The sequence below is a fragment of the Phocoena sinus genome, chromosome 17 (assembly GCF_008692025.1).
Source record: "Phocoena sinus isolate mPhoSin1 chromosome 17, mPhoSin1.pri, whole genome shotgun sequence".
Taxonomy (NCBI): Eukaryota; Metazoa; Chordata; class Mammalia; order Artiodactyla; family Phocoenidae; genus Phocoena; species Phocoena sinus.
In genome coordinates this window covers 11,852,223-11,923,866 of record NC_045779.1, presented here as the reverse complement: position 1 = coordinate 11,923,866, position 71,644 = coordinate 11,852,223, and the positions used below count along the sequence as shown (strand labels likewise).

The window sequence follows — 71,644 nt, the reverse complement described above, 5'->3', positions numbered from 1 at the left end:
AAAAAGAGGGCTCAAATAAATAAAATCATAAGTGAAGGAGGAGTGATTATGACTGACACCACAGAAATACAAAGGATCATAAGAGAATACTACAATTATACATGAACAAATTGGACAAATTTGTCCACTAGAAGAAGTGGACAAATTCCTAAAAACATACAATCTACCTAGACTGAATCATGAAGAAATGGAAAACCTGAATAGATCAATTACTAGTAAGAAGACTAGATCATTAATCAAAAAAACTCCTAACAAGCAAAAGTCCAGAACCAGACACTTCACTGGTGAATTCTACAAAACATTCAAAGAAGATGAAATACCTCTCCATCTCAAACTTCTGAAAAAAATTGAAGAGGAAGGAATTCTTCCAAACACATTTTATGAGACCAGCATTCCAAACTCATTTTATGAGGGCAGCATCACCCTGATACCAAAACCAGACAAGGACACTAAAAAAAAAGAAAAGAAAAGTAGAGGCCAGTATCCCTGATGAGCATAGATACAAACTTTGTCAACAAAATATTAGCAAAACAAATTCAACAATGCATTAAAAGGATCATACACCAGGATAAAGTGGGATTTATTCCTGGGATGCAGGGATGTTTGAACATTCACAAATCAATCAATGTGATACAGCACATCAGTGAATTGAAAAATAAAAGTCATATAATCCTCTCAAAAGATGCAGAAAAAACCATTGATAAAATTCAAAATTTATATATGACAAAAACTTTCAACGAAGTGGGTAAAGAGGGAATGTACCTGAACACAATAAAGGCTGTGTATGACAAACCCAGAGCTAACATTACACTCAAGAGTGAAAGCTGAAAGCTTTTCCTCTAAGATCAGGAAAAAGACAAGGATGCCCACACTTGCCACATTTATTCAACATAGTATTGAAAGTCCTAGCCACAGCAACTAGGCAAGAAAAAGAAATAAAAGGCATCCAAATTGGAAAGGAAGAAGTAACACTGTCACTTTTTGCAGATGACATGTAGCTATATATAGAAAACTCTAAAGGCCCCACCCCCCCAAAAAAAACTGTTAAAACTAATAAGTGAAGTTGCAGGATTCAAAATCAATATATAGAATTCTGTGGTGTCTCTATATACTACTAACACACTATCAGAAAAAGAAATTAAGAAAACAATCCCATGACAATTCCATCAAAAAGAATAAAATACATTAGAATACATTTAAGCAAGGAGGTGAAATACCTGTACCTTGAAAACTATAAGACACTGATGAAAGAAATTGAGGAAGACACAAATAGATGGAAAGATATTCCGTGCTTGTGGATTGGAAGAATTATTAAAATGCCCATAGTACCCAAAGCAATCTACATATTTAATACAACCCCTTTCAAATTTCCAATGACATATTTTACAAATGATTCTAAAATTTATATGGAATCATGGAAGATTCTGACTAGCTGAAACAATCTTGAGAGAGAAGAACAAAGCTGAAGTATCATTCTCCCTGATTTCAAACTATAGTTGCAAAGCTACGGTAATCCAAACAGTATGGTACTGGCACAAAAACAGACTCATACATCAATGGAACATAATAGCCCAGAAACAAACCCACACATATATGGACAATTAATTTATGACAAAGGTGCCAAAAACTTACAATGGAGAAAGGAGAATCTCTTCAATAAATGGTGTTGGGAAAACTGGACAGCCACAAGCAAAGGAATGAAACTAGACCACTATCTTAAACCATACACAAAAATTAACTCAGAATGGATTAAAGACTTGAATGTAAGACCTGAAACCATAGAATTCCTAGCAGAAAATTTAGACAGTAATCTTATTGAGATGCTGGTCTTAGCAGTGTTTTTGTGGATCTAACTCCAAAGGCAAGGGAAACAAGAGCAAAAATAAACAAATGGGACTACATCAAACTAAAAAGCTTCTGTACAGCAATGTAAACCATCATCCAAACAAAGAGGCCATCTATTGAATGGGAGAAGATATTTGCAAGTAATATATCTGATAATGGGTTAATATCCAAAATATATAAACAACTCATACAACTCAACAACAAAATAACAACCCAATTTTAAAATGGGCAGAAAATCTGAATAGACATTTTCCCAAAGAATCCATTACAGATGGCCAACAGGTACATGAAAAGATGCTCAACATCACTAATTAGTAGAGAAATACAAATTAAGACCGTAATGAGATATCACCTCATACCTGTTAAAATGGCTATTATCAAAAAGTCAAGAAATAACAAGTGGTGGAAAGGATGTGGAGAAAAGGGAACCCTTATACATGGTTGATGAGATTGTAAATTGGTTCAGCCACTATGGAAAGCAATATGGAGATTTCTCAAAAAATTAAGAATAGGACTACCATATGATTCAGCTACTATACTTCTAGGTATTTCCACAAAGAAAACAAAAACGCTAATTTAAAAAAGATATATGCACTTCTATGTTTATTGTAGCATTATTTACAATAGCCAAGATATGGAAACTATGTATCTACTGATGGATAAATGGATAAAGAAGATGTGGTATACACACACACACATACACACACACACACACACACACACACCCCAAATACTACTCATCCGTAACGAAGAATGAAATCTTGCCATTTGTGACAATGTGGATGGTCTTTGAAGGTATTATGCTAAGTGAAATAAGCGAGACGGAAAAAGACAAATACCATATAATTTCACTCATGTGGAATGTGAATAAACAAATGAACAAACAAAATAAAATAGAACTCACAGATACAGAGAACAGATTGGTGGCTATCAGAGTGGAAGGGGGCTTGCAGGTGGGCAAAAGGAGTAAAGGAAGTCAACTGTACGGTGAGGGGTGGTAACTAGACTTTTGGGGGTGGTCACTTATAACGTATATAGATATTGAGTTATGTTGTACACCTGAAACAATAATAATGATAATAATAATGGTAATAATAATAAAAGAAGGATGAGGAGAGAAGTGGAGAGATGGGAAAAGACAATCCTAACTAAATAACATTAGTAGCTTGATCCAGCCATGTCCGTAGCTAGATACATTCCGGAACGTCCCAGCTATATAAGCCAATAAATTCTGTTCTTGTTTTAAAGAAAGAAAAGAAATGAGAATCAGAATGACATTGAATTTTTTTATCAGCAACCCTCAATGATAAAACACAAGGGAACAATACTTTCAAAGTTCTGGAGGAAGATTATGTTAAACCTGGAATTGCATACCTTGCTGAAGTGTCACTCAATTATCTTGGTTAAATAAAAACCTTTTCAGAAATTCAAGAACTCGCACTATTTTTTATTGCTGAGGAATATTCCATTGTATGATACCACCAATTGGAAGTGTTTCCAATTTGAGGCCATGATAAATAAAGCAGCTATAAACATTTTTGTGCAAAAAAAAAAAAAAAAGCAATTCAAGAACTCAGAAAATTTACCTACCATACATCTTTTCTTAGAAAGTTATCTGTGGTTGTGCTCTAGCAAAATCAATGCAGAAATCAAGAAGGAATAAATCATATGACTCTGGATAGTGAATTCAATCAATAAACAGAAAAGAGAAGTCCCAGGAAGCGAGCTGTGCACCAGACCAGTCTGAAAGCAGCAGGTTAGAGTACTCAAGTAGAGGGGTCTTAAAAATAGGGGAAGGGGGGCTTCACTGGTGGCACAGTGGTTGAGAGTCCGCCTGCCGATGCAGGGGACACGGGTTCGTGCCCCAGTCCGAGAGGATCCCACATGCCACGGAGTGGCTGGACCCATGAGCCATGGCCACTGAGCCTGTGTGTCCGGAGCCTGTGCTCTGCAACGGGAGAGGCCACAGCAGTGAGAGAGTCCTGTGTACCACAAAAAAACAAAAAAAACCCCAAAAACCCCCAAAAAACAGGGGAAGGGCTTGATAGATTGCTGTCATAATTGAAATCTGAAAGAAATTGGGAAGAAAAGTAAGACAGTAATTCTGGGAAAAACCAAACTGGGAATATAAAAGTAATTGGTAATTGTAGAAAAACAAAAACAAGAAAGGAAATATATCAGAGTCTATGACTTTGTTCTGCAGTGAACACTTTTTACATAGTCAATAATTACAAACTATATTGATTTTTAACCTTTAGATCAATCTATAGTCAACACACAGAGTGCTTTAACTATAGCTATGTAAGTATTAACACTGACAATTTAAAAGTACAGTTGAGAGATCCTGGGATATCAAGGTGCAGGAGGGTGTGTGAAAAGCTGAAAGGATACTAACATCCTCATTTTACAATCCAGAGAGTTAAGAGATATTGTTTATATAGGAAGGATCAGGAAATGATTCTTTGAATGTATTACTTAAAGGTGCAAGGGTAAGATGTAGAAGAAAAATTAAAAAGCAGATCATTAGGATAGAGATCAACAATGAAGAATGAACAGAAAGTGGTACATTTTGACGGAATGCCATGCAGTCAATAAAACAGATGTCATTTAGATATAGGAAAATGTTTGAGATATTATTTTAAGTGGAAAAAGGTAGATTATAAATTTTTAGTTATAAAATGTTATCTAGTAATTTCTATATGGTAGGTTTGTAGATTTTTAAAAATACTCCATTCATTGTCTACAGTTCATCCTTTCAAAAGGTTTGTTGGGTGTCTACCATGTTTTAGCACTGTGCTAGGGGCTGGAGTAACAAAAATGGCAGTTTATAAAGAAAATCAAGTCTCTGCCACACAGTTGACACTCCAGCAAGGAAGATACATATTGTACCAGTAAGGATGTAAAAATGTGAGCTTTATGATGGAGGACATTCATGATGTTAGGAGAACATAGAGCATAGGTCCCAAACCTAATCTAGGAATCTGGGAAAGATTCCTCCGAGCGATTACTTTTAAGTTAAGAGGAGGGTGAGGCAGAGGAGTTGTTGTTAGGCAGAAATTCACAATTAGGAACACAGTCTGATCCCAATTACATAAAATACATGAGCTCAGGAAAAATTCTCAAGGGAAACAACAAAATATTAATGGAGATTATATTCTGGAATGTGAGGAATTTTGTATTCTTCTTTACACTTTTCCAGTTTTTCTAAGTTTTCTGTAAGGAGGATGAATGGCTTTGATAATCAGAAGAGATTAATAAAAGTTACTGTTACTAGTGAAGCAGTTAGATATTTGTGCTGTTTGAGGTCCTCTCCCTAGCCCTACCTATGGAAGTTACAAACAATTGCCAAACCACCTATCCACCCTCGGCACTGTTAAAGGCTGTCATTGGAGATGGTAGATTCATTTCAACAAATGTTTCAGTTAGCAAACCTGGCTTACATCTTCATTTGCCATGAACTTTGCTAGTAGAAGCATATGCTGGGATCTCCTCAAAAGTCAGGGAGATGCAGATGGCAGGAATATGCCCAGCAGGTACCTATTATTTCTAATATTTCTTTGTTCATTGGACTGCTGTGCCATCTTTTTAAATTTAACTATACCCTGTATTATGTTCTTATTGAAAAATGCGGTTGAAAGCATGAAGTAATCCTTGTTTTGTGCCCGTATTTCTTGGATTGTGTTTTTAGGTTCTAAAAGCATTTAAATTGGTTCTCCAGTGAATCCTTTCAAGAAGTTATTCCTACACGTAAGATTGAACCTGTCAGTGGTAATTTTTACAGACTTGGGTATTTAGTTTGCTGTACATATAAGTCCTGTTGCAATATGTTATTTCTTCAATCACACATTTGTATCATTATTTTGAGAACCACATATATACTTTATCAAAAGATCTCTTTTTTCCAAAGTAAACTAAGGTGGAAAATCAAATTAATGCAACTTAAGTTGGCAATGCCTTTAAAAATCTCATGTTATAATGACGAGATTCAGCTGACAGGTAAATTGCAGTGTGTGCACAGAGATCAGGTGCTAGGGCCTCAGCATGCACAGAGAATCTCTGTGATCTTATGCCTTAGGAGATTTATCAATATACAAAAGTCGGAGAAAAGGTAACTCAGGATGGGTGTGTGAACATGTTGCTTTACGTGAATTCATCTTCTCACTTCAATTTGTTTCTGTGTCTCTGCTGGAAAAGGTGGTTCAGAGGGTATTGTTATAGTATGGAAATACTACAGCTGGTAGTCAAAAGAACTGGATTCTAATTCTGACTTTTATCACTAACTAGCTGAGAGACTTCAGGTAATTCACTTAACCTCTCTGGTTCTCATTAAAACTAAATGATCTCTTCCAGTCATTTCTAATGTGAATGCTAAGTGATTCGATGAGATCTAACTTTTGGCTAAATTGTGGTGAGTAGGGGCTACTCTGCACAGTTCCTCCTTCGCTGAGATCTAGGCCTTTTGTTCTTCACCCCTAGTCAGAGCCACTTTGCCCAACCAACTGCCTACTCTAGGAAAATCTCACAACAAGGATTCAGCAGTGATGAGGGAGCCATACTAAAACAACATCCTCCATATCGCCCAAGAGGAGAGAGATCTGAAAAGGTTTGGGGTTAGTCAAAGCCCAGAATAAGTTGTATCTTCTCTGGAGGAACCTCCCACGTCTCCCCAGCTAAACCCATGGTCTTATCCCTTTCCTAGTTCTTCTGTATCCGTTAACCTCAACTTCCCCTTTCAAATCTACTTTCACCTCCAGGTTGGTATCCAAGCTGAGATATGCCAATGGGGACAGAAGAGGGTTCTTTTCTTACTGACATAAAACACAGTTTTCCTCTAAAATCTCAACCAATTTCATAATTATGATCTTCTATTAACAACTCACATCTTCCCCAGAAGACACATTTCTTTCTCTGTTCTCTTATGTCAAAACTACATTCCATAGTGCAATGATCCAACTATGGGCTGACTTCTCTGGAAACTGCCAGAATTTCTCTTTCTACCTTCCTTTTGTTTCTAAGAGCAGTTGTGGATTATTATAGACCCCAAAATAGGAGTTGAAATAAGCATTGCATCATTTGTCATGCTAGCTACAAAGGAAGTAGCTACAAAGGAAGTAGCAGAGGTAACCAGGAATGAGGAAAAGGAAATTTCTGATAAACAGCTCTGATGGTTATATAGAAGCTGAATTGAATCATAGACACCAGAGTTTGGAATTGAATTTTGAATTTTGAATTAGAGGTAACTGCCTCCCACCTATATGATAGTATCGATTTATTTTGAAATTTGAGTGCGGTTTTATAGGCATTCCATTCTGTGGTACTGCCAGAGAGCATTTATTTATTTACTGGTCTCCCATGCAGCACATTTGAATTTGGAAAAAGAAGTAATTAAAACAACAACCACCTGGGTGCTCGTGATGTGGATAGTATCATGGATGTTAATAGTATTTGGAACTAAAATGAATTAGGTTATCTTTTACAGGCTCAATATTCATCAGTGAAAACATGTAACTGACAAATTCAGCCCTGTAATCAAGCAGTTTAAGCCTTTCCCATTATAGAATAGGAAGTTAGAAGGAATGTTTCTGTCATTGGGCTTGCTTTGAGTAAACTAGATAAAGATCGTTTAACTCACTCACCTCTCACTGGTACTTTCTCTAATTTGGAGACAGAAAAGTCCAAAATTAATTTCAGATTCTGAGAGAAGAGACAAAGGAGGAACAGTGAGTTTCTGGGAGAACTTAAAATCTTTCCTGACTGAACCTGGTTTGTGCCTCTTCATCACGGGAGTAGCTCTTGCATCATTTTAAAAAGTTGGGCAGTGTTTCAAGAGACTTATTGGTCTTGCCTCTGCAGACTCGTAATTCCTTCATCTGTTCTTGGGAGGAAAAAGCACTTAGAGGCTTAAAAGCTGGACGTCTCTGCACTCCCGTCTCCTTGTTCTTCATTCTTATCCGGGCAGAAAGGTAATGGGACACTTTAGCAAAGGGATATTTTCCAATACTGAGGTGTTGCCTGACACAGCTGGTCAGAGAAGTTAGGTGGGAGAGGGGAGGGGAGGATCCAGAGCCCCCCCATAACTGGTTACTGCTTTTCCCACAAGACCATGTGTTGATAGACCTCCCTTCCTTCACTCTTTCCCTTCCTCTCCCCTCTCAGTCACTGTCTCTTTCCTGACCTTCAGTTTGGCCTTTCCTAGTAAGAGGTCAGTATGTTTTCACACTTGGGAAATCTCATTCAAGAATTTTTGTCAATGGACAAGTCATAAGAAGCCCTTCCATTTTAGGGCTCATTGACGTCACCAAGGAGGCGATAAATATCTGTTGATATAATTGGATGTGAGATTCAGTGTTGAGAGAGCAAAAATTCTGCCCCTCGTTCCCCGGCAGGGCCCTGTGATTTATGCAGGAGCAGAGGCAGCACGCAATCGAGCTGTCAAGAGAGCGTCAGCTTATTAGGCAAATGCTGCGTGGTTTCTGAAGAGGGTCGACGCTATAAAATCCCACTCCGGGCTCTGGTGTGGAGAAACTCGGAGCCCAAGTCCGTTGAGAGACTGAAGAGAAAGAGAAGAGGGAAAGAAGAAGAGAGTGGGGAAAGAAAGGAGAAGGGAAGAAAACCCCTGAGAAAGCCCCGGAGCCGTTCCTCTGCAGAGCGGCGCAGCGCTCCGCTCACCTGCAGAAGCGCCTCAGAAGGTAGGGAGCGCCTAGACGGAAACGCGCCTCCAACTTTGCACTGCCTGAGCTGCCACGGTGTGCGCCGCGCAGCCAGCTGTCCCTAGGCGTGCTTGTGTGTGTGTGCGCGCGTGTGTGTGTTTACCGACTGTGCCTCAGGATTCCGATAGTAGCTGGGATGTGGCTAAAGCGAACTTAGACGGCTGCTCATCGTTACCCGAACTGGCAGTTATCCCTCGCTGGCTGCGTAAATGAGCCCCCCATCCATCCCAGCCGCCGAGAGAAGGATGCAAGGGCAGGGATGGAAAACGACGAGGAGGAGGCAGCAGTTCTCAGTTCGGAGGAAAACGCTGAAACATCCGGAAAGGGTGGGGGGTGGGGGGTGGGGGGAGATGTGTAGAACAGGTGAGATCTTACATTTGTAGGTCTTCTCTAGAGCTCGGGGGATTGGTTTGGGGGACCATTACAAAGGGCACTCAGGGACCGTCCCTTCGTGAGTCTCGTAAGAAGGGTCAGTCCGGCCTGACGAGGGGCTGAGCTTTGGCGCCGAGCCCCGCAGGCGTCCCTTTTCCTGCTCCCCGTCTCGGCCTGCCTCCAACTCTGGAAGTCCGAGTTTGCGCGCTTCAGCACCGCGGACAGCGCCCGCCCGAGCCCCCGAGCCAGGTCTGTGGGTGTCGTCCTGTAGGAAGCCCCCCATCCCCCGAGTGCACCTCTCAGTTGAGCGCAACTCTGATCAACTCTTGCTTTCTCTCTTTCTCTCTCTCGTTCCGCCCTCTGCCCACCTGGGTGCCGCACCTAGCGCCCCTAACATGCGGCTGCCGCTGCTCGTGTCCGCGGGCGTCCTGCTGGTGGCTCTCCTGCCCTGCCCGCCATGCAGGGCCCTCCTTAGCCGGGGGCCCGTCCCGGGGGCCCGGCAGGCCTCGCAGCACCCCCAGCCCCTGGATTTCTTCCAGCCTTCGCCGCAGCCTCAGCAGCCGCAGGCTCGGCCCGGCCTGCTCCGCATGGGGGAGGAGTACTTCCTCCGCCTGGGTAGCCTCAATAAGAGCCCCGCTGCTCCGCTCTCGGCCGCCTCCTCGCCTCCTGCCGGCAGCAGCGGCAGCCGCCTTTCGCCGGACGAGGTGGCCGCCAACTTTTTCCGCGCGTTGCTGCAGCAGCTGCTGCTGCCCCGGCGCCCGCTCGACAGCCCTGCGAGTCCGGTGGAACGCGGCGCCGAAAACGCCCTCGGCGGCCGCCAGGAGGCACCGGAGAGGGAGAGGCGAGCCGAGGAACCTCCCATCTCCCTGGATCTCACCTTCCACCTCCTCCGAGAAGTCTTGGAAATGGCCAGGGCTGAGCAGTTAGCGCAGCAAGCTCACAGCAACAGGAAACTGATGGAGATTATTGGGAAATGAAACGGTGCGTTTGGCCAGAAAGATTCTGCATTTAACACAAAAAGCAAAAATAAAAAATAATGCAGTATTCTGTACCACAGCGTTGCTCTGATACCATTTGTTTATTTTTATATAGCTTGAGACGTAGAGGATGTACAGCAAGAGCGCCCATACTCCTTAGCATGCACAACGTGTATTCACGTGCAGTAACAGCAACATCCTGTAATTTGTACTGTGTACTTATCGTTTCTATTTCCAGGTGTCTTTAACAGTGTTTTAAAGAGAGTATAGACCCAGGAGGAAATGTTTTGAAGCAGCAGACAGAAGTCACCCAATTGATTTTGTTGTGGTTTGAGCCAAAAAGAATGTCATTCTCTTGGGTGGGTGAGACAAAATCTGTAAGCTCTTTGAACCAACTTTTCCTTGTAAACGTTTCAGTAATAAAACAGCTTTCCAATCCTTGGTCAATTTGGTTGTGTAAGAGAATGTTGAATATTTATATTTCTAATAAAAGCTGCAAAGGTAATCATGACTTTATTTTTCCTCTTCATGCTCACAGGAGAATATACCCTGAGCTCCTTACTTCCTCCAAATTGACTTCAGCACAAGAGAAAACAAAACTCCTTGCATTTTATTTTCTACTACAAACACGAACCTATGTCAGTGGCTTACACTGCAACCACCTTGGACTCATCTCTGCACCTCAGATTACTCCTCTGAGGTTAAGTTAAATAATTTGGAAAGTGGTTTCCAGTTCTAAGGCTTGGTAATTCTATAGATGGAAGATTGATTCATAATGGAAATAACATCTAACCCTGATTACCTGTAAGATGTGAAATAATTGGGGACAGTGGGGAAGGAGGAAAAGAAAAGAGGACAAGGGCTGTGGTGGGGCTTTCCTCCAATTAGGGGCCAAAATGCTGCATTGTTTTCCCATGAGAAAGGCTTACTTTATCAAACGATTACTTTGGTACCATTAATTATCTTTTTTTCTAAGCTATTTTCCACTGCTGTCTTCTAGTAGGAGAAACTTAATAGCCCCTCCACTTAAAAGAACTAAATGTAGTTGCTGTAAAATGGCCCTTGGGAACATTTTTTTTATAAAGCACATTTTGACTTTAATAACTTCACAAACACCTCATGTATGTCTATGTCAACCCTAATCACTTTAATTCTTAGGAATATGAACTATCTCTATGCACTTCTAAAATCAAACAGCACACCTAATTAGTTTTACAATGCACTCGCCTTTGGTAGTTTAGTTATAACTTTAAAAATCAGTCGAATGTTTAATACTTCAAAATTAATTTGGATGGATGAGGATGCTTCTTCCCTTGAGACCCTTCAAATTCACTTGATTAGTGGATTAATAAGATGATATGAAACATAATAAATCATTGTAAGACTAAGTTGTTAAAAACAGCATTTATTTAAGAGTTCATACAGAGTAAAGTTAAACTTATGTTTCGAAGGAGGCAAAATTATGGTGGAACAAATAAAGCATAATTTAAATACATATATATATATTTGTACATGTATAATGTGTATTGTGTGTGTGTATATATATATTTAAATACATGCAGTTATTCTACGGTTCAGCAGATTGGTGCCTCAGTGGATACATAAGAAAATAGACAGTTCCTGTTGAAAAGTCTTTTTTAGTTAAAGTGCCTGATATCTGCATATCTAAAACTAAGATTAGAAAAGTGTCACAAGAAGTGTCCTTGGCCTTTAGCCTTCTGGACTATGAAAGTATCACCAGAGTCAAAGAACATTTCTGGATATCCATTCAGCGACATCTATTGTGGAAAAGAGGAAAGCTTTGTGAAGCATCTCATATCTTTGGTCAATGATTTACCTTTTGTCCATATATTGATAAATCAGTCACTTCTGAATTAACACTGAATTTCACTGACCACCTGCACTGTTAAAGAGGAAAGAGAATAAGAGCTACTATGATTTCACAACAAAAGACAGTGCCTATTAGAGATGAGAGAGTGGTGCCCACATTTTTCAACACCTGCCACTTGTTACTGAAACACACACACACACACACATATCACACCTACAAACCCTTCATAATGTTTCCCACACAATAAAAGATTTGCGTAAGATCAAGTTCCTTTTTTCCCAATGCTTTCTGCAACTGTTTTCTCAAAGCATTGTTTTCCCTCAATGTGTTAGCTAAGTCATCTGGAATTAAAGGATATTTTTGGTAGAAATCCCGTTCAGAGGTCCCTTTCATCACCTGCATACTATTAGTTTTATCTAGGTTCCCTGCTGCCTGTGTGAATCTCAGCCGGGCAGACAGAGGTGCAGCAGTTGGAATGAACATCATTCATTCAGGGAGTTCAACCAGGAAAAGGAGAAGACATGGCGAGCTGGCTGAGAATCAGCTCCATTCCCACTCCCTGAAGCTGCAGCCTGTCCCTGGAGGGGAGGGTCCTCAAATCCAGTCTGCAACAGAAGAAAATCTGCATCAGAGGAAAAAGAGGCCAGTCCTTTTTGAGTTGATCCAGTCACTTTTCTATTGAGGAGAAAGGATAATAATAATTATATAGGACATAATTATTGTTAGGAGTGGAAAGCAAGCTCAGGTTATCTTGGCTATGACCAAGAGCCATGAAAGGAATTCACACTCATGATCTAAAAAGGGGCAACAGTAATGCATGCCCCTTGGGAAACAGTACAGGCTATTCTACTTCTTTTTTCAAGTCCACTTGTACATGATTTACTGAGATGAAAATAACATTAAAACTAGTAGGAATTTGGGTTTAGAAAAATCTGCAAAATAAATAAAATCCTGATTTAAATGACTTCACTACATCACATGGCATAATCTCTCCACTGCTAAAGTAAGAATTTCTACCAGCATGTGAAGAATATATATATATATATATATATATATATATGTAATTTTTGCAAAACTACAGGCTTAGTTTTGAGCAAATCATGAATAAAGGGACTTTTTTCTCCAGGCAATAAAATCTAATTACTTAGACATTCCTAAAGAGATATCTATCTTTTATAGATACCAGACAGATACAAGTTATGATTTTGAAGTCATTGATCTATCTAATCTCATAAGTGAAATTTATTTAGGATGCCTTGAGTTTAAAAAATAATCACTCAGTGGAATGAGGGACAATCATAAAGAAGTCTTGCTGAAATGCAACTTGATGTAAAAATGCAGACTGCTTACATTGAAGGTACCATGACAAAGAGTTCTTCCTCAGAGGACTACCAAACACAGACTAACATTCTGATGACTTCACTGGTAAAGTTATGCCATGGGATTAGAATGCCACTGATACCAAAGCAATGAGGTAGGCACATGCATTCAACCCAGAAGCCCTGGGTGATGTTACGAAGCTGCTGTATGAATGGACAATACCTGGCAAAGGCGAAGCAGAACTTCAGCAAGTATGTTGTTTTGTTGCCACTCAAACTATTTTCAAGAGAAAAAAAGAGTACTTGTCCTGCATTTTACCAGATTTTACCCTAAGCATATACTGGGTGCTGATGTTTCAAGTTCACTAAAATTTTCCCAAGTCCTTATGGCTTTAGGGTTATCCTTCCCACTGCCATGTCATGCCCTGATAGAAAGTTAAGAAGGGCCATGGAATCATATTAGCCACAGTAGAATAAAACTAAAGCAGGTAGATTTCTATAAAGGAATAGTTGAGACATCAAGTGTGATAGGGCTTTTTTTTTTTTTTTTTTAAAGAAGATGTCGGGGGTAGGAGTTTATTTACTTATTTATTTTTGCTGTGTTGGGTCTTCGTTTCTGTGCGAGGGCTTTCTCTCGTTGCGGCGAGCGGGGGCCACTCTTCATCGCGGTGCGCAGGCCTCTCACTGTCGCGGAGCACAGGCTCCTGACACGCAGGCTCAGTAATTGTGGCTCACGGGCCCAGTTGCTCCGCAGCATGTGGGGGTCTTCCCGGACCAGGGCTCAAACCTGTGTCCCCTGCATTAGCAGGCAGATTCTCAACCACTGCGCCACCAGGGAAGCCCGATTGGGCTTTTTTTAAAAGGCTGTTACTAGCTTCTGTTGGTAATGCGTTAGCCACTTCAATGTCCTTGAAGTTGACATGGAATAAACATCATCCTGACAGAAGCTGGTGCCTATGCACTCGTGCTGAACTCTTCTCTTCCCCATCATAGTCACCTTACTCTCGCGAATCCTGAAAAAACCCAAGTGATCTAGGCATATCATTAATGTGTAAAGTACTTTTCTCTGGCCATTCTGTATGAGTGAAGAGTGAATTCTGCCTAGATGAACAGACCATCAGGCTTCATTTTGTAGCCTCTTTTCCTTGAAGGCAATTTCTAATCTAGAGGAAACTTCCATGACAGTTGTTCTGAAATATCTGAAGGGTGAAACTAGAGTTGGGTGAGGTATTTTCTGCAGAGGGACAGAATCTTTGTGACACTGCTGGTGGCTTGCAAGCCATTTGCGGCTGCTTTTGGAATCTGTATATATTTTAGTGCTTTTTTTAATACTTGAAATTAAAATCTATCTTCCATTTTCAATGTTTTAGCTGTTAATACCCTACAGCCTTCAAAACTTGGTATTAAATAGTTTGGGTTCGCTACTTTTACACTCTCATGTTTTCAGTCAGTTATTAGATTCCAAACAATATGGACCAATGCTGTCTTTCAGAGAAGAAAGGCTGCTGCCAGAGCAGGGGGCTAAGAGCGGAGATTATCCTGAGTATCTATAGGTGATTATACCATCTCCCTGGTTTTACTTATGTGAACTTGAGGACCACCCCGCCGCGAACCATCTCAGCAAGGAAGTTTTATGCAAAGAGGCTTAGCCTGGTTTTGAATTCCAGTTTAACAACTTATTAGCTGTATGACTCGGGCAAGTCACTTAATGTCTCTGAGCCTTAGTTTTCTCTTTTGTGAAATAGAGGTGACACCCTATCTCACAAGGTTGTTGTAGGGCTGAATAAATAAAGTAATGCACCTAAAGCACTTTGCACACGACTCAGTTATTATTAACTGCTTCATAAATGTCCGTTTCCTCCCTCCCTCCTTTCCTTTTCCTCCCTTCCTCCCTTCCTTCCTTCCTCCCTCCCTCCCTCCCTCCCTCCCTCCCTTCCTTCCTTCCTTCCTTCCTTCCTTCCTTCCTTCCTTCCTTTCCTCCCTCCCTCCCTCCCTCCTCCCTCCCTCCCTCCCTCCTCCCTCCCTCCTTCCCTCATTCCCTCCCTTCCCTCCTTCCTCCCTCCCTCCCTTCCTTCCCTCCCTTCCTTCCTTCCTTTTCTTCTCATATTAGCAAAGAGGCACCTCTGCCACACACAAACACCTGGGGACTGTTTGTGAGGAACGATATACAACAGCCAAGACGCCCCAGTAAAGAAAGACAATAGTATTTGTGATGCTCATCTTTCCATCGTGTATAAGTTTTAGTTCCTTTGGCATGCTGTAATCATGGTTACTCATCACCCAGTCCAGTGTGCCTCCACGTGGCCCAACTTTGTATATGGCTCTCTCATAAAGGAAGAATGAGTTAAAATTTTAGAAATCTTTCTATAAGCACAGCCCATTCAATCATAAGCAGACATTTTCCCTACAGCCCTCCCCAAGAGAACTGTATATATGTATTCCTTTAAATAGTTTTCCAAATGCTGGCTCTCCTTCATCACAGGAAGTGCTGTTTCTTGGGAATAATGATGTCTCATTGAAGCTGAACAAAGGACAGAGAATGATAAGCACTGATCTCCTCTACCTGCTTTTGAGTTTGCCCTGCATTCCAGTCTATTCTGAGATGTGTGCCAAGGGGAAGAAGGGATTGTTAGTCCGATATTATTTCTAAACTTTACACACTTTCCTCAGGTAACAAATGAACAAACTTACAACCATCATTTAACACTGCTCTATCAGCATGGGGCTTCAGATACGTTGAGAAATGTGAGTTTTAGTCATAAAGTAAAACCAGGAAATGGAACAGAGAGGCAGAATTTTCCATCTCAACTGGGAGACCCAGTTCAGTCAAGATCCACAGGAGACTAGCTGAAGGGAATGATATACCTTTGCTTAAAGGAAAGACCATTTTTCTCACATGAACATGACCAGAAATCCTGGGTATCCATGAACCAGACTCACTCAGAAACACAAAATCTTTTATTTTCCTTTGATTTATTTCCTGTTACTATCAAATGCTGTTTGAAAGGGAAAAAAAAAAAAAAGTGTCAGATTCTGACGCTAGGCTATCCTTTCCCTGCCCTGAAGAGCAGGTGGTGAGAGTTGCTCCTGCTTAGGGCTGAGTGATGTGTGTAAGCATCATCCTTGTTATGTCCTCGAGAACCATTTCTGGCTGATGGGGATAACGTAGCACGAATTCTGCCGGAGGCTTGTGGCTATCTTTCTCTGTGTATAGGACAGTTCCAGGTTCTGGCCAGTGTTTGCTTGGCCTGAACTGTGCATGGTATTTTGAAAAAGGCTTGAATGAGTTGCAAACATTAAAAAATTAGGAGCAAGAGTGTGGAGAAATAGAAACTCTTGTGCACTGTTGGTGGGAATGTAAACCAGTGTAAAGTAGCATAGCGATTCCTCAAAAAGCTAAACATAGAATTACCGTGTGATTCTGCAATTCAATAAGAATTGAAAACAGGAACTCACGCAGATATCTGTACAACCATGTCTCCAGTGGCGCTAGTCACCATAGGTGAAAGCAACCCAGGTGTCCATCAACGGGTCAATAGCTAAACAAAATGTGGTGTATACATATCATGGGATATTACTCCATCCGAAAAAGGAAGGAAATTCTGACACATGCTACAACATGGATGAACCTTGAGGACGTTATGCTAAGTGAAATAAGCCAGACACTAAAAGACAGATTCAGTACAATCCCACTTACCTGAGGTATCTAAAGCCGTCACATTCATAGAAACAGAAAGTAGAATGGTGGTTGCCAGGGGTTAGGGGGCGGGGGCAATGGGAAGGTATTGCTTAATGGGTATAGAGTTTCCGTTTTGCAAGATGAAAAAGTTCTGGAGATTGGTTGCATGATAGTGGGAATTTACTCAGTGCTACTGAACTGAACACTTAAAAATGGTGGTTAAGATGGTCATTTCTATGTTATGTGTTTTTGACCACAATTTTAAAAACACTATTTTTAATCAGGAGATTTCCCATTAAAATCTGGATTAGCAGGTCCTCTTGGCAAAGCAGAAATTTAGCAACCCAGAACCTACAGGAAGGGCTGAGCAGCACGGTCACTTTGGGCTGGGATGCACTCTCCCACAGAGTTTTCCACAGTGCTCACCACTCCCTTTTGCCTCCCCTGCTGCAAGGCTGTTTTCAGCGGTCATTTGCCACTGTGCTTGTACAGTTGCTATGCTCAAAGTAAGTTAAGAGGAAAGCAAACAATATCATGTATTATATTTGTGCTTCTATCAACGTTTTTTCTTTCACCTCACCTGCTTTTTCATTAATCGTACCTTCTTGGTCTCTAAAGGCACACAAGCTTGTTGCTCTTAACAGAAGGTTAGTTTTTAGTAGGCAGGTGTCAAAGAAAAGAGAGGATAATACTCAGTGGAGTCTTTGGCTTGATTTTTATGCTAAATGGGATGAATATTTTTAAAAAGCCAACATGCTTCTTGTGGCGATATTCTTGACAATCAAAGCGTGGAACTGCCTTCGGCGTTTCACTGAGGCCAAATGTGTCCCTGGACACTTAGCGCAGGGGATATAACTGGGTGCCGTTTTGGAGGAAATGCTCTTGTTTGGGCTTGGGGGCAACACCAGTAGCCCCCTTTACCTAAATGCGGCCCGGCCCACTTGATTCACTGACTGAACAAAACGAAACAGACGCTTTCCGGATATTCACTCTGGCATAAGACAGGGTAGCCACATTTATAAGAGGCATTATTTTTTGCTAGCCTAAAATAAAAGAGTGAGCTGTGTGCCAGGTCATTTTGATGAGTAACCAGTGCCCTCAGGCTGCCTCTAAGCTTCCCAGGGCCTCTGTAAGGTGCCAGCCTCAGTCCTTCCCCAAATGAGCATCGTGTACACCACCCGCGATTCTGATCCATTACAGTGTAACTGTCCTGCTTTCCATTCCCTCAGGCTTATCCAAGTGATAGTAACTGATTGGATAAACTGAATTGCAACTGAGACATTAATGGGCGCTGATGGCTCCAGGTCCACCCCTGCCAGATACCATTTTACCTAGAAATGGCCCTGCCTCACCCTGAGGGCCAGGCTGTTGTGGACATGTCAGCCACGTGCCCAGCACGCAGGGAGGTGCTGGGGGCAGTGAGGAAACTGTGTTCAGCCCCACACCTGGGCCCCCCCACTCCTCTCTGCCGCCGTGAACGCCAAGGACAAATTCAACCTGATGGAAGGATCTGGTTACCATGCATGTTAAATGCCAGTCTTTCTAGGTCAATCCAAAAGAAGCCTTGAGCCTCCACAGTGAAAGCCATTTGCCTTAAAGGAATGTGGGTGAGAAGGGTAAGGCTAGACTTGAGGCCACTGAGTGGGCGACCACCAATGTCTGTCCCGCACCTGCTGGGCTGGGTCAGCGAATCAGAGCCAGATGCTGGAAACAGGTGTAAGGAGGAACGCCGAGGTCAAGGGTAGAACGTTTATTCAGAAAGATTCAACCCAAGCATTGGCCTGCTCCCTGCTTAGCCTTCCTGAACCCCAGGCCCTTGGAGAGCTTAAGCATTATGGATTCCAGACTGGAAAAGAGAGTACAGCCAAGACCCTGGGCCAGTCATCAATGCCTGAGAAGTGACTGGGGCGTGGTCTGTGACTCACAGCCAGGGGTCTAAGCCCTGGAAACTCGGCTGGGCAGGTCCATCATGGGCAATCCTTTCACAGGAATGCAGTCATCTCTGCTTAGTGGCAGAGCAGTCAAGGTATGTTAGGAAGGCAGCACGGAGCTGTGACAATACAGCACGCTCTCCGCAGACACCAGAGGAAGGAGAAAAGAGGTACCCCTGGCCCCACCAAATGAGCCCTGGAAGGAAGACATTCACTAAAGAGCATTTTTTGCCCTTGGGAGAATTTACAGTTCTGCACACTGAGGGATGGAAGGGATGGATGAAGGGAGCTGATCTCGGGGCTTCGTTGCCATTAGCTGTCTCCCTCTTGCTAAGTTAGGGAAGATCAGAAACCAGGACTATGAAACGAGAAGAAATGAAACTCACTCACTTTTTCTTAACCTGGAGGAAGATGTGTGGTGTGCTCTCTTTGGTCTGTTTCAAACATGGTGTCTAGGAATTGATGGGGTCGGTGGGGAGCAGGAAGGAGAAGTGAAAATGCTGATATCACAGTTCTGCAAAAACCTACAGGCAGGGCTTCCCTGGTGGCGCAGTGGTTGAGAGTCCGCCTGCCGATGCAGGGAACGCGGGTTCGTGCCCCTGTCTGGGAAGATCCCACATGCCGCGGAGCGGCTGGGCCCATGAGCCATGGCCACTGAGCCTGCGCGTCCGGAGCCTGTGCTCTGCAACAGGAGAGGCCACAGCAGTGAGAGGCCCGCGTACCGCAAAAAAATAAAAAAATAAACCTACAGGCAGCCCTCTTCTCAGGCATGGACCTGACATTGTGTGTCCGGCACAGCGTGTGTGTGTTCTCAGCCTTTCCGAAAGGAGAACAGAATTACAAAGGATGCTAATTAGATCATTAATTCCTCACAAACGGGACTTCTTTGCCTTGTGTGGGGGGAAACAGGCAAACAGGTTTTCAAGAGCCGTGGGAGGCCGATGGTATTGCTGTGCCCAATTCATGGACAAGAAAGCATGGGATGGTTGAGCAACTGGCTCAGAGTAACGCTGTGGGTTATGCTGAGACCATAAACCCAAGGAGAAAAGAGGCAGCGAGTGCGGCTGAGCACGCGAGACTCAGGGCGCAGGCTGACACCACCCCAGGACGTCAGAGACAGGGAGGCAGGTGGGTCAGCAGCCTGGGGTGCAGCTGAGGGACTGGTGCACTCATTTGCAATGTATGTGCACATCACCGCAGGCAGTGGAGGCCAAGAACCGACCTCTCTATGCCCATGTGTCGTGAGTGGTGAGTCAATGCAGAGAACCCCTGGTCACACTATTTTTGCCTCAATCCCATCCACCCAGGTAGAGTGGGGATTCAGCCACTTTTCCTAGATGTGGGCACGGCCTCCATTCTGCTGCACGTACACAGTCCGTGGTGGTGGACAAGGGGTCACTGGGCACCAGGCTCCCAGCTGCTCCATGATTTGGAGCAGGTCACTCATCCCCTGTAATCCTCCACTAAAACATGAGGAGGTTTGACAATTCTTACTGTGCAGGGTTGTTGTGAGGTTCGAATGAGAGAACCTGTCAAAGACCTTGCCCATTAGTTACAGTCATTACCACGTGGCCCTGGTTTCTCACGATGGTGGATTCCTTCTTTGCTTTGTTGGTTGTAGTGGGGAAAAGGCCTGGAAATCACTGAGATACATAAATAAAGACAGAAAAAAATCCACAGGATGTACAACACTAACAAGCGTCTTAGAATCAGAATAATAAACATTTAAAGAATACGGGAAGCAAAACCCAACTAGCTATGTCATAACAACTCCCCCAGTGCCTGCGTTACTGTTTTCAGGAATCGTAGAGCTGTAGGCGCAGGTTGCCAGGGGAAATGAATTCATTACGCTGCTCACAAACAATTTACATTACATTTCTTTAAAACAGATACATCCAGTTTAGCTTCCTATTAAAGGGACTTTTACTAAGGAAGCTATTTGATCCTGAGAAATATAGCCTACAGTTTCAGTATAGAAATTTTTTTTTTTTTGGCCCTTCTAGAAAAGTCCCCAAATTGACAGTTATTAGGATGTCACTTTCCCAGCAGGAAAAAAGGAAAAAAAAAAAAAAAACCCAGAAAGAGAAAATTGCAGTTGCAGGATACAAATGAAAAAGCATTAATAATATTCATATAATAGTCTCATTAAAACTGACTTTTTTTTTGCGGTACGCGGGCCTCTCACTGCTGTGGCCTCTCCCGTTGCGGAACACAGGCTCCGGACGCGCAAGTCCAGCGGCCATGGCTCACGGGCCCAGCCTCTCCGCGGCATGTGGGATCTTCCCGGACAGGGGCACAAACCCATGTCCCCTGCATCGGCAGGTGGACTCTCAACCACTGCGCCACCAGGGAAGCCCAAAACTGACTTCTTTAAATAAAAACCTTACTCCAAAATTTTTTCTGTGTAAAAATGCCTGCATTTCATTATCAGAACTCTTATAATTTCTGGGACTATTAAGTACTGGACAATGTTATGCAGTAACTGTAGGTTAGTCCTGAGTGCTGATTGGTTGTCTCTCTATTTTTACCAAGTGAAATTCCAGCATAGTCAGGGTTCCTGGTTTATCAGCAATTTGATTCATAAGCTTGAATCTCCTAATTTGTAAAACACAAGCAACTGCTCTCAGTAGGGGTTTCTATTTGAAAATAATTTGACACCCTGAATCCCTCAATTCAATTTAGAGAACATAGTTAAATTTTCATTCATTTCAGTTTGTTTTGGAAAATTAAATAGATCATTTCAAAGAACATAGGACCTATAGTCACACTCATGGGAAATCATATTCTTGGTCTCCTGCTTTGTTTTTTAAAACGTTCTGTGAAATTAATCTTGCTCAGAAAAGAAGCTTTCTGGACCTCTAGCCTCAGGCATCTCTCACCTCTCAGTCCCTAGTGGCAGCTGGAGTTGATATTTGCCCTTCAGCTCGGAGTGAATGATTTGGTCTCAAAGGTTATTTGCATGAAAATTATTTTATCTTTTTGTGTGTGGCAGCTCGTGGGGACCCAGAGCTCCGCACACCTGCTTTTCCTTGGAACGTTGGCTATTGTTCATCCCAGTTTAAGAAAATATTAATATTTTCAAGGGGACTGAATCTTGGATTCATGAGAAATTTGCTAAGATCTCGGGTCTGGGGACACATGTATTGGTTTCTGAGACTCTAGGAAATAAACTCTGGGCTTTAAGAATCTTGGCTAGTGCCATGTGTCTTTCTTTCCTCCTTCTTGCCTGCCTTCCTTCTTTCTTCTAAGAAATGTTTTTTATTTTCCCCTGGGAACACCTTTATAACCTCACAGGACAACATTTATAGAACCAGGGTTGGGAACTAAGATGGCCATGGGCTAGTTTTCCTTGGAGATACTTCCCGCACTGGACTCCACATATCCCTTTTGCTATTTTAGAGTGAAGAGCCCAAAGGTGTGGGTAACCCACATTGTCCCTGTTGTTCTGTCTCTGAGCTCACGATATATTCGATAGGAAGCATCTGGGAACACTCAAGACAGGAGGAAGGACCATCTGCACCTTCTTGTCAACACTTGGGTTGGGAACCTAGGACCTTCTCAGCCAAGAGGACAAGCCCAGGGTTGGAAGTCCCTGGCCCAAGACAGAGTGGCCTCTGCAGTTCCATGGAAAGTGGTGTAGCCAGGACAAGGAGTGAACTGGGGCAGAGGCATGTCATTAAAATGTACAGACATATTAGCTCATAAAGCAATTTACATCTAAACTAAAAATAGGGCCCCACAGACCAGTGAAAACTAATCATCAGACTGTAAAGTTCAGCCTTGTCACTTAAAAGCATCAGGCACCGCAGCCATCGCGGCCCTTGCTATGCATGGCCCTGTGCGTGGCTGTGAAAGGAAGGGGAGACCGGTGTGTTGGATTTAGGCCGTGAGGTCTTCCGTGGCCAGCCGTTTGGAACGTCTTAAGGATTGTCAGCATCTTCCTCCTCCAGGCTCTCCCCATCGGCCCTCTAACTTTTCTACCCAACCTTAAAAAACAGTATTGATCTATGAGAGCGAGGACCTCTCTGTATCCATTCAAGCAGGCAGACACAAAAAGAGTTTTTTTTTTTTTTTAACACTTATCTTGGGATAAATTCTTCAAGAAAATATAACAATGCTAATACAGGCACCTAAACAGAGTTTCAAAATACATGAGGCAAAGCTGATAGAACTGCAAGGATAAATGGGCAAATCCACAATGAAAGTCACAGATCTCAAAATTCCCCTCTCAGCAATCGATCAAAGAAGTAAGCAGGGAATCGGTGAGGATAGAGTGGAGCTGAACCACACTCTCCGACCCTGTGGACATTTATAGAACGCTCCAGCCAACAACAACAGAAAATACAAGGTTTTCAACTTCACCAAGTTAGCTCATACTTGGGGCCATACAACAGATCTTAATACATTTGAAAGGATTGAAATCATATAACAAATATTCTCTCTCCACAATGGAATCCAACCAGAAATCAAACGGAAAGCAACCTGGAACGTCTCCATACAATGAAATACTGCTCAGGAATAAGAAGAAATGAGCCACTGATACATGCAACCGCACGGGTGACTCAAGAGCGTTATGCAGAGTGAAAAACGCCCGTCACAGGAGTCTACGTATTGGATGTTTCACTTATACAGTCTCCTAGAACTGGCAAAACTATAATGACAAGCAAAACAGCAGTTGGGATGCAGGAAGGAGATCAACCGCAAAGGCACGTGAGAGAACTTCTTGGAGTGACAGAAATACTCTACAGCTTTACTGTGATAGTGGCTACACGATGCTACGTACTTGTCAAAACTTATTGACCCGTACACTTAGAATAGGTACATTTAAAAATTCACATCATCTGTCAGCTCTTCATTCACCTACTATTCCGTGACTACCTTTACTGTGTACATTCTAAGTCTTTGCTCTACTGGGCAATGAGGCCTAAGTACCTTTAGGTGGACTTAGACATGGACTTTGTGGAGTTTATGGCATCTCAAGGGGTAATCACGGCTGTGTAAACATTCAGCTAAATGGGTGCCTAGGAGGAGATTTGGAAACAGTTTGGGAATTAGGGATTTATGTAAGAGCTTCAAGGCAAGAAATACATTTTGAGAAATGCAATGGGCTATCTATTTCACTGAAAATCTATTATTATTATTGTCGCCCAGAATGATTTGTGTCAGGCCTAAGTCCATAACCCTCCCAGTGAAAACATCCTGAAACAATTTATAAAATTCTTAGTACTAGATTTTTCACTCTCTAATGTTGTGTAAATAGATGAATCCTTTCATCAAGTAGTTGCTTCCTTTTCCTCATGAGAAAACTAAGGCTCAAAGAAATTAAATGTCCAGAGTCAGATGCAGAAGGAACAGGACAGGAACCTAAGTCCTGTCTCTTGATTTCATTGATCTTTCCTGAGCCCCAAGCCTTAGCGGAGTTTCTATCCAACTTGTTTGTCTATTTTCAGACTTGAAGAATGGAATGTGGAAGGTGGATATTCTATCCTTGCAACTACAAATAGCTACGATATGGTGAAGGCTTTTAGGGTCTCTGACAACTACAGCTTCATGCTCTGGTGAACTAGATAAGCTGTGGTTCTTTACAGAGGTAGACGTGGCAGAGATTTTATTGTCAACAACCCCATCTCCAAAGCAACTGGCTTTCTGCAGGGGTGTGTGTGTGTGTGTGTGTGTGTGTGTGTGTGTGTGTGTGTGTGTGTGTGGTGGAAGTGGGGCTGGGGTCCTCCGACCTTGAGGCAGCTGCCATGGTCCAGAGCAAATGTCAGCCAGAGCAGCTGCCAAGTTAATCTACCAAATAGGGAGACATTTCTCTGGAAATCCCTGTTCCCTGTACAGCTCTCATCAAATGGTTTGAATAAATTCTTCCAACCAAAGCCACTAAGCCTCACTGGGAAGGGAGGAAGGGCAACACAGAGGGGCTTTCAATTGTTGCTGCTCCCACTTCTGGAAAAATCTAATGGCCACACATATGCCCAATAAAATGCCCAGTTATCCGTGAGGGTGGGCGTGGTCCCTGTGTTAACACTTGGGTGTGATTTGCATGTAAGTGGGTAGGAAGAGAAGGGCTGCAGAGGAAGCAGGTTGGACAAGGAAATCACCCAGGAGATGGGGCTCACAGAGACTGCTTTCCAAGGGCAGCCGGCCTCATCACAGTGTACTTCCCATCTTATTATTGCCCTGTCTTCTGAGGTTGACTAGGGCGTGGTGCAATTTTTTAAAAAATAAAATTTTAAATTAACACATGAAGTAGATCAAATGCTATTTCCTCCAAACTCTCTTTGCATTGACGGAGCATACAGCAGCCCTGGTCTAGAAGGGTGGGAACTTAGGGCCATTTTGCAGCTAAAGACCAGTTCATGGGATTTCCCTGGTGGTCCAGTGGTTAAGACTCCACACTTCCACTGCAGGGGGCATGGGTTCGATTCCTAGTCTCCTGACCGGGGGAACTAAGATCTCACACGCCTTGCAGTGCGGCCAAAAAAAACCCAACAACCAAAAACAATTCATCTATATGGGCTTTGCACAGTGTGATATAGGGCTGAATCCAAACCTTGTTGAGAAATTAGTTTTCCTTTGAGAATGAAGGTGGGGAAGGCAACATGTACCTCTTATCAAACAAAAAGCAGAATCCCGGTTCACCACCGGTGCAGAGTCAACGTCTGTTTTTTTGCCATGGCCAATTTCTGACACATAATCTGCCTACGTAATTAGGTGAAGAGAGAAGGTATGTGATAAAGTAGAGTTAACACAGCATCAGAAATCACAGGCAGCAAAAGCAAGGGCAGGCTGTGCGAATGGCCATGAGGAAAGCACCTGGAAACATTTGCCTTCTTAAAAGGTGTGCAGTTCCACTGATGGGGCTGAAGTGAGTTTACAGATCCGCCAGATCCTTAGATGCTTCTGAAATTCTAAGGCAACCTCGTTTCCTGACAGGGGACCATATGGTTAAGAGAGGTAAGGCTACCAGTGAATCAAGAACTTTTGTGTCACATCCTAAATGTTCAGAGAAAGACTAATGATGAAGTGTGAAGTTCTAACAAGCTAACACTGCATTGGACAAATATTAATCTAGTGAGCTGGGTTCTGAGGTAGTGAAGGTGAATCAAACCTGCGAAACCTTCACAGAGGTGGGGAATTTGATCTCTGTCCATCTGTCCATACCCTCTTTCGGGCAGGGATCAAAGAGTGGTCCTGCAGCATGAATAGGTTCCCTTCGCTACGTGAAAGGCCCTTCCTCAAACACCAGGAATGACACAAGCAAGGTTCTTTGAAATAAGAAGGTCAGTTCACCCTATCCACCCCGCCCCACCTGCCTCAGCCTCATGACAGGCATGTGAATGACACAGCATCCATGACATGGGCTCAGTGGATGGCAGACAAGAAGCATGACTGTCCCCCTGCAGCCTCAGAGAAGCATTACACAGATATATGGCGACAAAGCCCCAAACCTGAATTCTCAGAATGTAAACTGAACTCTTCAGACAATTATTCAGATCCAGTTGTTTAGGATATTCCAATTATGCATGGAGTTTTCTCTCTCCCCATTTGCCCTACTGAGTCCATAGCCAATACTTCCTCCCCTGCTTTTCACCACAAATAATGACAGGAGGAGGAGTTATGCACCTGAGCGGACGATAAGGACACTCAGAACATTCTAGGGTACACAGGTTTCTGGCTCACTATTAGACACTGGGGCGGGTCCTACTCACACACAGTTATAGACATGACAAGGACCCATGGAGAGCCTACTGCCATTGCTGAGCAGACAGCTAATGAGGCAGAAAGGAGCTATGATTGGAGCTTCCAGAGGAGTCAATGTCAACCAGGGAAAAGTCAGCAAGCCAGAAATAGCTGAGTCCTTTCAGCACTAGTCACCCTGAATCACTTCTGAGCTACAGGCACAGGGAGCTGGGTCTCGGGTCCAGCAAGGTCATTTACTCAAAAGCACGTGGGGTTTGAATCTTTAAATACGATTCATTAAAGCTGATAATTTTCAAAGGCTGCGAAAGGAGAAAGATGTCAGTCCCTAAGCAAACCTTCTAACAGTAAAATAAAGAAAAGGCGTGACCATGAGAACGTGTATCAAAAATAATGTGCTGTTTGCTGGCTTTATGACTCTTCTTTGGTTCTGATTCTTTACGGCCAGTAGATGAACATTGGCCTCTGGCTCCTTATGCACCCAGATCTCACCTGGCTGAAATGTCCCTGATGTTGCTGTCCCCGTGGCACCCTTCTCTCAGGGCTCCCCTCTCCCAGAAGAGACACTGTAGAGTCTGAGGGTTCAGAAAGAACTAGAAGTCACCTGGCCCACCTGCCCATCAATGCAGTTACCTGGCCACCTCCTGGGCACCTCTCTGGTGAGGCAGATGAAATGCTGCTACATAATCGATGGAAACCCTGCGTATTCCTGAATCAGGCCTTTGCTGGTCCTCGATCTACTTGGAGAGCAGTGAGTCCTCACAGCATTACGGACGTCTTTTGAAACTGGCCTCCCCTAATGGCTATTCTGGAGGGTCCACTCCCACTGGATTACTGAATAATTGCCCACGGAGTCTCTGTTCTGAGTCAGGATCCCCCTCCATGCAGGATTAGATGACGGAGTGATTCTCCTCAGGGAGGTGCCTCAGGGCCACGAGTACTGTCTAAGAACTTGGTTCTTTTTAGGTGGCTGAGCCTCAGAGTTGGGGAGAAATCCATCCCTGGGCCTATGGAAGAGGAACATGTATGGAAGAGCTACACGAGATGTTAGTCAAGGGAAAAGAAAATATTTCCTACCCATTAAAGTAAAAATCAAGCACTGAATCTGACGCCAGATGTAGTGAAGTACAAGAAAAGCCAAAAGTGCTAGGCAGATTGCTAACTCCTGCGAGAGAACAAGAAGAAAACTTCACTGATATTATCACAAATAATATTTTTCAACATCATTTAGATCGATTTTCCATTTTCGTTTGGGGCGTTCTCCTATTTCGGGTTATTATCGTATTACTGTTTTCAGAAAACAGCTCCTCCTGACTCAACTTCCACTGAATATGTAAGGAATCCCATAAACTTTCTAGAAATAAAGTTCCCATCAATTTTCTAGAAAACTTTCCACTCCATTTTTTTAAACCTAAAAACAACCACAAAAGGTTTCCTTACAACAAACACTTAGTTTTGTCATTTTTCATCTGTGAAAATAAATACATGGCGCAAAAGCATGTTCATCTGTGAATTTTCCAAAAATCATTTCCATTTATTACCTCATGGAAATCGAGGTTCACTTGAGCAGATAGTCAAGAGACTAATTTTATGATTTCTGAAAAAAATGCTATTTGTTGTTCATAATCACCTGATGACCCAGGAGCACAGAACTCGAGCAAATTTCTCTGCCAGCCCCGTGTCTGGGCAACACTCACATGCACACATCATGTAAGAATACTCATGGGTATGGAGTGACCATGAACATTCTTCCATGTGAAGAAACTGCAAGATTTCTTCTATGGAATCTTGGAGCCATGCAAACATCTAACCCAGCATTAGGGAGAAGACGTGGACTTCAAACTTGCATTATAAAAAGAAAAAAAGAGGTATTTAATGACCCTTTAAAAAATTCCAAAGGAAGAAAACCTGTGCTTTTCTGCTCCCAGGAGCACATGCTTAGGAAGCCCCAGTTTAATTAAGCCAAGACTAACTTTGCCCAGCTGTCACTGGCACACTCCCAGAACCCATGAATCAGGTTATTTTGTCCAGAGTGGACACAGAACTCAATTGAAACGTGTTCCTTGGGGGTTGTTGGGAACGACACAAAAGCAGGTGATTAGTCTTTAGAAGCTCAAGGAGGATGCAGAAAAGGCCGAGCAAGGTCAAGTGGCCTTTGCAGAGGGGAGCTAGGCACACCAGCCAGTCACTGCAGACAGAGCAGCTTTCACCTGCAGGCCTAAGGGCCGGGCTCGCTTGCATCCCTCCCCTGGGAAGCCAGGTGTGAGGTCGCCACGCATGAGCAGAGTGAAGTCAAATTTGTGTTTCTTGTGTTTCATGTAAGGCTTAGAGAAACAAGCCAACACGGGGGGGATGAGTTGTTTCTGTTTTCCCCAAGGCCCTGGGTTCTCTCTGCCCCTTTGGAAGCCCTTCCTTCTTGCTGTCATCCCGGCTGGACCCCGGGCGGCACGGGGGGGTGGTAGCATTCAGACACCAGAGCATCGACACTAACCTGAGAAGTAGCCGCAGGTGAGCTAGTTTCCTTACCACTCACTGCCGCCCTCTCACTGGCTGCGGCTTCTGCCCCTTCTGCCTTCTGCACATTCGGGTCCTCAGAACCTGAAGGCCCTACGTGCCCCAGACCTTCGCTCCCTGGGGTGGAAGGGGGGTTTGTGGTGGTTTTCCGCGTTTGGCCTTTATACCAACTAGGGTAAAACAAGGGATCCGCAGTGTCCGTTGCTGCAGGGACTGGAGTTTCAGACTCTGTGGTCTGCTGAGAGCCAGTGGGTACAACCTCCCCCTTCATAGGACAGATACATTCAAAAGTAAAAAAAAAAAAAAAAAAAGAAGAAGAAGAAGAAAAAAAAAAAAGGCAGTTGATTTTAGTTCCCTTGCGGTTTGAAAACTGATAGGTCTCTGCGCAGTGCCCTATCTAGTGCAGGTTTCAGCTCACCCCACCCTCCGCAAGCACTAAAGGCAAGAATGCAGCTAGCGGCCCTCTGTCTCGGCATCTGCACGTGCCCCCTCTTCTTTTCTGTGCTTGTCTTTCAGTATAGATGGTGGCCTGGGCAGGCAGAGAGCAGAAGCCTAAAACAAAGGTTGCTGATAGAATATCAGATATGGGAGAAAGGGCAAATTCTTGACAGGCATTCATTTAATTTTATGTTATATGTGGGCCCCCAAAACCTCTTTTCTAAAACCAAAAATTGATCAAACCCAACTCTCATTTAGTTACCATGCCACTTTCGATTTCAGTGCAATTGGTATACCCAGAATTTCAAGATTCTAGGAGCTATAAATAGTATTTTAGCCCAGTTTCCTATGGAGACAGAGAGCATAGGATATAATTCCATCTCTGATTTCCCTCTCTGAGGTTTTGTTGCTATAGATAATTCCGATCCACTTTGAAACCAGGACTTGTTTTTCTTTTTAATGCATCTTCATTGTCTACAAACTCAACAGGTTGGGATCTGTCTGCTAAAGGTGTCATGCAGTCAGTACAGAGGCTTGAACACCAAACAGTGACATCTTAGAAACATAACGTCAGTCAATCAAGTACAGTATCTGGGATGAGCTAATTTCCTAAGAAATTTTTAAAAACAATTCTGTCAACACATAATCTCATCAAATGACAGATACACAGAAAACTAAGCTTCATCTATTTGCTCATGGAACAAAAGCTATGGCTCTGTTTCAGGGTAAGCAACAGGGACATAAACTAGTACGAGTTCTCTGTTTAGTTCCTTTATTACCTACAGAAAATTCAAAGTTCCAAAAGTATAACCATTTTTATTTCTCAACCCATATCCTACATCTGTACTCAGTCCTCATGAGATCAGCTCTCTGTGAACTACCATGTTACACACACACACACACACACACACACACACACACACACACAATTTCCAAAGAGTGCCTCAGATTTGAGGGTGTCATTGGTGAGAAAATCATGTGAAACTAAGTCTTGCCAACCAGTTCTAACCACAGAGAACCTGCCGAATCACCTAGAGGACTTTCTCCCTGGCACTGCGACTGCCCTGAAATCTTTTGTCTTCCACATACTAGTGTCTGGCATAGAGTTTCCTTTCCTTGAGGCAGAATAAATTGTTCAGCAAGGAAGCACGCATGCGTGGCCTGTAAGGAGCTCAGGAACGGTTACCTGTGTCACCGGAGCATCCGCAGCGGGTGGCAGGGCTGGGGGAGGCTCTGGGGCAGCCTGGAGCTCTGAGGTGGGCGGACGGGACTCCAGACCTTTCTCTGGCGTTTCATCTCCTCCTGATGACTCTGTTCGAACATCTTCCGCCTCTTCCACTTCTACTACCTCTTCTCCCTCTCCCTCCCCTTCTTCTCCTCCTTCTTCATCTTCATCTTCTGCTAAGGCAATGCATTTTCGTATCGTTATGATTTTACCAGCGCGGCCACGAAAAACACTACTGGCCACTATTTATAGCTCAGGTTAAGGTCAGGGCTGGGGAAATCCTGTCCATCAGACACTTAACTGTAGCCCGAGTACGCCACGGGTGGGGGCGGGGGCTCGCGCTTCTAATTAAATGTGGACAAAAGTGAGAAAGGTTCCAATCATCACCATCCTCCTTGTTCCCCTCGCCAGTACAGAGCCCTGTCCTCACCACCGTGCACCATCCACCTGACCCCCGGAGGCTGTCCTCATTTTTATCATGCTCTGTCACATTCGCAAGCTCCCGGAGGGCTGGGACCACCGTCACTCATTTATCTCTGTCAAATTAAATGGAAACACGACTCTCTTCCCTATGTCAGAAAACACCGGCCCTGTTTAATTTATCACATTCTTTGTTCAGTGAATGCTGACTTTTGCCACAGTTAACGCCACGACTCTTTTCTTAACCCACTGATCTTAGTATTTCCTCAGGCGATATTAATGAGAGACGATATTAAGGATATTTTTTAAAAGATTCATCCCGAAGATTTGCTTCTGAAGTTCTATCTGTGGGCACTGATACAAGTTTATGGCATTATAGTGGTCGAGCCAAGGAATCTCATCATCTAAATGGGCTCCTCTTTTCAACTCTTTCATCAGGATCAATTTCCAAGCGTGGCATTTCTAGGCCAAGTGATAGGGATGTGTTTAGAACTCATTGAGTGCATCTGATCACATAGCCTCAGTTTTACTTCCAGGTGTGACTTACGCTATGACCCATTGCTTTTCTTGCCCTCTAGGGTTTAACTGAAAGTGCCACAATGTCTAATCCAAGTGTCTACTATGTTTTATTTATATCTCATCCTTAACCTTGCACCTGATGACACTTCACATTATTATCATTATGGCTCGCACCTTGTGTAGGGTTGAAGTTGAGATATTACCATCACCATCGATGATTAAATATTTGACAACCCAGAGTTAAATACCTAATACCAGAATTATAATAAGCACTGTGATATGCAAAGCTAAATAAACACCGTCAACAAACTATATGATCCTGTCATGAAATTGAGCTTCACGTTGGATTATGATCCTCGTAAAGTTGTCGACATCCATTGAGGAGATGATCCTGATCCCCCTTTCCCCCCACTGAACCCATCTGACGCTTTCACACACCTGCAATTTTGGCCAAATGGTCACAAGAATAACAAACCTCTGTAAAAATCAATTCCGCGTATTACTTTTTCTTCTCTACTGAGGTTGACTGCAAAGTGGTTCAAGTTCTCATAACCATGTTCTATTTTCTCCATCTGAAATGCCTTCGATGCTTCAGAAATTCTGCAACAAAGACAAGTTGCCACTTTCTGTCACTGTGTAAAGTTTGATAGCCTTGGGTAAAAATGAAAAGTATACTTTTTTTCATGAAATGAAAACTACTTACTTTTGTAACAGGGTTTTGGCATTCTGTGGAAGCAAACGAAAGACAAGCCTACTTAAATTCATTTCATCAAAGACGGTGTTGAGATTTAATTCTTTCCTTTGCTGACTCTGAACGTCTCATAGCTTAGTTTCTAAGTGCTGTAAAGAACTGCTGTTTTATACCAGAACCCTTTCATATTTAAGCAATGCCATGGTCCTTTAAATATATGCTTATGAAATAGTTTAAACAGATGGAGATATAAGCACATATATTTTGGTTGAGAAGATAGATCAAAATGAGATGTACAGAAAATAACGAAAATGTGATGACAGCTTTTCAGGATCATCTCCCCACCGTCTTGGTTTGTTTCCTCAGGGGCCAGAGGGGTACTTACCTGCAGAAACACTGCCATTTCCGGCTCATCCATGAACTGTATTCCTGACTCAACCAACTTTGACACGTTCTCCAAATGGTCAGAATACTTTTTGATGAGAGCACGGACATGTTCCAGCTTCTCCTCTTGGGTTCGGGTGATGACTTGGGTCATTTCGTTCTTCCTCTCCTCCAAGATGCCATACAGGTAATCAAACTTCTCACAAAGTTCCTGTTTCTGTTTTCTGCAGCATTCCTGTTAGTTGGGTTAGCTAATGTTAGAAAGTGTTCAAAAGAGTGTCTATCTGGAGAAATCACCTGGACATTTAGGGAGAAAAGAAAATTTACTTACGTAGGATATTTTTTTCTTTTCCCTTAGCCTGTCCCTTAGGTATACATACCCACTGTGTTGTTGATGTGTTGAAAATCCCATTTTTATCATATTTGATACTTAGACCATCCCAAATCAATCAAATTGGCTAAATAGATGGATGATTTTTTGTTTTTTGGGCCGCATCACATGGTTTGTGGGATCTTAGTTCCCCGACCAGGGATTGAACCCAGGCCACGGCAGTGAAAGCGCCGAGTCCTAACCACTGAACCACCAGGGAATTCCCTGGATGATTTTTCAGTCTTCTGTTCTTTATAAGTGGAGAATTTCACAGAAATTAGGACAGATTTGGTTTTAAATTATTTTATATCTTCTTTGGAATGAGTATATTTGTGTATTTGGAAAAAACCATGGTACTTCCTGATTAGTACCCTTCAGACTCTCTCTGCTCCATCTACATTGCTATTGTCCTAGTTTCAGTCCTGGAGCTGAAGGATGTAGATTCTGGAGCTTCCCAATGGCCTCTGTATCTGGGGTTCCCTCCTTCCAGTCAGCTCACACACTGGAGCCAAACTCGTTTCCCTGGCGTACAGCGCTTCTTCTTTACTGTGACTCCCCACTGCTCAAAGAATAACGTTTGACCTCATAACAAGCTTTCAAGCCTGTCCATGACCTGTTTCCACCTCTCCTTCATAATACTCTACTATCCTCCATCACATATCCTGTGTCCAGCGAAAAATGAACCCCTCGCTTTCTTTGCTCGTGCTATCCCCTCTGTTTAGAATGTTTTCCTCCAATTCACAGTTGCAAACTCTAAGCAATCTTAAAAGGCACTGTTGGCATACCGCTTCTTCCATAAAGAATCTTTATGACTGAACGTCATCTTTGAATCCTCTGAAATCCTATAATGGTTACTATGTATGGCATATACCTGTAGCCACCAGGTCCTCTATGTATCCAGTACTGTCCAAGAGAGGGAAATACTGGATCTAGTCTCTGATTCCTAGAGAGAAGGTTTGCATATGAGGTCAGGCTCGTGCACTTGCATTGTGTGGCTGAAGCATCTCCCATTCCATCCAGCTCCCTTTACTCTGAATCCATGTGTAAGCCCTAATTAACTTTCCAGTTGGCCTTGTCATTGGCCTTTTGGTTTTCCAAGTTCCAGTAAGCTTGGGGGGTGTGTGTGTGTGTAGGCCAATATCCTTGGACCCGACCATCTCTGGGTCCAAGACCTTTACAACTTAGAGCAGGTTTTGAGCCATGATGATCCAACCTAGGTCTCCTGCCTGGTAGGGGCTTCTTGTGAATCCGGCCATTTATCTCTGACATCTCCAACCTTTTTGTTTGTTTTTTGTGGTACACGGGCCTCTCAATTCTGTGGCCTCTCCCCTTGCGGAGCACAGGCTCCGGACGCACAGGCTCAGCAGCCATGGCTCATGGGCCCAGCCGCTCTGCGGCATGCGGGATCTTCCCGGACCAGGGCATGAACCCATGTCCCCGGCATTGGCAGGCGGACTCTCGACCACTGCGCCACCAGGGAAGCCCTGACGTCTCTGACCTTTGTATGACCCTTATTACATGTTTTTTCATTTTAGTAAACATTGCTCTCTTTGATGTCATGTGTTGCTTTCTTCCTTTCTTAAATATCTAAACTATGGTCTCCTTGAGGATAGAATCTGGGTCTGCCTAGGACACATACCACTTTGGATAGTAGATGCTCAGTAAATCTCCATTGAATAGATTTTTTTAAATGATGTTTTATCTTCCCACAATTTATCTACTATCCTCAGAGTAAGCAGGGGAGGATGACCCAAACCAAACTGTTGATTATGAAGATACTCCTCAAATGTGCAAGAAATACATCCCTCACCCTATTGGCTCCTTTGGACGCAGTCAATTCTCATCACAGTTTCCAACCAATTATAATTATAAGGCACAAAGGAGAGCCAATGGTTCAAATTATTTTATTAGTGAATAATAGCTATTGCTGTCATCCCCCCATCCATTCATTCATTTAACAAACAGTTCTTAAGTGGGACATTTGTGTCAACCACTATCCAGGGCTCTGGTGATCCAACAATGAATTAAACATAGTTCTTGTTCTCAAGGAGCTCACAGTTTACTTAATGGGAAAGACTATGGGCCAGTAGTAATAGTAATACGACCTAGCAGCCTGAAAAATCAAACTATGTTAGAGATTCATACCAGGTTTTATAGAAGCATAGAGGTGGGGCCTTAATCAACCCTCTGTGTGGGCGGGGACCATTTGAGGGGAGCAGGGAGGGGTTGCCTCAGAAAACACTTCTTAGAGGAAGTGGTGCCCGAGTTTGGCCGTAAAGGATGAGTAAGAGCAGAGGAAGTACAGGGAGAGGATGAAAATGCTTGCGGTCCCGGCAGTTGTCAAAGTAATAGGACAAGGGCCCACGCAGAATGTCCAGACATGGAAATTGCTGGACTTGCCAAATTTCCATCCATTTTTTAGCCATTTAGCTTGAGATTTGGACCATTATGAGGCCTAGGAACTGTAGCCTGTTAGTATCTTCCCAATCAAAATTTCTTCCATTGTAGTACTTACTGTTCTAAGCTTACAGGCAACCATGTGCCCACTGCATTTCTCAAATATGCCTTTGATGTCCAGAAGCTCTGCTGTTTTCGGTGATCATACATTGGTTTCTAGCTTATTTTTCTAAAACAAATTGTGCACTTGAAACATTTATAATGAATACTATATTAAGATGTATTATTGGTAGAATATCTTTGTTTCATAAAAGTTTTCTTCTATATGATTTAATATGTGTGAACATTCAAGCCTGTGAAAGCCAATGATTTGCAGTGAGAGCAATGTGAAGTCAAGCGTCACAGCTAGTGTATTCTGTTAAGTCAAATAAAAATTAGATCACTTATTTCAGCCATCTAAAATTTACTTAGTGGTTTAAACAGGAAAACTACTTTATTCTTATATTATTTTGAATTCCAAGTATTATTTTATTTCTACTCTGCTTTTTTAATGATTTGTACTATATTGAACTTTAATAAAATTACTGTCATTTTAATAGCAAATGTCATTTGCTTATACTTTACAGTGTAGGAAATACTACCCCATGCATAGTATATGCTTAATTATTATTACATGACTACATAGTGTGTAAAGCACTTATAATATTACCTGGCACATAGTAGGCACTATGTCAGTGTTTGTTAAATTTAGATTCAATTTTCCTTAATTTGAGCCATTCAACTGTAGAATTTTCAAGCTGCACGGACTACCAGAAGCAACCTGCTCCAAACTAACCATTTCACCTATGTGGAGACTGAAACTCGGCAGAGTTAAGTCACTTTCTCAAGCCATTTACTGTTAGTGCCTGGTATAGAGCCAAGGTCTCTGAACTCCTGGGTCCTTGCCACTCCCACCACACAGTTGTGATATACTTTAAAGTAACTTGGAAAAAAAAATGTGTGACCTGCTTATGTACTGAATATATACCTTTTAACAAATCTGCCATGCCGAAAGTAGGCTTTTAAAGGCAAGAATCCTCAAATTGTTTCAGAAATATATTCATTATAATTCTTTCAACAAAATTCACTAAGTGCTTACTATGTATCAGGCATTATAAGATCTAAAAGCTGGCCATACTTTCCCAGTGTTCAGGGGGATGGTAGAAAAATTATCGTATTTTCTAATTTCTAACAGAAAAAACACTCCTGTTTTTTCTCTTGCTGAACTTGCCTTTAATATAATTCTATGCAAAATATGTAAGAGTTGGACAACTCTGTTTCTAAAAGAGGAAAAATGCATGCTCCTTTTCTGGAATTATGAAATTGGTACTTTGGTACTTACAAACTTTTAGAAATTCACTTAAGATGTTCAGGTTACCCTAATGTCAGATTAGAATGAAAAAACAGAAATACTCCATGAAATTGAAATTCTTCTATTTTTCACGCATACTCTTTGAGGTAGAAGCAATACACGAGATACTAACGTGGTCACCCTTCAATCTTTCTAGGCTAGGAGACCTTCAAAAGTGCAGTGAAAGTCAGTGAATTTCAAACAGCTCAGTTTATCAACTTGTCCTCCGAGGTAATTAGGGAACAGGTGTATATGCTCTAAGAAAAAAACAAAAACAAAAAACCACACTCTCAGAGGCCAACTTGCTACTGACAGTGATTGATTACTCTGATATCAGTACCTACTGTGCCTTTGTAAGTGTGGACCTGAAATGCTTTTAACAGAGTCTTTCTAGCAACATAAAAATGGAATGGAAAAAACGTGGACCTCTGCATCATCAAAACCTCTTCAGAGGGTACACTTTAAAGGACGATTGTTGCCTGCAAAAGCATGATAGCAACCATGTTTATCTCTTCTGCACAAAAACTTCTTCACCTCAAAGATTTCTCCTTGCTTTTATCATGCCTTTCATTTACTTGAGTAAAAAGGCATGTATCTTTAAGCCCAGTTCCAGGCTGTGTACCTCCCCCCATTTCTCTGTATACTAATTGAATCAACATCTATACATTCTGAACTTTCAAGTTTATTTTTTCAAATATTGTCCATTTTATTCCTTTTGATGCCTGTAGTTCCTATGTCCCCTCTATGTGGGGTGTGGTGTTGGATGTGTGTGTGTGTGTGTGTGTGTGTGTGTGTATGCGCACACGTGTTTCTGCATGAGTGTGTTTAGCAATTGAAGTAACTTCCATCATAAATGCACTGGTGTTGGCCTCCAAGTGTACTGTGATACAGAGCCTCTGACTGCACCATGACCTTCCTCCTGGGGCTGCCAAGACAGTTATGTTTATACTGATTTATGTAGAAGAACAAATTAAACTTGTCTGTCATACTTTAATGGAAATAAAATCCATCCCATCTCTAGGGAGAACCCAGTATGGAGGCAATATACCAAAAAGGGGTGATTTTATAAAAGGAAGACTAGTTTGCCCACATTGAAATGGTAAAATGATGACAGGTAGAATATTAGTTTCTAACCAATGCCATAATATCTGGATGAAAAGGAAAACATTGAGTAGTCATTTGGTTGTTTCCTTAGAAGTGAGTAGATAACCTTCAACATTTATCTTAAAAACATTGTTTAGATGTTGCCTTTATAGAAATGTTAAAACTGACAGATTCTAATTTTTAGCCATCCTTATATTTTAGTGGCAATAAGAAAAAAGAAGATACATGACTACAAAGAGAAGTTTTCATGGAAAAAAAATCAGCGATAGATGATCATATACTAAAGAGTAGATAGCCTGCCAAGCAAAGCACCGTTATGCGGTTTTATCATTAGATTTTCCGTGGTTCACCCTTTCCCCAGGCACTTATTACTCTTTGAAAACAATCTTGTTTTTTGTTGTCTTATTGTCTATCTCCTCTACTGGAATAAAACCTTCTTAAGGGCAGGAACATTTTCTGTTTATCTCATCTTTATCTATTTCCCTGCATTACATGTGCAGAATATGGCATATTCTGCATATATGTTTGAACGATTGGATGAATGAATGATATATGAATTGTATTTAGGAATAGTCAGCCCTCACTCACAAGTTCCTACTTTGTTCTGTTCCCAAGACATAGGTGTTTAAGTGGATACTCCAAACCTCTTCTTCTTTCAACACGCAAAAGAAAACAGCAAAAGATAGCTAGGCAACTTCAGGGAAGACATTTAACTCAGGACAGTTTTTTTTTTTTAATGTGTACAAGAAGGGATGGGATTGGATGATTGCTAAGGTCCCTTCCCACTCTACAGTTTCAAGGCTCTACAACTTCAGGTAAATGTGGAGTTATTTGGAGCCTTTAGACTATAAAGTGCCTCTTTATATATGTGAAATGCCTTTTTCCACTCATGGCAAGTTTCAGAGTGGTCATCACAGCACTGAGATGTGAATTACACATCCTAGCCCAGCAATGCCAGTCCCAGGTTTGGAATGTGCCAAGGCCACCACAGGAAACCTAAGACAATTGTGACCACTGCTCTTACCATGTAAGGAGCGTAGCTCTGTGACCAAAATAGAGCTGAAGATAAGCTCTGAGTCCCATCACTTGTCAGTGAGCAACTGTGGCTCTACTCGGCCCATTCATATCTACACCACATTCCTCAACTTTTGAGACACCCTTGTTCAAAACAGCAGCTCTGGGTCTGGAAGGGCCCACTCAGCTTCATTTGACATAGGGTACTTCCAAATTCCCTTCATTAAACCAAACAGGGTTTCCTTCCCTTTCCCCTCAACACCCCTGTCCCCCCCAAAAAAAATCAGACAGTAGATTAATAATATTAAAGAAAGAACTATATTAAGGTAGGAAGATTCTCCTGAGGAAGCCTTCATTGGTAAAGCCCAATTCCAAATACGAGCCCATGACAGAAGCCCCATGAGCGCAGACTGGGATGAGAACCCAGGTCTCTGACAGGCTGCCCTAGAAAAGGGGCAGACAAATTAGAAAAATATCATCCCTCAAGGCACACAGACTGGAGTTCAGCCCCTCCCCCGTCCACTCAGTGTCTCTGTGCAGGGCTTAGTGGAAGAACTCCATTCAATGGCCATGGGTCTCAGGACTCCCAAACTTATGCTCTTTTCCACCATGTTGCATTACCACCCACTTCGTGTTAGAAGAATAATTCTGTTATAACTTATGGCATTTCAATTCTTATTCCTGGGTTTCTTGGTATTAGGGGTTCTCTGGACTAGTCCAGATCATTTAGAAGATCCTTGAGAAATCCCCTGAAGGCTGAGGGTCAGGTGAGCCTGCGCTGACTTGAGCCCCATGGTGCAGCGAAAGCGTGAGACCAGACCAAGGCAAGCTGAGCAGCTGTTTCATTCACTCCCGTCTGCTGTTGGATAATCAGCATGTTTCCTGGAAGGGGCTCAGCCTCCCTTTGTTGCCAGTATCTCGGGTTATCACAAAGCCTCAAAGAATAGAGCTAATATCTACTTCCATTCATTTTCGATCTTTCCCACTGCAGGGAGTTGCTTCACCCTGCCATCATAATTGACCAAGACCTTGAGGTCTTATTCCGACACCATTTAAAAGATGCTCCAGATGCTCCAGTGGTTCAAACAATTATCAGCATCATTAGATTAAGTGTACTCTTTCCAAGCTGAGAGTGACAGCAATACAAGGTGACACGTACGGAGCCCCCAGCATGTGCCTCTTAGTCATCACAGCAGCACTGTGAAGGTTTATTAACCCCCCTGTACCACTGAGGGAGTTGAGGGACGGGGAGAGGAAGTAACTTGACCAAGGTCATATCATTAAATGGCAGAGCCAAAATTCAAACTCTGAAATCTGTTTTTTAAGCATATGTCATAATTCTGGCATGCTTATTAGAACGATTCTTACTCTAGTCATACTTCATATTTGTAACTGCATGGACAATGTCTCAAAGCTGTTTGGTTAAAATCATTGATTTGGAAATATAATGGATTTGTTGTCATTGCAAAATCATTGGAGGATTTTATTAAAGGTGCCGTTTTTCAGATACTGGAAATGCTCAAGATCAAATAGTTATGATTCAGCTTGTAGCTGTTTCCCCTAGACGGACGTCCACGCAGAACAACATTATTTCTAGGCCGATCTGCCTCGGGACGGCTAGTGTGAGTAGCCTTCTCTCTTGGGTTTCCATTGACCTAGGATAAGCGCCGTTTGGAAAGACTACAAGAGGGAGGTTACGTTTTCTAGGGATGAGGAATGAAAGTCAAGCGCGTTTTTCTGGAAGCAGAGAGCTCCCGAGGCAGTGCAGTTCTCCACCCCCGACCAGCAGTCCCCCTACTCTGTCCCAACCCATCCCAGAACAGCTCCAGGCCTGGAGAGGCAAGTGTAGCTTTAGATCTTGCTGGGCTCGTCTAGAACAGCCCAGAAGGCCCTCCAACAACCTGCAATCACAAGCTCTGAGAACGTTTCAGGCTGAGCCACCTCGGTCAGGAGGGCTAAGAAGACTGCAGGTTCCTCCATCCCCCATCGGCCCACAGCAAAGAGGGAATGCCACTCCTCCCCAGCTCAGTTCAAATTCCCTTTTGTGACTGTGGTCCGTCTCAAGGCCACTCTCATCATCAATGCAAACTCACATCAACTGCACACATTGTGTTTAAAGGATTACAAGGAGTCCCCGGCGTGATTTATCCTAAGCGCAGCAGCTCTCCAGGGCTGATCCTGGGCCGGCTGCCTGCCCAGGCCAGCCCTGCAAGACATTACATGATTAGGGACAAAATTAGACATTTGCAAGGGCAGGTGTCAGGGCCCCGAGTGGGAGGCCATGTAATTAGGAAGGATAGTGCCCACCCCAGGGGCTGCTCCATTTCCTGTCCCTATGGAGCTCTTCACCAATCAGAAAAGAGAATTCTTCAAAAACAGCTCCCCACCCCCTGGCTGGGAGCCGCCGATGGCTTCTCAGAAAATGTTTCCAGGCAGGTGATGAGCAGAGCCACAAAGGGAAACAACCACCCCAGGCAGGACAGGAGACACAGGAGCTCTGTGACCCTGACCCCTGGTACAGAATTCACCTGCTTGGCAAGGTAGACCCCAGTGCGCTTCGCTGCCCTGCCCTGGTGCTTGGCCTGCTGATAGGACCCTGGCTCTGCGGGAGGCCACATAAGCGATTCCAGGTGCACGATGGGGCCATTTATAGCTGTGTCTCTGTCCTCAGGGCCTCTTCAAATGGAAGGTATTTGCATCAAGTAGGAATCATAAAATAAAATCAGAGACCTCTGGGGGGCTCTGAGCCAATCCCTATGTTTCCAGGTGAGCCACTTAAACTGATCTGAAAGAACTGTGCTTATCTGAGCCCTATTCATTCATGTATCCTTTCTTTTATTGGTTATTTAAAAAATCTCAGGCTTCCTTTAGAAAAATGTGAAATACAGGCATATATAAGGAAAGCCTTGAAAATCACCTGTCATCCCACTATTCCCTGCTCTTACACTTTTGGTTTCTGGCATGTTTTCCCCCTATGAGTACAGGCATTCTGTCCTGTTTATATACCACGTCTTCATCTTATTTCCTTAAGTTAAAATCCCAGGGGTGAATGAAATGGTAAAGGGGATGGACTCCTCCTGACAATTTGCTGACTCATCTTGAAGCCTCCTGGGGCAAAATTACACAGCTTCCTCTGGGGAACTGTGAAAATACTCCTAAAAGTGTGTACATTGGACCGATGTTTTTATCAGTAACAATAGGGGTTGTAATCCTGACCTTCACTCTCAGGAAGTTCTTTCTGATATCTACAGTTAATCCCTTCTGCGGGCTTAACTTCAAACCTGTTCCTTCTTGTCTTGTTCTCAATGAAAGAACAAACAGCTGCTTCCCACTGTGCCCCTGACAGGCCTCCAGGAAGAAAACCTGTTGTCAAGTCTCTCCTCGCCCTCTGTGTCCTCCTGTGCTGCCTAAGTGGAGCAGAGCCCTTTGCATTTGCTCGAGGCCCAGCGTGCCGCACAGGACTTTTGTCGTTTGTGTTCTCCAGCCTCAACGTCCCCGACAGAAAGCCTGTTCCCCTGACAGAGGACTCTGATGAAGGTGCGAGCAGAGACCAGCATAGAGATGACCTCACTTGTCCACAAGCAACACATGCCTATTTATACACTCGAGACTCAGTGTGGTACCACACTGAGTGCTGATTCATGGCCTAATGATTAAGTTGTATTTGGCCTTTACTGTGAATACGTAAAAAGAAAAAAAGTTTATATTGTCCACTTCAGAATCTCTTTGAGCTCTTCAAGAGAAAACTGTCCTTCTATAAATGGATTCCAGATCCATCATGAATCTTTTCAGGAATGTGAGTATGGGGAAGAGAGGAGACTGACTTTAATGATGTGTGAATCTAAAATGAGATGATTTCGGCCAACATCTTGAAGTCATCATCTAGGAACTGGCCTTTGGCTTTTGATAGAATTTGCCTTTCAAGCGATAGAATGGTAAGATTAGAGCATTTGTCAGGCACTCACCGTATGCCAGGCGCTAGGCTAAGCACTGTTTATGCTTACTTAACTCCTCACGGTTAACTCTATAAAACGGGTACTTTGCCCTGTTTTTCCAGGAGAAAACTGAAGGAATGACTGTACTTGTGAATGGATCTTAAAACATAACGTTTAGTTTAAAAAAAGTAAGAAGCAGAATGAGAAGAACAACAAAATACCGTTTATAAAATTAAAAGACATGCATATAAAACAACACACATTTTGTAGGAATACAGGTAAATGGAACATTAAACATGTTAGAGTAGTTATTTACAGAGAAAAGGAGTGGGCATAAATAGATAACAAGAGGGGCCGTGTCCACAGCAATGAAGACAACATGCCATTAACTGAGCAGTACACGCTTCTGAGGTCCAACTAAAGCACAACCCCAAAGCTTAGAGCAGGGAGTAGTAATAAACTGCTCCAGGTTAAACAGCCAGAGACCTGGACTCAAACCCAGGTGGCTTGCACCTGCCCCCATGCAGCAGGGCTGAACTAACCTGTGGACCTTCAATTCTTGGAAAGACATCTGCCACGTGGCAAAACCCCTTAGGCTTCAGCATCTATACAGTTTATATTTGATCTTGAGAAAAAGTGGATTCCCAGTATTTCTGACATGCCAAACCTAAGTGTGAGCCATTTGTTCATCAAGTTTTTAATTGAGTGTTTATTATGTGCCAGGCACTGGGCCAGACAGAGGGCCAGCGGAGATGAAGGAGCCGGGACTCTGGCCTCAGTGAGCTCCCAGATACTGACCCCCTCTCTCCCTGCAGGCAGGCAGCAACTCCACTGTTAGAGCTTAGATATGCAGCTCGAATCTGCACATGACTTTCTAAAGCACCAACTAGCATTTCTTAAGACCGTTTAGATTTCCACAAAGAAACTGTGCTATGATGGTGGAAAACACTCATTGTCACTACTGGAAACTGATTTTTCTTGTAGCCAATCTTTCAAAACGGGTTGCCCAAGAAAGAGCACCCGTAACGACCACCTTGATAAATGTGGTAAGATCTGCCTTGTTGCCTCATGTGGTAACTTCTCTTTTGTGTGCCAGGAGGTAAATATTTTAGAGACACGTCAGGAAGGAGGTCATCCTATATGGAAAGACTGAAATGTTGGAACGGGGATTTCTAGGGTGGTGTTGAGGAAGCCACAAAACCCCAGGGGTTCAGGCACGGTTTACACTCCCTTGAGGCCACCTGACTCACCTCGATCGTTTTGCAGGTGTCCTCCAGCTGGCTGATCACTCCCTGGACCCGATCATTGCTTCCCACAAGGACAGCAATGCCGTCGCTGAGCTCAGACTAACGGAGAGAAAAGAGGGATGCAGGATTTTAGGGGCTTTCTAGTCAGCACTGACTGTGAGTTCATCTTAGTAGTGTCCTCATGGGTTCTTAATTTAGGGTCCACGGAACCCCCAAAGGGGGAACAGTGAGGCTGGGAGGCCTGAGAACCTCCTGATCTTGTAAATAAAATCCTGAATGGATGTGTGTATAAATGCATTTGTCTGGGAAGAAGTTTCATAGTTTTCATCAAATTCTTAATAGAGACTGTGACCCTGCTAAAAACATTAAGGACACCGAATTATAGGCCATAGAGAATAGCACATTCAGGGTAAAGAATTCTAAGAATTGTTTATTGAATGAAGACCAAAATGTGACATCAGGGGCCCAAAATGAATTATTTGTCTAGTGCAGCTCAGGATCAGTTTTACTAGAGAAATATTCATTTATTCAACGTATACCTATTACGCATCCTCTACATGCTAGATGCAAACAAATACTCATATTCTAGACCAAGTCATTACAAACTTAAAACTGTAACGTTCAACTGTTTCCAGAAAAAAAATTTCAACTTGAAATTCCTCTCAGGGCTCTTTGGACCCCGAAGCGATTCCGTCGTTCTTACTTACCCCCTCGCAAGGCTGGCCTCTGGAGCACAAGAAACACTGAATGAGTGGGACTCAGGAAACCTACGTGCTTGGTCCAACTCTGCCTTCAACTTCTCTATGATATTGGGCAAAACATGTAATCAATTTGGACCTTCATTGTCTCACATATAAAGTGAGGAGACTGGACCAGAAGAGTGGTTGTAAAACATTTTAAAGCTGCAGAACCCTTTCTTCAAATGGAAGCTAATAAATAATCCCAATAGGTAAAAAGTGAGGCTGCTTTGGCCAAACCGGAGCGGGATGGAAGCTCTGCCAGCCTGCCTCTGTCCATCCCACATGGGCCTCAGGGCTCTGAGAGGAATGGTGTGACACAGGTACCATTCAGTTCTAACAGGTATGACTTGGGGGGGGGGGGCAGGTAAAAGGGAAACAGGGGATAAGTCTTAAGTGGGTTGAAAAATAAATAAATGTTATGGATATCTTGCTAAATCCTGCTTCTTTAGCAGTTAGTACTCACTGGTTGCAACTGGTGTTGCCCAAAGTTTGGTTTCCAAATTTAATTCCAACTCTATACTGTATTTGGTGTAAAACACTGACCAAATGTGGACTCTCTGATTCTTACAGAAAGAAGCCGAGATGTGGAGCTTCTCAAATTCTAGATGCCAGGACTTGGTTGCAACTCTCTGAGCACACAGCCCCACAGTTTATTTGCATCAAATGGATAAGCTTCTACTTGCCTGTGGGTGAAACCGGATTGGCAGGTGAGTGATAAGCTGGGACATCCTGTATTTGGTCAGAATGAGGGGTCTGAGGCCCTGGGGTGAGGGCATGGATGGTGCCCTCAGTGCTGGCCTAGGTTGAAAGGCTAGGAGGCCAGTTTAACCCAGGCTGGAGGGCCAGCCCAAGGGAACGTGTAACGCAGTGTCATTCATTGTAATCCTACCAACTAGGAGTGCTCGAGAAAAGGCCTTGAGGAAGGCCAAAGGAATCTTTGGTTGGTGAATGAAGAAAAATGTTCTGAGTGGAGTAAAAAGTTATCCTTTTATTACCTATAGTCTGAACCTCAAATAATGTTTGAGCAGCTTGAGCTCGGACCGAGTCCCATAACAATGCACATCTTCAACAACCTCCAACGGGCGCAAACACAGCGACCCTTCCCCTCCGGACCCCTTCCTGACTCTCTGCATCTCTTCCCTCCCGCACCTTCCCCACCAGCCTGCAGGGCATTAAGCGCGTGGAGGGTGCGCAGCATCCCTTCCGGCTCTACGCTCCTCGCCCGCCCAGCCTCAGTGCCCTGTGGCCCTGCGCATTGGGCATCTCTCCTTGGGGGGCAGCGAGTCAATGACGCAGGCACTTGGAAGGGGCTTCGGAGGAGGGGTGGAAAGGCCTCTGTTACCTTCTGCCTCTGGAACACGTGAGTGAGGGGAGCCACCTGGCAGTCCTTGTGCGCCCCGAAGACCTTGCACAGAGAGCATGTGGGCACTTCGCAGTTCAGACAGTAGATGTTGATGCGCTCATCTTCGTGCTCCTCACACAGGGGCTGGTCGGACTTCTTTTCTGGTCTGGGAGGAGATACGTGGATAAGTGTTAGCTCCGGTTGCGGCAGAGCTGAGCCGGGTGGCCCAACGGGGTGATCAGCATTGCATCCTACCCCTCAAGACCCTGTACCCACAGCAACCCTACCCCAGCAGACTTCCAGAGCCCCTTTCATGCGCTCGGAGCCCTCCAAATTCTCTACGGGTTTATCAGCAGTGTCCTGACAAATTTCCAATCAGCCTGGGATTGGCTGGAGACTGTGGAGACACATGGAGACTGTGACCTGTAGCATTTGCCAATTTCTCTGGTGTGAGTATTCCCCCCATTGGCCGATTTCAAGGTTTAAAAACGGGCTAGTGCAATTCCTGAAAGCCGAGCACCGGATTCTTTCCTCAGGAGCTGCTTCAGCACCATCTCTACATGCTCACAAGTCTCTCAAGAGAGACTTTACAATTACGGGTAAAGAGGATCAGGTTTCCGATAAACAAAATGTCAAGTTTGCACCAGCTTTGGGGAGGCCCATTTGCCCCACCGCTGCAGCCTCTGGCCCCGGCAAAAGGAGTGAGCGTGGAGGTGGGCTGGGGGAGCCCAAATCTCTGATTTTTCATCTCGGCGCTGGTTGGAAGTAGTTGTGTGTAAGTGCTTTTTTGATTTGTTTGGGTCTCCTCCTGCCATTAGCCCAGAAAACTAAATGTACGTGACTTCCTGCGGACTCGGCAGTGGTTAAGAGTGGGTAGTATGTGCTCAGTGAATGTGAACAACTACACTGAATACTTTAGGCAATAAGAAAAGTGCAGAATGTTGTTCTGGGACACGGTGGTACCCCGGAAGTCCAAACCTCACAGACAATCGCAAGTTTCAGTTCTCCCAAACCAAACCAACCAAAACTTCTCAAAGCTGCCCAGGTCATAATGGAGCGTTGGGTTTGTATGTGCTTGTGAGATTTGCACTTCCGGGGTACCACCATGTCCAAGCAATGAAGAAGCATGAGAGAGGTAGTGACAAATTATTGCTGCTCAAGGATAACCTCTTAGCTGCGAAATCACCTGGAGAGCCCAGGTTCACATCACGTGGTAGGACCTGGTATATTTCCCTAACCATCTTCGTGGTTTAGGTGTTAGAATACGTCAAGATCAAAATTATGTCACCTCGTGATGCTATAGGCTCCCTCTGGAGATCATGGGGGGAAGGGTGGTTTTAGCCTACTTATACGAAATCTGGAATTTTGATATGTCCTATTCAAAGACTGAGGCTGTTAATAGTTTTCAGAATTGTTTGGAAAATTTAAATACAAATCCAAAATCTTTCCTCATTTTCCCAAACACAGGATTATTTAGAAGCATCTCAGATTTGGAACTGAACTTTTATTTTATTGAAGTATAGTTGATTTACAATATTGTGTTAGTTTCAGGTGTACAGCAAAGTGATTCAGTTATACATATATATATTTCCAGATTATTTTCCATTATAGGTTTTTACAAGATATTGAATACAATTCCCTGCTCTATGCAGGAAATCCTTGTAGATTATCTATTTTTTCAATATAGTTTGTTTAATCCCATACTCCTAATTTATCCCTCTCCCCCTTCCCTTTCCCCTTTAGTAACCATAAATTTTTCTATGTCTGGTGTGAGTCTTTTTACGTTTTGTATATAGATTCATTTGTATTATCTTTTAGATTCCACATATAAGTGATATCATATAATATTTGTCTTTCTCTGTCTGACTTACTTCACTAAGTATAATATTCTCTAGGTCCATCCATGCTGCTGCAAATGGCAATATTTCATTCTTTTGTATGGCTGAATAATATTCCATTATATACATTATGGTCTATTTCCTCCACTGGAATGTGAGCTCTATGAGGGCAGGGGCCATGGTCTGTCTCCTTTTTTGCTGGGTTCCCAGTGCCAAGAACAGTGCCTTGCACAGAGTAGGTGCTCAGTACATATTTGTTGAATGAATGAGAAGTAAAAGGGAATTTGCCAGATTCGTGGACAGTGTTCCCTGTGCTCTAACATAAAATCACTCATCTGGAGAAGGCGTGTGAACTATGGGGAAAGCTTAGTCACTTGGCTCTCCTGAGTGGCAAAGGAAAAGACCAGACAACATCCTGAAGGCTCCACTTATAAATGACAAAGGCCTCCAGCGGTTATCTAGAGACTAGGAGTGGTGATTCAAAGGCTCCTCTACCTCTAAAACCTTCCCTCCCCTGTACCTCCACCTCGTAATACATGTCAAGCAAGTGTCCAGAGCACATTAACTGGGAGATGGCACAGCTGATGCTGCCGCGGCCCCTCTCCCCCAGGCATTTCCCGAGGGTAGCCTGCGTCCCACGTGCTGCTCTGATGTTAGCAGCTCTGACCAGGGACGATATTGTAGAGCTCAGATATTTGCAGGGTATGCAATACTGAAAATGTGGAAACAGCCATGGGCTCTTCATTTAGTTGTCGATTGTGATTACTTTTTCATGATGCAATACAGACCAAGGACTGCCTGCAATATTCCTTATTAGGTTGTTGTTGTTCAGGTGGCAACACAGGCCGAGAGGCATCCCCCACTTACAAATGGGTGTAGAATGAAAACCTTCAGACACCTTACGCCACATAACAGACTTGGGACAAATGTGGCATGTAGAATAAAGACGCAAAGTCAACTTCATGAGGTGAGGGAGTCCGAGCTCTCAGTTGTGGTTCGGGTCTCAGTACCAAATGCTGGCTGTGGCCCCCAGCCGTTCCGTGCAGGCTAGTCTCAGGGAGTCTGTAGCCTGTTCCCTCTGCTCTCTGGGGTTTCGGGGACCATCTTCAAGTTTCCTGAAGGATGGGCATCTGGTGCTGATGATGCATTTCAGGCAGTACTTTGGGTTTTTTTAAACATCTTTATTGGAGTATAATTGCTTTACATTGTTGTGTTAGTTGCTGCTGTATAACAAAGTGAATCAGCTATATGTATACATATATCCCCATATCCCCTCCCTCTTGTGTCTCCCTCCCTCCCACCCTCCCTATCCCACCCCTCTAGGTGGTCACAAAGCACCGAGCTGATCTCCCTGTGCTATGCGGCTGCTTCCCACTAGCTATCTGTTTTACATTTGGTAGTGTATATATGTCAGTGCCACTCTCTCACGTCTAAGCTTACCCTTCCCCCTCCCCGTGTCCTCAAGTCCATTCTCTACGTCTGCATCTTTATTCCTGTCCTACCCCTAGGTTCTTCAGAGCCATTTTTTTCTTTTTTTAGATTCCATATATATGTGTTAGCATACGGTATTTGTTTTTCTCTTTCTGACTTACTTCACTCTGTATGACAGACTCTAGGTCCATCCACCTCACTCCAAATAACTCAATTTTGTTTCTTTTTATGGCTGAGTAATATTCCATTGTATATATGTGCCACATCTTCTTTATCCATTCATCTGTCAATGGACACTTAGGTTGCTTCCATGTTCAGGCAGTACTTTTACAGTCAAACTGATCTCAAAGTTTAATCCCAACTCAGTTTCTCCAAGTGGTGGCCGTATGGCCTTAGGCGAGTTCCTTCAACTCTTTCAGGCTCAGCTTTTACTCATATCTGAAAATTGGACTAGGAGTCTTCTAATTAAATATGACAAAATGAACGCATTTATTTATTTGTTTCCTGCTGAAATCCCACTAAAATGAGAGTAAGGGAATAAAAAGGTATAAATCAATAAGGACAAAAAATGAGCAAAATAACAGCAGAGGAGAGATGCAACCAAATGTGGGAAACTGGGAACAGCTGGACGAAGGGACGTGACCTGTTTGAAATGCATCTTGGTTCTGCTGGGAGCCTGCAGGGTAAAGGCGCACAGGACAAGCTGCTCAAGCTTTACAGGCTCCCCCTGCAAAGGCCCTGGGACTGCAGAGGCCAGGCACCCAGGAGTGCAGGGCAGGGGGTGGGACTGGAAAGAGGAGGACTTTTTGCACACTTTAGGGGATTACTTGAGGATGTGCTCCACAAAAACAGTAGAGTAAACCAACAAAGAGGACGACAAAGGATCCAGGAAACAAGGGCTTCAACCCAGGGGAGAGTAAAAGAAAAGTAGAAGGTAAAGCCAACCATGCAGGGGCTCAGCCCTAATTGTCTACAGTGAAGTCAATAGATAAGGTCTAAAACTGAAAAACCAAAGAATAGGAGCCTGCTAGTAGCAGACACACATCACTGGGTGATAAGTGGCAGAAGAACAGCTGAAAGAATTAAACGTGGCTGACTCTGGGGAGTGAGACTTGGGGGCAAAGAGAGAGTAGGGCACGGAATGCAGCTCTCTTTCAAGGCCTTGTAGTGAGATTGGAATGTTTAAAATTATGCATATGCATAACTTTGAATAAAATATTTAAAATAGTCGTGAGAATTAAAGAATTACATGATTCATGTGTATAACACCCTGAACGGTGGCTGACGCATATTCAACACATATTGGTTTGACTTGCTGTATTTTAAGGTTAATTATTATGTTCTTTTTTTTTTTGGCCGTGGGACAATGTGGAATCCTTGCTCCCCGACCAGGGATTGAACCCGTGACCCCTGCAGTGGAAGCGCGGAGCCCTAGCCACTGGACCACCAGGGAAGTCCCGTTATGTTCATTATTAATATTAGTGAAATTAGTTCCTTCTCGCGTCACCCCCCCCCCGGCCCCCGCCCCCCGCAAGCTCTGGCTAGCTCAGCACCAGGCAGAATTCTAGATAAGAAGGCCAGGTTTTATTGAGACCTACAATCTCTAGCCATTCTGTGGGAGGCCAGAGTTGACCAGCCCCTGCCCTTTCTGCTTCCACCTTAATGTGGGCCAGGGTTCATCTCACTCTGTATTTCAAAGTTATTCCAGAGTCACCTCACATACCCTGAGGCTTAGGAGTCTGGACTGGTAAATCTGCCAGCCCTCAGGGAACAACTGGGTTTATGTCCAAACATGTGCCCGAGCTCTCTGTACAATTTGTGGTTTTGCTACCAATTAAAAATGTCCCAAAGGCAAGTCTCAGGTTCAAGAAACAGCAGCATAAGAAGAATCTGATAATCACAAAAACACCACTAGGCACTCAGCTGTGAGCTTCATTGTTAGAGATTGGTTCATTGCTTTTAATTTGTTCACCTAGGCACTAGTTTTGGCAGATGCATTGCATAGACTTTAAAGCCAGGATGTGTCATGTAGTGTTACGCTACAGATTTTAACATCTCTTCTCGGGATTACATAACCATTATTGTTATTATTTCACATCATTCAAGCTCTCACTGTCGCAAGTAGCAAAACAGAAAATTATGGCAATAAATAGAACGTGTAAGAAGATTTATGGTGTTGCTTAAACATCTGGTACTTACGGAGCAACTGCTCTGTGCGAGGCACTGTCGCAGGCACTGAATCAGTTGTTATATAAACAGCCTTAGTAATTAGTTGGTTATTAATTGGCTGGTTAACTTTTTTAAGAGACAGTGTATCTATTTGCATCTTAAAATAATGAAATAAAATGAGATCAGATCTTAATTACAGCAGCGGTACTTTCCTTCTTCTCAAGAGATTTTGGAAGCGAGGGAAATGGCCCACTCTGTATCTCTGCAGTATGTCATCAGCAATTCTTCTTCCCAGTGCCATCTATATCCTGGCACTATCTAATTTAGTTTTGAATCTTAAGCAGAAATGAATAGCCATAGCAATTATAATAATTATATGTTCGATTTAGAGAACAGCTTTCCTTCTAAGAGCACAAGGCTCTTCGAGCCCTGCAGATGTCCCGTGAATCCGTGTCTCCTACTAGGAAGCACAGTGAGATCATTTCTAGATGGTCTCAGTATTGCTGTCAAGCGCTATGGACTTGACTGCCTTGTGTACAGTTGAAAAAGGGCTCCTCAACACCAGCACTTCTAGGAATGAACTCCCCCTGTGTTGTCTCTAGGAAAGGAACTCTGTAGCCAGTGTGATTCGATGAATAAGAAGCCCTTTTCAAAAAAATAAAAAATGACTGATGTATATGCTGCGTGCATGCCAACAGTATTCAGGAAGAATAACCTAGAGAATAGGGAAACATAACCTGAGCTCCAGCCTTTTTTTTTCCTCCCCTGTCTCTAAACTCTAAGTTGCTAAATCCCAGGAGTCTACCTTGCTTTGCTACTTCCCAGAGTCACTACCATGACTAACTATGTCAGAGGATTTTGTTTTTATTATTATCCTCTAGATAATTTTTACATGAGACTGTCCGAACTAAGAACAGGCCGATTTGGGGAGATGCCATTTCTGTTCATTTTCTGTCGTTTTGCACTCTAATTTTTCTGCTGTGTAGAATCTGGAGCTATAAAGAAGCTGTGTAGTGCAGAAACGTCTACGAGGGATGTAATACAAGGCTGGGGGTAGGGCAGCATTATGCCTCTTTCAATATCACCATCTGGACTGGATTAGCGTTAATGAGTTACTTCATTCTGAAATTGATACAAAAGCATGGGCCCCAGCTTCCTTCTCTCCTCCCAAGAGCAACTCTCACTCCCATTGGGAAGGACTGACTTGGAAAAACATTTTCCTATAAAACAATTAGCCCCTGATTGGTAAACAAGCATTCAGTATAGCGACCCACTAAAACAAACAAACAAATAATGAAGACAAGCTTCAGATGTGTCTGACACACAGGAGAACCCTACCTGGTGGACTCCTGCTTGTAGATGTCAATGATATTTTCCACCAGCAGGTTCCTCTGAAGCCCGTAGATCCCATGTCTGTCCAAAACCACTTCGTGTCTGCAGGATGGGCAACGGAATCGGCCCCCAGAGGCCACAGTGCTACCTCCTCTTGTGGGCAAGTACGGGTTAGAGGCCTGTTCTCGCCAAGCAAGAAAAGAGGAATTGAGTAATGCCACAGGTAGCTTTTCAGAGGCTTCCCTTCACTCTCTGTTACACTAGGAACAACATCAACTCCAGCTTTCAGCTTGCTGTGAGATCGTCCCTTAGGGCATTATCGGCAAGTGGTCCTGAAATGCAGGGCCAACACTTATCCACCGTCAAGTGCCATGTACCGTCTTCAGCATGAGGTGATTTTCCACCCAGCATTTTCATAACCAAAAGTTCCAGCCAGAAACTCCAACATTAATGTCTTGGGCAGTAATTCATTTACAATTTTGAGACAGATTCAGTTTTTTTTAAACAAGTATGATTCTTGGTATTGAAATAAAATTAGATTTGAGAGTAAGAAGGAGGCTGACAGCAAAGTACAAAGCAAATCACTTTAAAACCTTTTTTTTTTTTTTTAACAAATGCAACCTTATACAGCTTTCTAAAGAAATTACCTCAAAGTTAAGCGCTTGATTCGGAGAAGAGGGAATCTTTTCCACCCCCTCCATTCCAAACAAACCTACCTGGAAAATGTCACTGGCACATTTCCTACACAGGTTATGCTGGCAGGGGAGAATGACCACGGGTTTCGTGAACATCTCTAAACAGATGGGACAGATGAGTTGCTTCTCCAAGTTATCCATGGTCTGCTGCTCTTTGGAAAAAGACTTGTAATTCAAAGATGCGCTCATCTCCTGGCCGTCCCTGTGTGCTCTGCCAGGGAAAGGGTGCTTCGAATGGTTTCTGCAAGTGATTCCTGGAAATAATTCCAAGGATTGTGTGATCAAGTGTCCTTTACGTTTCTTTCCGTGGAGGACATTGTTTCAGGCCCAGGTTCAGAGTGGGGCTGGAGCTGTTTTTAGCAGCCGAGGGTCACATGACAGCAGACAGACTTGTCCGTATAAGCCAGTGACAGGAGGATGGATTCTGACAGGTGACAGAGAACAGGGGCCAACATTTCCACCCCAGGGAGTGAAGAGAGTGGGTGGGAAGGAGGATTACAAACCCCATTTAGACGGGGTTGTGAGGAGAGGGAGGTGAAGCTGACAGTTGTCAACAACAAATGCAAATGTTGGTGCCCAGTCGCTGAGCTATGCCCCCTGTGAGCAGTCAGCAAGGGCTTGGTGATGGGCTTCTCCAGGACCAGGGAGAACATAGTCCAAGAGTCTCACTGTATAATGAATGCCATTTCTGTCTTGAGAATTTAGGAAGCAAGTCACCAAAAGTAGCATGATAATACTATCCTAGGTGAAAACAAACGAAGCATGTCTGCTTGGCATGTCATTATCCTGGCTTCACAAGGGTAATCAACTAAAAAGACTTGCTTAGTGTTAAATATTTCATCTTTGTGAGGGTTGTGAAATGGGAAAAATTTCAACTTAAAAACTGATTTCAAATCTTTTCACCATAAAAGTATCCACAAAACTTTTAAAAAATCCAAACACCAGTTGATCCAATTTTTTTAAAACAAAGTTGTATAATAAAGCTCTAGTATGCCCTTTTCTCTTTTTCCTAATCCTCCTTCATCATATACACCACCACCCCTACACACACCTAGAAACACAAAGAAAATTTGGCAATCTTTAAAAATTTTAGTTTGCGCCAATCAGTAATGAGGTAGTAACTGGCACATGGGGTGGCAGACCCATTATTTAATTTTGCCATATAGTGGGGGACAAATATCAGTGCCATTTTCAGTGGAAGTGAAAATGGAATCCTGCTTCCACACCTGGGTTTTATCTGGTCTGAAATATCTGTACCCCTCTGCATTTGTCTGTATTTACCAAGTTGATTTTTTAAATGATAGTTTCCCTGGTCATTTCTGAGAATTCTTGGTCTGCTCTTGAGTCATCAATTTCAATTCTGATATTGGCCAGGATTTTGTGAAACAACTGTTTCATCTATATGTTTTATTTAAAGATTTAAAATCAGATCAAAAATGAAATAAGAAACACATGTCTATTTTTTTATGTGATGAATTTGCAGCTTTATTTCTCCTTGATTTAAAACACCCCATACAATGAACACATTTTGTTAACACAGCCCCAGGGTGCACTTAATTACCAGTAAGGAGTAGATCGTTGTGACTGGTTATGTGTGCCCTTAGTGCTGTGTGCACTGAGAGTTTATTGAGAATCTAATAAGCTCTATTAACTAATAATAAGTTATACGTATTCATAAACATTTCAGGGATCTTTGGAGAATTTTGTTATTCCTTTCAATGTCTGTTTAGCAACTACAGTGAATAAGGGAATTGGTGACATTGTTTTACTGAGTTAATTCAGTTCACCTAGCCTAGACAGTTAACTGTGTTTATTGTACATGGGCTATGGAGGTCTGAGCAAAATAAGAGAGCTGTTTTCTAAGAAAGATGAAGTTTCTACTGTAAAAGATCTTGCAACCTAAGGAAGAGCACTTAAACTAATACTATACACTATAGGCAAGCCTATCCTTTTAAGAGGAATTCATTCTTTCAAAAAATATTTGTTGAGTGTTTATCATGTGTCTTGAAAGACGAACAAGATACAGGCTATTGTCCTCAAGGAGCTCAGTCTAATAAATAGTAGAGATAAGACACGCATATACAGAACCACAGTACATATGTGTACTGTGGTACATATACAGAACCACAGTACAAAACAAAATGGGATAAAGAACTTCAGGGACTTCCCTTGTGGTCCAGTGGTTAAGACTCTGCGCTTCCGGGTTTGATCCCTGGTCGGGAAAGTAAGATCCCCATTCCGTGCGGCACGGCCAAAAAAAAAAAAAAAAAAGTACAGAGAATTCCAGAGTTGGAGGAATCAGGAGGGCTTCATGGGTGGGGTGGCCTTTGCACGGATCCACTGAGGAACCTAGACGCCAATGGGCATGTCGTTCTGTGGGCCGTGGGGCGTAGGTGGGGCCTCCAAGAGAAGGCACAGAAGCAGACAGGAGTGCCGGGAACGCTCAGAGCTGTGGTGCTTTAGGCTGGAGTGCAGACCATGCTTCTGGTACGTTGGCAGCCCATGAATACTGGGCTGAAGAGTTTCTACCACTTAATAAATTAGGCAACAGGAAGTCGTTGAGAGTGTCTCACAGGGACATTTCCCTGAGAGCTGTGCATTGGTGAAATTAATCTCAGTGCTGGTTGGGATAGGTCAGTGTGAAGGTGACCTGGCTAAAGACCAGATGGGAGGTTGTTGCCTAGGTGAGAGGTCATGACGCCCTGGCCCTGGGTGACGAATGGCAGTGGGGAAGGAAAGGAGGGAATGGACTCTGGTGGCTATGAGGGGAGAATCCTCAGGGGTGACTCAGGTGCCTGAGCCAGAGCAACCAAGATGATGCAGTGAGAGGCTGCACAGGGAGTCAGGAGGTCCAGCTCCCATGTCCACCTCACCTGGTGATCCAGGGAAAGTGACCTCACCTAGTTGGATTTCAGTTCTTTTATCTGTGAGTGGGCTTCATAACCTAACTTAGCAGTATTTGTAGAAAAAAACACTCTGAAACTGCATGAACATTGAGAATCCCCAGTTGAATTATTTGATGGAGAGTTGAACCCTACCCTCTCCTTTTATTCTCTGCTCCTTCTTGCTCTCTGCCTTTCATTTTGTCTTAGAACTGCCCCTGGAAGCTACAGAGGAAGCTAGCAAGAAGCCCACAGGAAAAAGAGCCAGGTTGATGGATAAGAACCACCTTCCCTTCTTCATCATCTTTCCTCCATTCCTGCTCCCCCGGCTCTCAGAGACCAGCTATCTATGGGGTGGGCATGTGAGTTGGGAGTGGGACACGGGGGTAGCACTCTGGTTCCTAGGGAGGAACCAGAAAATTTTAGTCTGCTCCCAAATCATTCAGAGTCTGAGAGATGGCAGAAATTCTGGAAATGAATCAGAATTGAAGTCAGCTTCAAGGCTCTGGAATCTGCCGTGGACCTGGGCCTCCACAGAGATGCAAAAACCAGCTTAGTCTCCTGAAGGTACCCTGGACTCTCTAGGGGTGGTGCGTGACTTCCTCCCCTCTCCTACCCACACCCTAGCACAGGGGGTTGAAACCAATCGGGGTAATTACACAGGAAGTTGCCATAGTTTGAAGCACCAATTTCCCCCCATTCTTGAGTCCTACCATACTGTGGTACGGGTATGTTTAGACACATTGAGAAGCTGAAGCAAAACCACCATGGCTCTCACCTCCTCCAGAAGTTTCCCACATCCCCCAGATAAGTCAAAGGAAGCAAGATGGGTCCCTAAGAACCTGAGTTTACGCCCACGGTGGACTTGACACTGAGGGGTGACAACAGAAAGAGAAGACTCTTGACCTCTTTCAACCTCTAGCTACCAGGCCAAATGAACCCAGACTTCAGCGTCCACGGAAATGTAGATCTCAGTGTGTTCTTAATCTCTGGGAGGGAGAAAATGAGGTTCTAAAATCCCTTACTTTAGTACTACACCACCACAACAAACATAATAAATATTTGAAGAGTACCAATCATTTCTTAGGATAGCTCTCTAGAGTAGATGATATTATCTCCATTGAGCCAACTGTGGCTCAGGGAAGTTAAGTAGTTGCGCAGAATGATACCTTTTGACTCATCTACTAAGCTACCCCACCCCATACTCTACAGCACATTGTCCATTAGAATTTTCTGCAATGATGTAAATGTTCTACATCTGTGCTGGCCAACCTCTAGCCACAGGTAGCTATTGAGTACTTGAAATGTGTATAGTGCAACTCAGGAACTGACATTTTTTTTCATTATTTATGGCAGCGTTGGGTCTTCATTGCTGCACGTGGGCTCTCTCCGGTTGCAGCGAGTGGGGGCTACTCTTCGTTGCAGTACACAGGTTCCTCATTGCGGTGGCCCCTCCTGTTGCAGAGCATGGGCTCCAGGTGCGCAGGCTTCAGTAGTTGTGGCACATGAGCTCAGCAGTTGCGGCTCACGGGCTCCAGAGCACAGGCTCAGCAGTTATGGTGCACGGGCTCAGCCGCTCTGCAGCAAGTGGGATCTTCCTGGACCAGGGCTCGAATCTGTGTCCACTGCATTGGCAGGCAGATTCCCAACCATTGTACCACCAGGGAAGTCTGTGAATTTTTAAGTTTATTCAATTTAAACATATGTTTAAATAACCATATGGGACTGGAGGTCACCACATTGGACACAAGTCCTAGAACATAAGATATTAAAAAACCTTTGGGGGGGAAAAAAAACCCTTTGGAGAAAATTGAAATGTATATGAAGGATTCTCTGGCAGGAACTGGCTTCCTCTCTTTTGGTGGGTTTTGTACTTTCTGGTTAGGGTGATATGAAACTCCTCTAACCCCAGAATAGTTAGAAAAGCAACATCAACTCTAGATTCCAACTTGCAAAACAAGACAGAGAACTCTGGGGAATAGGAGGCATTAGAAAGTTCCCAGAGAATCAGTGTCAGAATAAGTATACTTCCCAAGGATTCCAGAATGTCCTCAGCATTTCATTTACCCATGTTCTTTTTGTCTCTTTAACATACATAATTGCAAATCCAGGTACTTGAAAATAATCTAGACTTAGCTCCAGGAGCTAGCTAGCCATTCATCAAACAAAATAGATGGAAAGTGGAGCTAAAGGGAAGTAAAAAATAGATATAGTTTGAAGCAAAGCAGTGAGGCAGAGTGCAGCCCTGGAGGAAGAGAAAACAAGAGGAACTGGAAGGCTGATCTTGATTTCAGCTCATTCTCTAAGGTAGAGGAAGGAGAATTCTTCTTTCTTTTACCCACCAGAAGTGAGAAAGTTGGCGTTTGACAAAATCGTCAAAACAAGGAGAGAAGCACCAGACTGTGTGGTTATGGAGGCAGACAGTAGGGGTTGCTGGAGAAGAAGGTTTAGTTAGACTGGAACACTAGGTCATGAGTGGACTCAGACTTTCAGGTCAACTCCAGCACCAGTTAAGTCTCCTGAAAATCACTTTAATTCCATGCCAAAACAAAAGCCAATGCTTAATAGTTCACAGACCAGGTCCTCTTAAACTAAGACAATGATGTTGTTAGTTTTTCCCTGCAGTATTGATCCATTCATCCGTCCATCCATCCGTCCGTCTTCTTACACCAAGGACTCTTGACATCTACAAAATGCTTAACATTTTCCTTCGGTTTACATTGTCAGTTTTTTCAGTTTAGCTGTTTTTCTGGCAATAGGCAGCTTGAATATGTGATTTTAAATTTTTTAGTGAAAAGAAACATTTTACAAAAGCTAAACTAAAAATGAAATTAACTAACTTGAAAAGTACTTAACAGAAGCTAAGTGGCATTTCTTTCATTAGATAGTTTGCAAACTTCTGGCTGAAAGCTTTTTTACTTCTTGATAATTAATCCTTCTCCAAATCTGTTGTTTATAAATTTTACTTCATCATACATATCTCTAAGGAAATGTTAGAAAACTAACATATTGTACTTTCCTCTGAACATTTCTTGGCATAGTTCACATGCCAGAAATAAACAGTGACAATCCCTAAACGTAGCAAATACTTTAGTGTAAGGCCTTCCCAATGGCCATGTCTGAACTCCTTACCTTGGCTCCAAGATCAGGGACACTTGGCTCCACCCTCAATGCACACAATCTAGTCTTACCTCCCCTCCACCCCAGCCTACTAACTGATGTCTCTGAATTTACTCTTGCCTTCTGCAATCTGCTTCTCATGTGTCACACTCTATTTAAATCCCATTAATGGTCATATTACCCCTAGGGATAAAGACATTAATCCTCACTGTGATCCCTAAGGCCTGGCATGATTTGTCCCCTACCTACCTCTCTGACCTAACTGTACAATAGAAATAAGATGTGAGTAACAAATATGAGCCATATATAAGATTTTAAATTTCTAGTAGCCACATTAAAAAACAGAAACCAATGAAATTAATTTTATTAATATATTTTATTTAACCCCAAACCATATAAACTATTATCATTTCAACATATAATCAGTATTTTAAATAATGAGATAGTTTTATTTCTTCCCTTCCAATCTGGAAGTCTTTTACTTCATTTTTCTTGCCATGTTGCACTGGCTAGAGACCCCAGAATGGTCTTCCTTGCTTCTTTCCTGATCTTAAGAGGAAAGCATTCATATTACTAAGTTTAATGTTAGCTGTGTGTTTTTCATTGATGCCCTTTATCAGGTTGGGGAAGTTCCCTTCTCCCTGCCTTCCAAGTTTGCTGACAGTTTGAAAAATCAGGACTGGATGTTGAATTTTGTCAAATGCTTTTTCTGCATCTACTGAAATGATCATGTAGTTTTTCTTCTTTAGTACTGTACTTTAGTACTGTACTTTTTTTTCTTTAGTACTGTACTTTAGTACTGACAAATTACCTTGAATTTTGAATGTTGAACTAATCTTGTATTCTTGGAAAAGACCCATTTGGTCATGATGTATTTTCCTTTTTATATATTGTTGGATTTAACTGGCTAAAATTTTGTTGAAAAATTTTGCATCTATGTTCATGAAGGATATTGGTCTGTAGTTTTCATGTAATGTCTTTGCTTAGTTTTGGGATCAAGATAATGAGGGCTTCATGGAATAAGTTAGACAATGCTCCCTCCTCTTCAATTTTCTGGAAGTTTGTGTACAATTGGTGTGATTTCTTCCTTAAATGTTTGGTAAAATCACCACTGAAGGCATCTGGGCCTGGTGTTTTCTTTATGAGAGAAATAAATGAGTTAGCACATGTGAAGTAACTAGAACTGTGCTTGGCTTGTCAGAGGTGCTGAATAAATGTTAGCTTTTAATGTTTTAGAATTCATCTATATTTTCAATTAAAGTAATAAATGGTTATTACAGAACTTAAAAATATTTTTAAATTTTAAGGAAGAAGAAATCACAGTAATCCTACTAGCCAAAGGTCACTAGTATTAACATCTTAATGCATTCTTCAGTGTTTCCTACAGGTAATTCATGCTTGTTTATACTGTTATTGTTTATATTGCTCTGTGCCTACTTTATTCACTTAATATTCAATTATTAACATTTCCCAAGTCAGTAGAAATTCTTAATAAATAAAATTTCAAAGGCTGTACTATTACATGGTCATACCATAATTCACTTAACCATCATTTTGTATTTTTAGAATTGTTCTACTTTCCCTGCAGAGGAAATCCAAGCACCCCTTTCCTGCACTTTCATATATATTTATATAAACACTCGTGTAAACTCTAGAATATTCCCTCCAGGCCTTCCCTCTATGGTGTGCTAATAACATACACTGATAACAGCTAATGTTCATTGTGTGTTTACTATGTGCCAGGCACTGTAAGAAGGGCTTTACATTAAAAGTAGGAACCATTATTATCATCCGTATTTTACAGATGAGGAAACTGAAGTACCAAGATGTCAAGCAACTTGCCCAAGGTCACCCAGATAGAGAATGGTAAAGACAAGAAAGTCTATCAGGTTTCGCAGCCCACATGACTAACCATTAGGCAATAGTGCCTCTCAGCTTATATCTATAGACTTCTTATATGAATTCCATTCCACACCTGAGTTGTTGATCCTGAGATATTGTTTGAGTTCTTGCCCAGCTCACTTGTCCCAAACATGTGTTCTCCACCTGGATTTGGGGTACAGTTGCTAACAATTCCTTTACTTATTACCCGTTTCTTGCTCTTGTAGTTATTATAGTTTCACTGCCAGCTCCTCCAGCCCACCAGCTAGAACACCCATCATCCCAACCAGAAATTGGGACATATCATCTGATAAAAGGATTCTTTTTCCTACTTTGTAAATTTGTTTTCACGAAAAAAATGATGTATTTTAAGTGAATCATTATACATTCAATAGAGACTTTATTGAACAGAATTTAAAATAGAAGCTGCCCTAGAAAATGAAAGACACGCCAATAAAAAACAACAGGTTGTACACATTGGTAACAAAAATATACAGGTTGTCTAGAATCCTAAAACGGAAATAAAAGTATTTTCACTTCTCAACTGTAATCCTCATAAAAGGTGTTATCTCTGCCTTTGTCTAGGTCTATATTTTGTGTTGACAACTGCAATATCGTTTCAACAGCTTTTTCATGGCTATATTCTAGAAAATTAGGATAGAGAGACTTCATTACCAGAAAAGACTTTGTGTGTGTTCTGCTAAATTGAACTTTTCAATGAGTGTGTGTATTTGTGTTTGTTTTTGTCATGTCTAAACATGTCTAAACAGACCACACTCAAGAGCAGCCCGAGCTAGAACTTTTCTCCAGTTGATTCCCTCTCTGTGGTGGTCTCTAATGAACTCTCCAAAGTTACTTCCCAGGAGGAAAATGGCGTTAGAATCCTCCTCCAACAAGAAGCCTCTGGGTCCAGGGTCTTTTCCACTTCCTCACCTGTCCTCAGGTACCCGCCTTGCTTTATCATATCCGTCTTGGATCTGCCAGGAGCCAGGCACCCCACAGTATGCAGATGAGATGGACCAGAATAGTCCCCGCCTCCTCAGCTCAACGTAAGTTTAAAGTAGCAGCGTCCTTTTCTAAGTTCTGTTTTTTGTTTTTCTGTCAGGTCCCTTTAATTATGCGCAGTTTAGACTCAGATGGGTCCCTGTAAGTGCAGCCATCAATCACAAATCACAAAAGACTCAGAGTGCCGACAGACGTGGTTGCAATCTGTCTCCACTTTTGGAGAGAAAACTAATTTCGTGAACTTCACAAAGTAAATGGGTCTAAAATTTTTAAATTAGAAAAATTATCCCCTCAAGTACCCTCGTCTGGGAAGTTTTAATAGCGGTAACCTCAAGCTCGCCCAACTCCTTTCAACTCTTGTTCGAGTTGAATGAGAATCAAAAGAAAAAGGACCACTGGAGAGCGGGAGAAAAACTGGAGGATGCGGGCATCGATCCCGCTACCTCTCGCATGCTAAGCGAGCGCTCTACCATTTGAGCTAATCCCCCACCGCTGGCCACGGCTGCTTATCTCTTCCTCTAGAGAGAGAACAGAGCGTTTAGAAGCGAAGATAAATATTCTTGACCACATTCTTGTCCCTGTTTCATGGTTAAGGCCAAAGTAACAACAACAACAAAAAAAAGCCTCTCTCCTTCGAGCCGGAATCGAACCAGCGACCTAAGGATAACTATGAGACACCAGTCTACAGTCCTCCGCTCTACCAGCTGAGCTATCGAAGGGAGTGAGGACATATGTCCTCAACCCATCTTCATAACTTTTAGTCATTTTTCTAGGCTTCGTATGTTTTCTACCGCGTTGCCTTCGTGATTCCCAGGTTCCTTGGGCACGAGATCCTCCTTGGGGACCTCCCAGCTCCTCACGGCAGCCGCCCCGAGCGTTCGCATCGCCGACCTTGCATGGGCTCTGAGGACTGGGTCAGGGGCCTGGCCCCTGGGAGCCGGCCGTTGGCCCGGGACGCGGCTTAGCCGTGTCGGCACTCAGGGGTTCGGGAAACGCCAAAGACGCTTTAGAAACAAGCGAAGGCCGTGACCCGGCAGCCTCCCCGCTGAGCGCAGGCTCAGTGCCCCGCTCACTCAGAACTCGGACCGCATGTCCCCGTTTCCGGGATTCGCAAAAGATTCACACCGAGGAAGCTACGGGTTTGGACCTGTTATTTGGAAAGTAATGTATTATCAGAGAAATCCTTATGCGGAAAGGACCATAAATCATAGGAAGCTCGACAAAAACGTCCTTGCCTCCTTCGAGCCGGAGTCGAACCAGCGACCTAAGGATGTCAACTACAGTCCTCCGCTTTACCAGCTGAGCTATCGAAGGAACGTGCAGGCCTGCTGTCCCCGCCCCCTGAGATTCAATAACTAGGAACCAGAGCGTGCTCAACCCTTACCCAGAGATGAAACTGAGCATGCGTAATGGAGGGAGTGGGGCGCGAAGGGAGTACGTGCCCGAATGTTGTTTTACGCGTGCGCAGAAAGACTACCCGGCTGTGGCTCGCGGAGCCTGACTGCGGTACAAGTGAGTTGCGAACTCTCGTGTCAAGACTCAAGACTCCTCCGCGTGTCTGTCGCACTTTTTCTTTACTCCCGGTGTTAGGGGAGTTACTGTCGGGTGTGGTTTCCCTATTCTGTAACCTTTATGTCTCCTCACCTTTCGTGTGAGGGGTCCGTGGTGCAGGGCGATGCGTCCGACTACGAATCAGAGGACTGTAGGTACGATTCCTTCCAGTCTTGGCGTTTTTGTCCCCTTAGTTTTCAAAATCAGAGACTTTTACTACTTTGGAGTTCTCCCAAGCACAAATGCCGAGAGTTTACCACACCTCGAGGGCGGAGAGCCACCAGGCTTGGTTTCCGATGCCGCCTGTGGAACTTTCGAGATGTTGAGATGTTGGCGAACACTAATAACGGGACGCCGGTAGCCGGGCGAGGAGGACGGCGCGGGGCAGAGCCGAGGAAAGGAGGGGCGGTTCCCGCGGGCTCCAGGTAGGATGTGGGGAGGGAGCCCCAAGGTCAAGCCCGCAGTTCCCAGGACAAAGCTGGTTAATGTCGCGGGGCTGCGTCTACCATGGCTCAGCTCTTCAGGTCTTGGAAGGATTTGAAGACGTTGCAGTCACCCAGTTACTAAATCACGCCAGCCATGCCCGACAGTGCAGAGGGAGCAAAGTTATTTACAAGGTTCTTTGGAGCCCGCTCCCATTTTACATTTCATTTAACAAACCCCTTCTTGGTTGTCAGCAGAGCAGAAAAACCGTCTAATGATTTGGGTTCTGCCCTCAAGGGCCTTTCAACCAAGAGGGCATAATGTTGGTTTGAGCAAACTGAGTTTTTATTTTGAAGTTATTAATCTTACTTGTGGAATGGGGTTTAGAATTAGTTCTTAAGTCTCCCCAAGTAAGGTAACAGCTCCCCAAAGTAAAAGTTTTAATACAATGTGAGGATGAGTTAAGGAAGAGAAAATGCGAGGTTAGGGAAAAGGGCTAGTCATTAAGTGGGAAAGCGGCTTCCTTAAGGCCACACAAACATGGTTAAAAGGAGTTAAAAATTTAGAGGGTGGGGCAAGCACAGGCTATTTGAACGAAATGGTGAGCTTTATTTTTGTTTCATTTTGCCATTTTTCTCACGTAACAAGCTGGTAGCTCTTTAAAGTTATATAGTGTCTCCGAGAGTTAAAAAAATACTATCTCTGTGAGAGGCGGGGGAGATGTGTCGCACCCCTCCCCCGAAGTTTATGGAAAGAACCTTGTAAATTAGGCTAAGAGGAAAGGGCCTTCATTTTATTCGTACTGTCTTATAGGGTGGCAAGTCAGGCGTTTATTATCCGCAGAGGTCACTGTGGTGGCCATCACTGCACTGTGGTGGAATCCTGGCCCCTTGGTGTAACCCCTTCCTGATGCACCCTCTTCCAAAACAGCCAGCCAGATAAGAGTGACGCGTTCCAGGAGGGCCAAGATGTTTCTTGATTTCTGGCCCTCTTACTTGTGATAGAAATCCACACAGAGCTAATGTAAGCAAGTGGCATGTATTACGGTGATACAGGAGTGTCCCAGGGAAACCATGGAGGAGTGGTAACTAAGCCTCCTTGTGGTTTTCCTCAGCGCCTCTCAGCTTCTCTCTCTGCTTCTCTAGTGCACACAGTTGGAAACATGGTGCTGCACCCCTCCATCCCCACTACCCTAAAAATTCCTGGCCCTTATCCCTTAGTCTGTTGCCGAAGATTGAATATTTAGTCCCTCCGCCTGGCCCCAAATTGATATGTTGAAAACCTAATGCCCAACTGATGGTATTAGGAGGTGGAGCCTATGGGAAGTGATTAAGTCGTGATGTCACAGCCCTCATGAATGGGATTAGTGCCCTTATGAAAGAGGCCTCAGAGAGATGCCTCCTCTCTTCCAGTCATGTGAGCATACGGTGAGAAGGGTTGGACACATGATTGCATCCCTCTTTCCTAGGATGCCAGTGAAAGATAATAAAGATATACAAGAAGAAAAAGTCTCATGCCACATGGAAAACAAAGTAGGTACAATCAGCAAACCTGAGCTTTAAAATAATTTCTGGGATTGTGGAAAGCAAGTGAGATTGAATAGATACATGGCCCAAAATGGAGAAAGTCACAGCTCAGAATACACGTTCTAGAAGCTTGCAGAAACAACCATTTTCCCTGTGGAGCTCCGAAGAGGCTTCAGGCACAGAGGCAGCAGCTCAAAGGTCGGAGGCCCATAACAGTTTGCAGCTGCTGCAGCCTTTGCCCCAGCTGGAGCTACCTGGAGAACTGCTTAAGCTGAGTAGGTTTGCCTGGGGAGAGCCTATGGGGTGAGTGTAGGGCTGGGGAGAGAGGCAGAGTAGAGCCTGATAATAAAGAGACCTGGAGAGAAAGAAAGGCTGCCCCACCCCACTCACAATTAAGTTGGCAGTTTGGAGCATCTTGGGCCAGCACCATAGAAATGAAAAACCCTGCTTATCCCCAGGACCCAGGCATTTTACAAACCCCAGTCAACGTAGTCCTTGATTCATGAATATGAACATATGTCTCCCAGGCATTTGAGAGGAAACAAAAACAACTTAAAGTCCAAGATGAACAAACAAAATAACTGATCCTGGAGGAAACAGATGATGCAAGGAATAATACAAAACCACTTTTTAAAATGCTAATTGATATTCTCAGGGACACCAGAACAAGGTGGTATTAAAAGGAGCAAGGAGAGAAAAGTTGACTTCTTGAAAACTAAGAGTGATTGCTAACGTGAAAAATAACACTGATTATGGCAAAAGATCAAATTTCGAGTTATAGAAGATAGAATGGAAAATATCTCCCAGGACACCAGAATAGAGAGAGCAGAAAATATACACCTAAAAGCATGGCGGATAGACCCAGAAGACACAATGGCTATCTAGTCAGAGTTCCAGAAAGGGAAAGCAGAGACAATGTAAGGAAAGGAATGTAAGAAAGACATTAGTTATTGAAAGGGCCATCCAAGTAGGGTGAATGAAAAACAGCTGTGTCTGGACACAGGCTAGTGGAATTTTAAAGCATTGAGGATAAAGATGAAACCCCCAAAGCTTTCATAGATGGGGAAAAAAACAGAAAAACAGGCTAGCTACAAAGGAATGAGAATCAGATTATGATCAGATTTCTTATCAGAAATACTGGATGCTAGAATACAGTAGAGCAAGGCCTTCAAATTTCTGTGGGGAAATAATTTTTAACCTAGAATTGTATAACCAATCAAAGTAGCGATCACATATGAGGACAAATAGATAATTCACACAAAGTCTCAAAGTTTAAATCCCGTGATTCCTTTCTGAAACAACTTTTAAAAAAAAATATTACTTGAGGTTCTTATAATGATTGGTTTCTCCAGGAAGCAGAAGCTGACACAGAATTAGAGTACAAAAGTTTACTGGACAGTAACATCCGTGAACAGAAAAGGGGAAGACACAGTACTGGGTGGGGGTAGCCATCAGACAGTGACGCAGACCTGACAAAGTCTCTGCCAGCCCCCTTGGTAGCTGCAGAGCAGATTTCCCTTTAGTGGAGTCCTGAGTGGGGCAGAAATGGCTAGGCCCTTATACAACCTCCTTGTCAGAAGCTGACAACCTTGGCCAGGAAACTGAGGTGAATCCTGAAGAAGTTAACACCAGGAGGCTCTCAGTTAACCATCCTCCTTGCAGCTGGGCAGTGAGTCCTTTCTGGAAAGGCAGTCTAGGAGCAAATACTCTATGTCTGCCACAGATGTACTTCATCAAAACAAGAATCCAAGAAAGAGGAGTACCCAGGATTTAAAAAGAAGAAAGGGACCAACTCAGGAACTCAATGTAAATCCCAGATTAACAGTGATGCAGCAAGCCAAGAAAGCAATCAGGAAGAATTAGGAAAAAACAAGAGGTCAGAGGGCTCTAGGAAGATGATCTTTGAAGAAGAAAATGGATTCTTTCACAGTGAACGTGACGAAGGACCAGGAAGAGCTTAGGGATGTGATAAAGGCATGTTGATTTTCTCAGAAAGCAAACCAAAACTAGGAATTTCTAAAAAAGTACATAGAGCTTCATAAAAAACTCATGGTCCAAATATACGGCAAACTGAAAACTGGCATGATTTTGAGAAATTGATGACCTGTGTTGTGGGCTAACGTATGCCCCCCCGCCACTTATAATGAACCTTGAACTTTCAGAATGTGACTATACTTGGAGATAGGGCCTTTAAAGAGACAATTAAAATGGGGCTGTTAGTGTGGGTCCTCATCCACTTTGACTAGTGTCCTTATAAGATGAGGATATAGGGAGAGGGAGAGACACCAGACACACAGACAACCATGTGAACACACGGCAAGAAGGCACGCACCTGCAAGCCCGGGAGAGAGGCCTCAGAAGAAACCAAGCCTGCTGACATCTTGGTCTTGGACCTCTTGCCTCCACAACGGTGAGAAAACAAACTGTTGTTTAAGCCACCCAGTCTGTGGTATTTTGTTATGGTAACCCTAGCAAACGAATACAGGCACGGTGAGGAAAGAGAAGTTTGCTTTCTTTTCTGCATCCATTGGTATGGTTTCCATGTTTTTTGACCACATGCAAACACTTGTGGGGCAGACAGTCCCATAGTTGTCATCTAATACAGCATTTAATAACAGTTGCATTTATTTATTTGTTTATTTGGTAGTGTTTGTAAATGCTTGGCATTCTCGTTATTAGCAATACAGTGTTTTTGCATTCTTTTTTTTGAATTTTTGAAGTTATTTTATTATTTTTTATACAGCAGGTTCTTATTGGTTATCTATTTTATACATATTAGTGAATACATGTTGATCCCACTCTCCCAGTTCATCCCACCACCACCACCCCCAACACTTGCCCCCGCTTTCCCCCCTTGGTGTCCATACGTTTGTTCTCTACATCTGTGTCTCTGTTTCTGCCATGCAAACCGGTTCATCTGTACCATTTTCCTAGGTTCCACATACATGCATTAATATACAATATTTGTTTTTCTATTTCTGACTTACTTCACTCTGTATGACAGTCTCTAGATCCATCCACGTCTCTACAAATGACCCAGTTTCATTCCTTCTTATGGCTGAGTAATATTCCATTGTATATGTGTACCACATCTTCTTTATCCATTCATCTGTTGATGGGCATTTAGGTTGCTTGCATGACCTGGCTATTGTAACTAGTGCTGCAGTGAACACTGGGGTGCATGTGTCTTTTTGAATTATGGTTTTCTCAGGGTATATGCCCGGTAGTGGGATTGCTGGGTCATATGGTAATTCTATTTTTAGATTTTTAAGGAACCTCCATACTGTTCTCCATAGTGGCTGTATCAATTTACATTCCCATCAACAGTGCAAGAGGGGTCCCTTTTCTCCACACCCTCTCCAGCATTTGTTGTTTGTAGATTTTCTGACGATGTCCATTCTAACCGGTATGAGGTGATATCTCATTGTAGTTTAATTTGCATTTCTCTAATGATTCGTGCTGTTGAGCAGCTTTTCATGTGCCTCTTGGCCATCTGTATGTCTTCTTTGGAGAAATGTCTATTTAGGTCTTCTGCCCATTTTTGAATTGGGTTGTTTGTTTTTTTAATATTGAGCTGCATGAGCTGTTTATATATTTTGGAGATTAATCCTTTGTCTGTTGACTCATTTGCAAAGATTTTCTCCCATTCTGAGGGTTGTCTTTTCGTCTTGTTTATAGTTTCCCTTGCTGTACAAAAGCTTTTAAGTTTCATTAGGTCCCATTTGTTTATTTTTTTCCCCATTACTCTAGGAGATGGGTCAAGAAAGATCTTGCTGTGATTTATGTCCAAGAGTGTTCTTCTTATGTTTTCCTCTAAGAGTTTTATAGTGTCTGGTCTTACATTTAGGTCTTTAATCCATTTTGAGTTCATTTTTGTGTATGGTGTTAGGGAGTGTTCTGATTTCATTCTTTTACATGTAGCTGTCCAGTTTTCCCAGCACCACTTATTGAAGAGACTGTCTTTTCTCCATTGTATATCCTTGCCTCTTTTGTCATAGATTAGTTGACCATAGGTGTGTGGGTTTATCTCTGGGCTTTCTGTCCTGTTCCATTGATCTATATTTCTGTTTTTGTGCCCGTACCATATTGTCTTGATTACTGTAGCTTTGTAGTATAGTCTGAAGTCAGGGAGTCTGATTCCTCCAGCTCTGTTTTTCTTTCTCAAGTTTGCTTTTGCTATTTGGGGTCTTTTGTGTCTCCATACAAATTATAAGATTTTTTGTTTTAGTTCTGTAAAAAATGCCGCTGGTAATTTTGTAGGGATTGCATTCAATCTGTAGTTTGCTTTGAGTAGTATAGTCATTTTCACAATATTGATGCTTCCAATCCAAGAACATGGTATATCTCTCCATCTGTTTGTGTCATCTTTGATTTCTTTCATCAGTGTCTTATAGGTTTTTTTAAAATTTTATTTATTTATTTTGGCTGCGTTGGGTCTTTGTTGCTGCGCATGGGCCCTCTCCAGTTGCGGCGAGCAGTGGCCACTCTTCGCTGTGGTGCACGGGCTTTTCATCATGGTGGCCTCTCTTGTTGTGGAGCACGGCTCTAGGCACACGGGCTTCAGTAGCTGTGATGCACAGGCCTAGTTGTTCCACGGCATCCTCCCGGACCAGGGCTCGAACCTGTGTCCCCTGCGTTGGCAGGTGGACTTAACCACTGTGTCTCTAGGGAAGCCTGTCTTATAGTTTTCTGAGTACAGGTCTTTTACCTCCTGAGGTAGGTTTATTCTTAGGTATTTTATTCTTTTTTTTTGCAATGGTAATGGCTTTGTTTCCCAAATTTCTCTTTCTGATCTTTCGTTGTAAGTGTATAGGAATGCAAGAGATTTCTGTGCATTAATTTTGTATCCTGCAACTTTACCACATTCACTGATTAGCTCTAGTAGTTTTCTGGTGGCATCTTTAGGATTCTTTAGTATAGTATAATGTCATCTGGAAACAGTGACAGTTTTACTTCTTTTCCAATTTGTATTCCTTTTATTTCTTTTTCTTCTCTAATTGCCGTGGCTAGGACTTCCAAAACTATGTTGAATAATAGTGGCAAGAGTGGACATCCTTGTCTTGTTTCTGATCTTAGAGGAAATGCTTTCAGTTTTTCACCATTGTGTTTGTCCTATATGGCCTTTATTATGTTGCGGTAGGTTCCCTCTGTGCCCACTTTCTGGAGAGTTTTTATCATAAATGAGTGTTGAATTTTGTCAAAAGGTTTTTCTGCATCTATTGAGATGATCATACGGGTTTTATTCTTCAATTTGTTAAAATGGTGTATCACATTGATTGATTTGCATATATTGAAGAATCCTTGCATCCCTGGGATAAATCCCACTTGATCATGGTATATAATCCTTTTACTGTGTTGTTGAATTCTGTTTGCTATATTTTGTTGAGGATATTTGCATCTATATTCATCAGTGATATTGGTCTGTAATATTCTTTTTTTGTAGTATCTTTGGTTTTGGTGTCAGGGTGATGGTGGCCTCATAGAATGAGTTTGTGAGTGTTCCTTCTGCAATTTTTGGAAGAGTTTGAAAAGGATGAGTGTTAGCTGTTCTCTAAATGTTTGATAGAATTCACCTGTGAAGCCATCTGGTCCTCGACATTTGTTTGTTGGAAGATTTTTAATCACAGTTTCAATTTCAGTGCTTGTGATTGGTCTGTTCATATTTCTTCCTGGTTCAGTCTTGGAAGGTTATACCT

At 43.0% G+C, this 71,644-nt stretch overlaps 2 protein-coding genes and 3 non-coding genes across 6 annotated transcripts; 1 reads left to right on the top strand and 4 right to left on the bottom strand.

Moving 5' to 3' along the window:
- The first annotated feature begins 9,318 nt into the window (after positions 1-9,318).
- CRH (corticotropin releasing hormone) lies at positions 9,319-10,401 on the top strand. Its single transcript, XM_032610417.1, has one exon. It carries the CDS (start codon positions 9,323-9,325, stop codon positions 9,902-9,904), a length of 582 nt encoding a protein of 193 aa, XP_032466308.1. The 5' UTR covers positions 9,319-9,322; the 3' UTR covers positions 9,905-10,401.
- A 1,816-nt stretch (positions 10,402-12,217) lies between these two features.
- On the bottom strand, positions 12,218-53,889 carry TRIM55 (tripartite motif containing 55). Of its 2 annotated transcripts, XM_032610148.1 has the most exons (10): positions 53,582-53,889; positions 52,872-53,044; positions 46,096-46,261; positions 44,017-44,112; positions 32,558-32,791; positions 32,185-32,207; positions 31,957-32,081; positions 30,504-30,715; positions 28,857-29,144; positions 12,218-12,340 (listed from the first exon to the last, which is right to left on the bottom strand). In XM_032610148.1, exons 1-10 carry the CDS (start codon positions 53,747-53,749, stop codon positions 12,218-12,220), a joined length of 1,608 nt encoding a protein of 535 aa, XP_032466039.1. In that variant the 5' UTR covers positions 53,750-53,889. The 2 variants fall into 2 exon arrangements, with proteins under 2 accessions (XP_032466039.1, XP_032466041.1); XM_032610150.1 differs by lacking the exon at positions 28,857-29,144.
- An 8,974-nt stretch (positions 53,890-62,863) lies between these two features.
- Positions 62,864-62,936, bottom strand: TRNAA-AGC. Its single transcript has one exon. It is a non-coding gene; the product is annotated as a tRNA-Ala (tRNA).
- A 141-nt stretch (positions 62,937-63,077) lies between these two features.
- TRNAY-GUA lies at positions 63,078-63,167 on the bottom strand. Its single transcript is given in 2 exon segments — positions 63,078-63,113; positions 63,131-63,167. It is a non-coding gene; the product is annotated as a tRNA-Tyr (tRNA).
- Positions 63,168-63,684: 517 nt separating this feature from the next.
- TRNAY-GUA lies at positions 63,685-63,762 on the bottom strand. The gene is given in 2 exon segments: positions 63,685-63,720; positions 63,726-63,762. It is a non-coding gene; the product is annotated as a tRNA-Tyr (tRNA).
- Between the last annotated feature and the right edge of the window lie 7,882 nt (positions 63,763-71,644).

Excerpts from the sequence above, each read along its gene's own strand:
- CRH (XM_032610417.1), top strand. The coding sequence starts at position 9,323 with ATGCGGCTGCCGCTGCTCGTGTCCGCGGGCGTCCTGCTGGTGGCTCTC.
- TRIM55 (XM_032610148.1), bottom strand. The coding sequence starts at position 53,749 with ATGAGCGCATCTTTGAATTACAAGTCTTTTTCCAAAGAGCAGCAGACC. Across the intron at positions 30,716-31,956 it reads CGGAATTGATTTTTACAGAG|AAGATGAAGATGAAGAAGGA; the intron begins GTTTGTTATTCT and ends TTGCCTTAGCAG. Across the intron at positions 29,145-30,503 it reads CGGATGCTCCGGTGACACAG|GGGGAGGTTGTACCCACTGG; the intron begins GTAACCGTTCCT and ends TGTCCTATGAAG.